We start from the raw sequence: 69,242 nt of genomic DNA, 5'->3' as shown, positions 1-69,242 counted from the left end.
GTGTCCTATGCGCTTTCCTGATTTTAGATATTACTTCATTGATTATGGCACAGCAAAGACCGTCTACATGGCTACGGTTGCATACAAATCTAACGGTACTTTATTTACCTGGAATATGTTGTTGCCTAGGAACTGGTCAATTATTTCTTGGTGTTAAGGGCTGGGAACCCCAAATAGCACAATTTCACTCAATCTACATAAGATAATATCTTTATATTTGGAGGGAATTAAGTTCCTCACAGAAAGCAAATTTTGCCCAGAGCTAAGATAAAGAAAAAATAACCTTTCAAAGTTATAAATTATATTTCCATCCCTCAATGGCATTTAAAAGGAGTGACATACCAAACTGACAAAGTTTTTTTTTTTTAAAGACTAACAAAAAACAGGCCTTGGTCTCTTTGGTGACCAGAAGTGATTTTTTTTATTTAATTCAAAAGAGTTATTAGAGTCTATTCTCGTAGGAAAAATCTGCAATATCTCCATGTTTTTTTCCATAGCAACTGCCCAGGGCTAACAAAATAGCTGCTCCAAGTCTGTTAAAAGAATGCATTTTCATTTATCACAAAATTGGCTCACATCAGCATTGAATTCGGTAAGGAAGTGATTATTTTGGGCTAGGGTTCCCAGCCTCCGGGGGGGGGGGGGCTGGATGTCTCCCAGAATTACAGCTGATCTCCAGATGACAGAGGTACATTCCCCTGGAGGAAATGGCTGCTTTGGAGGTTGGACTCTGTGGCATTATACCCCACTTAGGTCCCCCACCTCCCCAAACCCCACTGTCCTCAGGTTACACCCCCAAGATCTCTGGGAAGTTCCCAACATGAAGTTGGTAATGTTAGCTGATGTGTTTGTATTGCCTAAAAATACATTCAAGTGGGCCAGGATAAGGGACTTCTCTGAATATAGCCGAAAAGGAAAGGCAGCGCCTATCGGAGGGACAATATATAATATAATTTTTACAATTTTAATGTTATATAAAGTGCTCAGTAATGTAAACCATCACAATAATTCAATAAATACATTCAATACATATTACACACAATAAATATTTTCAGAAGAGGTCCAACAATATACACACCACTAGTAAAGGTCAAGTAAGGTAAGTTTGCAATCCTGGAACAGTTTTTAATCTTGTATTTTTTTTTATTTTTATTTTTGCAGATGTAGAAAAGTGCTTCTGTTGTTGAGTAGTTACAGGAAGGCCGGCAAGTGCACCTTCTGACCAAGATGCACAAAAAGTAAAATATGGCTGTATTTGAGATTTTCAAAAGGGATGGAGCTTGACGGGCGTGTGCCAGCATTATAGTCCCATTTCATGATAAACACTTTTTCAAAAGCTCATTTTGACCATGATAATCACTAAAAGAAATTACACGTATTAAGAACAACCATATAAAGAATCAAAGAATCAATGTACCATTAAAGAATCTTACCCCATGTCCTTACATCAATCACTATATCAAACGGTTTCCAGTTGGTGTAGTTCTCGAAGGACATTTGCTGTACCTAACATCTTACATCATCCACTTTTATACACAAGAATTCAATTTCATTAAGGGGACAGAACATACACATAAAGTATACCATACAGAATCACAGAAAACAGGAATAATCAATGCTGCTGTTCAAGCCATTTGGCATTAATGAATTCATTGTATAAATCCATTCCATTTCCCTCTGAAGCAATTTATGTTGGGGAGCCATACCTTCATTGAGTTTGATAACTGATAAAACTGAAAATTTAAAGGTACAATTTCCTAAATGATTTTCCACAAAGTGTGAGACCAGGGGAGCATCTAAGGTTTTATTCTTTATTCTAGATCTGTGCTCCTGTACACGGGTCTTCAGGGGTCTTGTTGTACTTCCAATATACAATTTTAAACATGGGCACTGTGTCACATAAAAGACAGAACTAGTTTAACACATGGAAAAAGGAGCATCTCGGAAAGGCATGTTAGTAAGTAGATTCAATATATTAGCAGCTTTAACAGCAAACCTGCACAGATTGCAATTGCCATAAGGGAAACGCCCTTTCTGATCTAAAGTTATTATATCTGTATCCTGATAACTGGAATGCACCAAAATATTTTTCAAATTTTGGATACGATGGTACCCAATGGATGGCATTATATCGCAGCCAGGTAGGTCGCTGATAATATGCCAATGTCTCTTAACAATTTTACTAATTTTAAAAGAAAGAAAGATGTAGTCAATAGCCCATTTAATATAATTATGATCCTCCTTATTTTTTGGTTGTAATAAGGTGCAACGGTCCGTTTGTATTGCTCTTTTGTTTGCATTTAACACAACCCGCCTTGGATAACCCCTATCCAGAAATGACTCCATGAGTTCCCTACTGTCCCTAAAAAAGTTCTTGTTATCAGTAGAATTTCTTTTTATCCTTAACAGTTGCCCCACCGGAATATTCCTTTTTAAAGGGCCCGGGTGAGAAGAAGAGAAATGCAGATATGACCTTCAATCCGTTGGTTTTTTATATAGATGTACCCCTAGTCTCCCTTCATCAATTTTATATACAGTAACATCCAGGAAATTGATATGGTTGAAACTACCATCCCAATAAAAACTGATATTATCATCTACATGATTTAACCACTCAACTATACTATGAACACAGTCTGCATTGTGCATGATCAAAAAGATGTCATCTATGTACCCTTTAAAGACAACTATATCCCCCCCAAAAGGGTTCTCCTTATCATTTAGTATAAATTTCTGCTCTAAGTGGGTCATGAAAAGATTAGCAATGCTAGGAGCCGCTGAGCACCCCATGACTACCCCTTTAATTTGAATGTAAAATTGGTTATTGAATTTAAGAAATTCTTTTCCATAATGATTTCTAACAGATCTAAAAGAAAAGGGGTAGATGGGTGCTGTGTCTCCCTATTAATACAGATCTAATCACCTCCCTAGCTCCTTCATGTGGGATAGAAGTATAGAGTGCATTGGCATCAAGAGACAAAAAGTACGCAGATTATATGCAAAGAATTAATACTAAGGACATGCCTAGAACAAGAGGCTGGAATTGATAGCCCAGCCACTTGAGATTTATCAGCATAGGAAAAAGAGACAAATGTCCAGCAAGGTCTTGAAATGCATTTATATTCTGCTTTACACATAATTCTTGAAGCAATCATGATAAAAAGCATAACAAAAACAAAAAATTAAAACAAATGCATGTACAATCAAGTCAACAGCAACAGCAGATGGTAAGGGAAAGAAATAATACCAATAATAATAATAAAAAAAACAGAATGCAGCAGCAACAGCAAAATCAATGAAAAAATTACCCATTTTTAAATAGTCTCTAAAAATGAATTTTAGTACAATGTCACTCGGTAGGGACTGTGGGGCTTTTGGAACTCATTGGGGAGAGAATTCCACAGTTTATTTGCAATATCTGAAAAAGCCCTCTCCCACATGCCCAGCAATCTCACATCTTGTCAGGTGGGCCCCACAGAGCAGGCTACCATCAGGGCTGCCAAGGTGGCAGGAGAACCAGGGGCCCAAAATTCCAGGGGACCTGATTGATCACCACGGGGTGTGTGTGTGTGTGTGGAGTTGATGGAGTTAATATAAATCATGTGATCTTTCATGTTGTTTGGGTTCGGTCTTGTGGTGCAAGGGGGGACCCAGACAATCTGACTGTGGTTTCCTAATGGTTCTTGGTAGCCCTGGCCATTGGCTGAAGACCTTAGATTCCCAGTTCAGGTTCTATGGTTGGAGGCAGTCCTTTAGATATCCTAGTTCTAAACCATTGAGAGCTATTAAAGGTCATCATCATCATCAGTCTTTTGCAGTGGTTTTGAAAACAAATTGGTAGTTTTCTGAAATTTGACTTTCACATTTCCCACCATCCATCAAATATTGGCATCAAAATGTTTATTGTAACATATTTAGTATTGCTGTGCTTAAGTGTGCTTGTCAGATTTCAACAGGAAAGAAGAGACTTTAAGAATGAATAGAGCATGGTTTCCAGTCCTGCAAAACACCAGGCTAACGAAATACTCTACATCCCGCAACAGCCCTGCAGAGAAGATTAGCATATCAAGCACCAATCCATATGCAAAAGAACCTCCTCAGGATACAGTGAAGCCTCCTGCCATTAGCATTCCACACCCTGGGAAACTCCTACAGGATGACTCAGCCCAAATCCACTTTCCTGAGTAGATATAAATTACCTACCAACATCTTCTCCACACTGTGACACTGAGAGATCTCTGTCTTTTGGTGCTACACCTCTGAAGATGCCAGCCACAGCTGCTGGCGAAATGTCAGGAACTACAATGCCAACACCACGGCTATACAGCCCGGAAAATCCACAACAGCCATTGTTCTCTGGCCATGAAAGCCTTCAACAATATTTGATTGACTTTAATTGCCAAATTCTGATTTCAGTGTTTGAATTTCAACATTTACATTTTAATGCTCAAATTTTAACTTTCATTGTCTGAAATCCATCTATTCCAGTTCTGCAGGATTCCGTACAGAGTATAGCTTTAGTTCTGGCATATATGTTAAAAGTTTTATTATATACAGTTATCAAAAATGTTTATAATAGGATGATCTAGAACACTCTTGATTAAATAATTCATCCTTTCTTCCTTCTCTTCACACCTCTCTTAAAATTTCTTTTCAAAAGTAGATATCACATCCACCTAAGTTCTATATATTAGGCCAGTATTCCAATAAATTGCCCTTGGCTGAAAGTTAGTTTAGAGTTAGAGTATTTTCTGCAAGGAAACGAGGTTTTTGTATCAGTCAGTTTGTAATGTCAATGTTTAAGCTACACTGGCCAGAATGCTCATTTGAATTACAAATGCCTTTCTTCCGCTGTCTATTCCGCATGATCAACAATCCAATGTTCATACAAATGAGCAAACTTCCAAAGGCGCAAAAGCAATTTAAATCTCTCAAATAAAAACACTCAGTCTTTAAGAAGGGTGCTATCCCCAGGTGATGACATTTCACGCCATCGCTCATGTAGACAGAGCAAGCAAGACGATGGCAGAAATGCTTAAAATATATAAGGGACAAAAAGAACAAAGAGCCAAGTGCTTACTAGATCATAGATCCTTATTTATTTATTTACTTAATTTATAATCTGCCTTTCTCATTGAGACTCAAGGCGGATTACACAGTGTGAGTCAGTAGAGTCAATTTCAAAGACATTTCAATAAATGATGTAATAGAGTATGTGCATGCAAATTTGCAAAGATATAAAACCAGCAAGAATCTTATATAGAGCTGAAGAAATGTTGAAATAGGGCATAAGCAATTCTAAGATGACATGTTGACAACATAGAAACTACCCAGTAGGTTCATACTTATAGCAATAGTAGTAAAGTCTATAATCCCTCCCTATCCTTTTACTGATGTGTCTCTTTAAGATCACTTCCTTACAGTACAGTACCTACAAAAGTCTGAAAGGAAAAACATGACAAGACCAATTCTGCAATGACCCAAGGCAGCTTTGTCAAATGAAGTAATAGTTGCATGCATTGTAAAGGAGTGTGTGTGTATTTTAAAAATTTAAATTTCATTCATGTATTTAATGCTTAAAGACTAGTCATAAGCATATAAAAACATTTAAATACAAAATATATAATTATAAGTACAATATTTACATTATAAAATAGCATAATTTAAATGCCATAGACAAAAATTTTAACATTGCAAGAACCACATGAAGGTCAAAGTCAGCTAACAATCTAGCTACAATCTCCAGCTCTGAAGCTGGGGTCCATTTTTGAATGTAGACCATAACCCAATAACATTTGCATGCATCGTGAAGGGTCAGAGGGGTGTATTTGTGCAATCGCATGTGCACGAGTGCATGCACACACACACACAACATGTCCTGTAGCATCTTAAAGACTAATAAATATACTGTAGCATAAACTTCTGCCCACTTCATCAAAACAAGAATAGGGTTGTTTCCACACAGGAACTACTCCCCAATTTGCTCTCGTTGCCATTGTGAATGCAAAGGCATTTGTAACAACAACGGAGCCTCAGCACATCCATTTTCTCTGTATTTTCCTGCTGCGCCTGCACTTTTAATGCCTTGTGACATTAAAAAAATCAGAAGTACATGTATTGCCAAGTGTTTTAAACAATCTTTTTAAACCAGCAAAAACTTGCTAGTGGGAGAGGGGCATGCATGTGGTGAAATGGGAAGAAAGTGACTCTCAGTGTGGGCAGGGAAGTGCAGAAACCTGCACCTTCCTGTCCACATGGACCTTAAACCCGCTTTGTGTAGTCTTCCCAAAAATTGTATCAAGGTAGCGTTTGTAAACTGCAGCAAATCAGGGCAAAACCTAGAAAGCTGGCAACTGCATGATGATGTTATATGGGAAGCCCAGAAAAGAAACTGCCACATAAGGGGCGGGGGGTGCACAGAGCAAGAGGTCTATGTGGAAGTAACCTAGGGCTGCAGTCCTATGCAAGTAGGTCCCTCCCTATACCCTCCCTATACCCAGGTCCCGATACCCTCCTAGTGGGAGGGGTGACCTGGCACTTATCTTGTGCTGGTTGCATGGTCTGTCATTGCACCAGCCACAGAAGCACTCCTGCACTCTGTGTGGGGCTGATTTGACTATTTGGGGCCAAAATCGGCCCCAATCGGCTGCTTTTTTTCAGCGGGATCTCCCAGGATCTGAGATCCAGCACCTCTGAAAAAATATCACTTGACTGATAGCCCCACCGCCCACCGCCCAGCTCCCCGGGTGGAGCTTCTCCCGGGCCACCTGCTTCCCTGGCCGCTTCCCTGGCTTTTTCCTCCCTCCCTTTCTCTTTCTTTCCTTCTTTCCTTGCTTCCTTCTTTCTTTCCCTCCCTCCCTTTCTCTTTCTGTGTCTTTTCTTCTTCCCTTTCTTTACCTTCCTTCCTGAGGCGCCGCCACCACCTGGCTGGCTGAGAGGCAGGCCAGGAAGGAGAAGAAAGGAAGAGAAAGCCACCCTCCTGTTGCTCTTCCCACTGCCACTGCGCCAAGCAAGCGGCGAGAGAAGGAAGGAGGCGTGCGGCTGGCTAGCTGGAGGCGGTGGCGAAGGAGCAGCTTGGTGGAGCAGCTCCCCCCTCAGCCACCCCACAGGTAAAGGGCCCCTATCCTGCCCACCAACTTCACGGTGGTGCTGGTGGAGGCGCCCGCCGAGGGGGAGAAGGAGGGGGGACAACCGCAAGGTCACTTCTGGAAGTGACGTCACTTCCCAGAAGTGATATCATCGTGTGTTTCTGGCAGTGCGCACACACTTTGCACGTGCACATGAGATAATAGAGAGATCCACCACCTCTTTTCCCAGAAAAAAAGCCCTGTCTGTCTCCTCTTGCATAAATAGCTGAAGTTCTGTTTCAATAAAGAGGCTTGAAAACAGCTTACATTTCATAACTCCATCTGAAAGGGTGGGAATAAAAATGCTTACAAGCAGCCTGCAAGAAAATAGCAGCTAGGCCTTGGTATTTCAGCTACACAATACTTTTTTATTGCTGGGGTAACCAGCAAAAATAAATAGAAGCATTACATTCTGGTCACAGCAGGGACATGCAGTTGAAAGCCACAATCAAGTGGGTGCCAGATAAGAGTATTTCCACTACGGGCCAAGCTACACATGACGAATGACACTTGAATGGCAAGTGGATTGAGTAGAGGGCAAGTGAACAGGGAGAAATACACTTGCCATTCAAGTGTCATTCGTCATGTGTAGCTTGGCCCTACATGTAAAATAATGAAACCTGTGATCAAAGTAATAATAATAATAATAATAATAACATTCGATTTATATACCGCCCTTCAGGACAACTTAATGCCCACTCAGAGCGGTTTACAAAGTGTTATTATTACCCCACAACAATCACCCTGTGAGGTGGGTGGGGCTAAGAGAGCTCAAGAGAACTGTGACTCGCCCAAGGTCACCCAGCTGGCTTTGTGGAGGAGTGGGGAATCAAACCCGGCTCTCCAGATTAGAGTCCCGTGCTCTTAACTACTACACCAAACTGGCTCTTAAGTAACAACATTTCCAGGAATTAGGCATTCTTTGGTACCATGGACAATGAATTCTTTGCTAACTAACTACTTGTCTTGTTCATGTCATACATGTTATAGAATCTTGGGAGACTGAGGGCCAAGCTACACATGACGAATGACACTTGAACAGCAAGTGTATTTCTCCTTGTTCACTTGCCCTCCACTCAGTCCACTTGCCGTTCAAGTGTCATTTGTCATGTGTAGCTTGGCCCTCAGTGGAGCAATACTAAACCCTCCCTTTTGAGCCCATCAACTTTATAAGGATGTTACTCTGCTTTGGATGGCATTGCTAGTAGCCTCTTCTTTTGTATATAATGCCAATTCCAAAATAATGTCACTCACCTAGTGCTGCCTATTACTAGTGCTACCTATTACTGTAAGAATCAGAGGTGACTCACCTACTGGATAATTTCTGGACTTTCAGGTGGCCTTCTTTTGCAGTTCTTCAAATGCCTCCTAACAGTCCTCTTCTTCAAGCCAGTTTATATCACCATTCCCTCATACAAAGAGGTTCTGTTTATAGCAGTCCATTTCAGGTGTATGTGTGTGTTTTAGCACCAAGGAATGGCCTACCAGTAGAAAGAACGCTCCTTTCTTGCTCTGACCGAGGAACGCCTGAAGGCTGATTTTATTCCATAGGGCTTTCTATTGATTTTTATATTTATTTATTTACTGATTCAGTGGACTGTGGATATGGCTTTAGGTTGGTATTTATTCTGGGAATTTATCATATGCATCTCTTGTAAAATGTGAGGCCACATTTGGGAGAAGTAGTTCATAAATATTTTACATCAATAAATAAAACAATCAGCCTCATTTTGCACTTGCTGAAGCTTCTCTGTTTTTAAAGGCAGCTCCACATAAAGCACATTGCAGTAGTTATGTACGGATGTGACTGATGTGTGGCTCAGCATGATGAGATCAGATCTTTTTAGGAGGTGCGCGAGCCTCTGGTCTAAGACACAGACAGGGAAATCTCTTTTGGCTACAGCAACAACCTACAGACCGGAACCTGAGATTCTATACCAGTGTGGACAAAAGCACCCCAACAATGTGTATCTTTAAAGTGGCCATATCATTCAAGGCAGCTGAGTTCTCTGTCAGTACAGCAAACCTGTCTGGATTCAGTTTCAGCCTGTTCACCCTCACTTGCTTAAACCAGGGACTGGCGAGAAGCCATGGTAAAGACTGGAGGTGGGAATTTTACTAAAGCAGTATAATCCTGGGAGTAATCAAGCTTTTCCAAACCTATTTTATTTTTATTATCATAGCATAAACCTACTCAAAGGGCTTATCTGTATGGGTACATAAATACACACAGTTATATAATCAATAGATTTTTATCAAGTCTAGCATGGAATTTGGCACAACTGTGCACAGCAGGACTATACAGAGTGTTAAAAAGAGCAGTGCAATGGGTACTTCTTATGTAGTTCACATTAACTGATCAGGACAAAAAGGTTCTAGCATATCAAGGAAGTTATCAGAAGAGAGTAGCAAATACAGCACCTTCCAAATACTGTGTCAAAACTTTAATTTTCAAGCTTGCATAGAATTTTACTTGAAAATATTCAGTGTGATAAATAATATACTTTGATCGTCACCATCTGTTAAGACCAGAGGTCACTTCCCCACTGGATATCCCATTTTCTTACTACTTCAGCAAGGGAATTTATGAATAAAACCCATTTCAGCAATCCCATGTTGTAATCTCCCCTTGAAGTTCCTCTGTTTGAAGACAGCCAATTTTAGGTCAGCAATGGAATGTCTTGCAAGATTAAAATGTTCTTTCACTGCCTTTTGAATGTTGTGATTTCTAGTGTCAGATTTATGTCCATTTATTCTTTTGTTGTTCTGGTGTTGTTAGGTCCAGTAATCATGCTGTCAGAGTAAATATGGGAACAGAGTTGGCATCTTTGTTTATTGCAGGCTCTGGTCTCAGAGTGTGGGTAAGGGTTAGGGGACTTAACTTCTCACTCATAATAATGTACTTCCCAACACTGGACCTAACAATACCAGTTATACCATCTCAGTATCACTCACTTGTTCATCTTCCAGTGTTATATATGCTATCAAGTGTCAGCAACGCCCTCTCACTCTTCATCTTGGATAAACAGGTCAGTCCCTGAACAAAAGAATAAAATGGATATAAATCTGACATTAGAAATCACAACATTCAAAAAACAGTGGAAGAACATTTTAATCTTCCAGGACATTCCACTGCTGATCAAAAAGTGGCTGTACTCAAACAGAGAAACTTCAAGGGAGATTATAACATGAGATTGCTGAAATGGAGTTTATTCACAAATGTGCCCCACCTCACCCCTGGGGCTGAACAGAAATTTAGGATTCTTATCGCACTATAGATGCTAATTTCTGCTCGAATCAGCTGCATTGTACCTTTACATCCTGATACCCTCCCTTGTAATACTCCACCCATCTTTAGCTAGGATATGAAGGCTCAGGGATCTCCATTCCTACATGTGCCTTAAGAACGGAGCTTTGCCTGTTGAAAGTTTACACTCTGAAAAACTTGTTGGTCTCTAAGGTGCCATTGGACAAAAATTCTACTATTCTACTGCAGACCAACATGGCTACCCACCTAACTATACTCTTCAATAGTTACTTCTACCTGCTTCAACCCAGGTTCCAGGTCTGTTTTCAGATACAGGAAATCCCTAGGTTGCTTAGCTACTACCTCTACACCCTTTCTACAGGACTAAGCCTTGAGGGAGCTAGACTATCAGTGTTCCAGGAGATGCCAAGTGCTGTATTCCTGGCCAGAAACACCACTTCAAATCCCAGGGAGGCTTTGGTCTCTCCAAACTACAGGAACCCCAGACTTTGTGGGTTTTATCCACTTCCTGCCTGAGCTAGTCAGCTGATTTCTCCGCTCACTGTCTCCTGCCTTTTATTCCTTTTCTCTGCATGGGGTGGGGGGTGGGGGCGGAATCTTACCTATGAGGCAGCCTGGGCAATTGCTCAGAGCCCTGAACTTGTGGATTGGGGTGGGGGGGGGTCTGACAGCCGATGGGGATCATAGAAAATGGAGGTGGAAAAAAGGCAAAATGAAACTCTGGTTCACTTTTGAAGGAGTGTGCATTGTGACAACTGGGTGTTTTATTCTTGTTCAGAGTGGGTTGGGTGGGAAGAGTCCAGACTCTCTAAGGCCATCCCTGCTTCTCCCAGCCATTCCCAATTCCTGCTCCCCTTAATTTACTCCTGAGAATGGCTTTTATCCCAAAGAGACTTCTACACCTGAGGAGTCCTGTACTCCACAGGCACCTATTGCTTGCTCTCGTTCCTTATCTGTTCCTTATATGGTTGCCAGCCTCCAGGTGGGGCCTGGATGTCTCCCAGAATTACAACTGATCTCTGGATAACAGAGATTAGTTCCTCTGGGGAACATGGCTGCTTTGGAGGTGGACTCTATGGCACTGCTCCCTCCCCTGGCTTCAACCCCCATATCTACAGGAATTTCCCAATCCAGACCTCTACAAACCCAGCATGCCCTTCCTCCCCCTCTGCGGCCATGGCTGTTGTCCCCATGTTCCCCAAGGGCTAGGGTGCCTGGGGGAGGTGACATCATCCCTGCTCAGCATCTTATCGGCTATATTGCCCCAAAGAGGGTCGAGTGCTTACATTTCTGGGAAACTGTACATGGCAAATGCACATCCTTGTCCCTCCCTGTTTTTCTTGTAAATATGTATTTATTTATTGTTTTTCTTCCTAGTGGGAACAAAAGCAGCTTACAACATCGGTCTCTCCTTTTCCATTTCTCCTCAGAACAACTCTGAGAGGTAAATTAGGCTGCAAGAGAGAGACTGGCCCAAGGTCTCCCAGCACACTTCTATTCTATGGCAGAGTAGTGATTTAAGCTAGGGTATCCCTGATGCTAGTTCGACCCTCTAACTGCTACAGCACGCTGATTCAGGAGGATAAGATCCTAATGGTTTCACAGTTGGTGAGAGTACGCTTCTTCTTACCCTGCTCCTTTATTCTGGCCACAGCTTTATTTTAAAAAAGCCTGAGGTCATTAGCATTTCTTGAGTGAACTCAAAACAGGTGCTGGGCACAGCATTCAGATGAGAGAGAACCAGGTACTAGTTAGTGACCTGAAGTCCAGTGAGCACTTGGCTGCATACCTCACAAACGATGCTCCTTCAATCATTTCTCCTAGGTTTTTTTGTTTTAGCCACTGATTCAGGTTCATATTTTGTGTAGGAGGCATTTTTCCAGGTCTTACCCATAGTAGACACTATCAGCTCCCATAACTCCCAGCGCAGACTGCAGTCAGTTACTCTCAAATAAGTTGTAATTGCTTGAAATTGCTCTCAGACCATTACTGGAGGTTAGCCAGAGACTATCAGCTTTGTCTCTTGTTAGAGTGGCCAAGGTGCCAAGTGTAACTAACATCTGACAAGCCTCAAGTTATCTCCCAGAGACATTTTGAGCAAATTCTATTTAAGAAATCGTGTACTGCTTGTTGCGACAGCTTCAGGAGCCATATCAGTTTTGCTCTCTGCGCAGTGTGCCTTCTGCTGTTGCAACAGTGGGACACCAAGGAACAAGTTACCAGCTGGGGCCAATTTAAGATATTTTCTCACCTAAAGTGAAAAGGCTTCTTCCCTGCATGTTTTTTAATGGCACACAGACACAGAGGATGAAGGCAGGAAATTGGCACTTAACCTGGATTCCACTGCCCAAAGCAACTATTTCATGTTGCTTTATGTTGATGTAAACTCCATGTACGTGCTTTTTACAGTCACGTTTAATTCATGTCTAGTAGACATATTCCAGAAGGACAGCCATGTCAGTATGTATACAGCAGTAACAAAAACAAGTCTTGTGGCATCTTAAAGATTAACAGACATTGCAGCCTTTTTTCTGACATGGGGCCTTTGATTTAAAAAAAAAAAACATTCATGGCCGGTAGAAGAGTGTTACCATCTCCAGCTTGGTTGCCATCTTTTCCATGGGCTAGTATAGCATCTGAAGACAGGAGCTCTCACTCACAGAAACTCTTTCTGGAATAAATGTTATTTAAGCTTTAAGGTGCCACTGGACTTCTGTTTTAGTTAACGCTGCTTTTGATAGCAATTTAATGTGCAAACATTAGCAGGATTCATGCTGTAACTAGCTTCATCCACTGATTCCTGCACATTAACTTCTGTTAACACCAGTGATTTTAGCTGTGCAGCAACCAGGGAATCTGACTTGGGCCCCATTTGGGGGGGGGGGTAGTCATCTTGCAACTGCTGCCATGCCCCTAGCAGAAAGCAAGGGGCAGAGGGAGAGGGGGCACATATAATGCCCACTGAACCAGCCAGCTGCTGCCAGGTAGCTGAGACAACGCATTTGGACTGGGACACAAGGAGATTGGGTTTTGTGCTATGGTGGTGTCTTCTGGGAGGAGCTGCATGGCTGGGGCTGATTGGCTGGAAGGTGAGTGAGAGGGCAGGCACCACACAGCACCCCATATCCCAATCCAGCTCCTGCTTCATTGCCAGCACAGAGGGCCCAGCACACCTGTACAGTCAGCTACCCTCTGCTGTCTGGCCAGCTGGCACGTCTGGCTGCAGCTGTGAATAGGTTTGTCAACCTCCAGGTGGGGTCTGGAGATCGCCTAGAATCACAATTGACCTCCAAAAGAAAGAACTCAGTTCTGGAGAAAATGGCTGCTTTGGAGGGTGAACTCCCATTACATCCCACTGAGGTCCCTCCCCAAACTATACCTACTACAGGCTCCTCCCCTAAATTTCCAGGATTTTCTCAACCCAGAGTTGGCACCCATAGCTGTGCAGGAAGACGGCAGCATGTCATGTGCTCTTTCTTCACACCCATTGCCCACACATGCTGCCACCACCATACCAAATGCAAACTTAACAACTCACAGGTAGCTTCTGCAATTGCTAATAGAGTTGAGTGGATACAGAAAGACTGGCAAGGGAAGATTGCATTATGCATGTACTATGTGAGATTGATATGCATAGTTTGTTTTTTCTTGCTTACGAATCTGGATTTTGTTCTCTGAAGTGTGCAACGTACAAGCTACCTACTGGGGGAAGCATGGCTCTCCTTGGGACTGAGCAATTTGGAGACTGTGCATAGGGACTCTAAGTAAGGAGACAGGTGGGAATATAGGGTGCTGGGGAGATCCTTGACTTTTCCCCAAGGCCTACAATGATGGGCCATCCCCAAGAGCACATTGGAGCTTTCCCAAGTTAATTTTAATGTTACTTAAAGCTTGACAACTGGACAGGAAAAAAGAGTGCTATTCCTTGAACAGAAGTTTGATGAGTGAAAATGATCAGTTCAACTTTTCATAGCATGAAGGGTGTCTCATAACCTCATCTGACAATCGCTCACACATCAATTTCATATTAAAGAGACCACTGCTAGAAGGGCCAGTTCAAAAGTTGGCACCCCGTTACTGTGAAAAGCTACCACTACATTTTTATCATCACACAGTTGTCAAATTCAACAGGAATTCAAAAATAATAGTTACTGCAATGATATACAGAACATCACCAAAACAAACTTCCAGCAGCTCAAAAAAGAAATCTCTAGTCTCCCCTTCTCTGGTTCCATTTTCACACTAAATTATGTCATTCCTACCCAGATTAAGGTCGCTGCATTGTGCCTCAGGTTAAAAACTGACTCTAAAGAACTTCAGCAGGTGGAATTTGAGTGGAAAAATCATTACCTGAGCAGCCTGGAGAATGAATGGATTCACAAAACATTCATGACTGTCTCTTGCACACGCGCGCGCGCACACACACACACACGCACAGATGAGAGGCTCATGAATATTTTGTGAATGTGCAATATTTTGGAATGTTGAGGACTGATACCACCCCAGTATCCATGTGTGTATATCAGTATGTTTAAGTGCTTCCTCTAATTTCATCCATTAGCTTTAAGCAGTAAATTTTAAGCACACTTATTTTGCAGTAAGGCCAATTAAAATCAATTGCACATATTTCTAAGCCACTGTATGTAATGTATCTTTGTTTATTTTGGTTGTTCTGAAGATCAGAGGACTTAGTGTTCTCACCATGCTATTTGTTGAGTATTTTTGGAGCATTCAATAAATAACAAAAAATTAAGAACTAAAAAGGCACATGGCTGCACATTTGATCAATCTAGTGAACCTACTGACATTCTGCAGCAACCTCTTGCCAAGAAATGAACTGAACTGCTGTTGTAGATACAATTACTGTAACTAAAATACTAGTGATGAGAAAAATGCCTTTGGGAAATGTGACTTGGGGCGCAGAGCAATGACAACATAATGCTTCAGCGCTGCCAGTGCACAGGCATATCTACTCACAATGCAGCAGTAGTGGGATGTATGACATATATTCTCTCTTTCTCGCCTTCTGTATCTGTATGTGTGTGTGTGTGAGGGGATACACATACATAGGTACACTATGAGGAGACAGTGTGGCTTTGACATTCACGGAAAATGAGACAGAAGCCAGAATTTAAGCAAACAGCATCTTGCATGCATTTTTTTAAAAAATAACATTTGTGAAATTTGGCAATGGAACCCAGTAGCGCAGATTTCAGCCTGTTGGGAGACAGAGACCTTTCCCACAAGGTTATATGCCCCAGGTTTGATGATTTGGAGAAGCATTTTTTTAAAGCCTGATTCCCTAGAGCATTCTGATGTATTTGTGCCATTCCTGGAGGTTTCCCTGCCCATGTCCCTGGGCCACCTCCCCTCACACAACTCTGAACTCACAGGTTTCATTTTTGAAAAAGATAAGCTCTAGCCCCTTTCCCCTTTATCTCTGCAATGAAAAGCGCTAGAGATTTAGTTTTAAAAACTGAAAGCCAGAAATTCTCCCCAAAGAGAAGTTGATCCTCCCCACTCACCCACCCCCCGGGGACAGGAACTCCCACTCCACAGTTAGAAGTCCTCACGTCCACAGAAATTCTCACTGGATCCAACCTATTAGGTGATAAGTTTAATTATTTTATAGTAGTTTGGATAAGGACCGGACATGCTGTAGAGATACTCAGTGAGATCTCCGGAGTAATGGAAAGTCTTCTGGACTTCACCAAACAGAGTTAAAGTTGGTAGCCTGTTGCAAGTGACATTGTACTTGAGGGGAAATCTTATCTGCAACAGAATACGTACATGCTAGTGCATCAGCTCCTACACCTTTCTACAAATTCTGGTTCTGTGTTTGTACCTTGGTCTCTTAGGACAGTTTCAGTACTGACACCATGGCCACAAAGAGAATCATATTGACCGGCTCATGCCTCATGTGCAGGTTCCATGGGTGCATTGTATGTTGTCAGCATGCTCACCTTCTGATTTTATCAGAACAATCACAGTACTTCATATTTCAGTCCCAAGTCCTGGGAGGTAACCTCTCCACTCTTTTGGGATCCAGGGAAGAAGAGAAACTTTTCTTCTATGCTTAATCTGACATTATTCTGAAATATTTAACAGCATAATAAGAAGGCACAGGAAAACCTTCCAAAATGAGAAGAAACATTGAAAGTTTCTTTCCATTTTCCTGTGAGCAAATTGAGAAGCTACAGGTGGTAACACTAATCTTGGATACCATATTGCAAGCCTGCTCCAAAGGCAGTCATTAGTACCTTTTCCCTGCCCACCCTGCTGACTGTAATTCCATTTCAGAAATAATCAAATTTCAGCAAATGTATGGGGTCAGCACATGTTGTATGCAACCGTGTTCTTTAGGGAACTTGGAGATTGGAAAAATGAAGTTACATTAGTTATGTTGGGTCCCGACCACAGCTATTTCTGGTTCCCAACATTAAAAAATGGCTGAGTTTGGAGCCTGCAGCTAGCTTGTAAGATCTGCAACTGGGCTGACTCTCAAAACAGCAGATTGGGCAACCACGTGGCCCTCCTCTATGAAACATCCGTGGCAGTATGGCAAATCAGAAGCGGGCATCAGCAAAGAAAACCAAATGAGAAAGATACACTTTTTGCTATTCAGTCCAGCATTAAATGATCCAGAGGAGTTAGCCACGTAAGTCTGTAGTTGCAAAATAGTAAAGAGTCCAGTAGCACCTTTAAGACTATTTATTTATTTATTTATTGCATTTCTAGACTGCCCTGCCCTTCAGACGGGCTCAGGGCAGTGTAACAGCATACAATTTGTAACATGCAGTTTAAAAACAATAAAAGTATTATAAATAAACATCAAAACACTATTCCATATACAATAAAATTTCTCAATTGGTGGAATAAATATTAAAATACAGCATTTTAGGCACAGGGCTTGGCTCTTACATCATGCCCTGCGCCACACTTATGAGCTCCTGCATGGGTGGTGGACGATCTTCAGTGGCATGGCCAGCAAGAGGACAGCCTAGCCCCCATCAAATGCCTGGCGGAACATCTCCATCTTGCAGGCCCGGTGGAAAGATAACAAATCCTGCCGGGCCCTAGTTTCCTCAGACAGAGAGTTCCACCAGGTCAGAGCCAGGACCGAAAAGACCCTGGCTCTGGTAGAGGCCAGACGGACCTCCCTGGGGCCAGGGACCATCAGCAATTGCTTATTAGCTAATCGAAGTTAAATAATTAACTTATTTGTAACATACGCTTTCAAGAACCACACAGCTCTCTTTGTCAGATGCGTACTGGATTGTTTACTATTTAGCATTAAATGAGGTGCTGTATAAAAGTAGTGTATAACTGGAAGATAGAGAGCTACTGGGGCTCCAGCAGGCCCGATGACTTAAAGTCCTTTCCCCTAAATTGAGTAAGGTAAGAGAGAGATGAAGAGATTCTTATGACAAGCAACTCAGAGTGTATAAAGAAAGGCAGCCCAAGCTAACAAGAAACATGGGATTCTAGTTCTAAAGTTAACCCTCTTTTCTGGGTTCAGCCTTGCCTGTCATTTCACATGCTAACAACATTCCTTTCCTGGCTGGGATATGGCTTCCATATTTCTGCCTGCTTGGGCAGTATTTTGTGTTTGAAACACATTTAGGGAAGGGGCTTATGGCACCGTCATATTTGCAAGCCTTCTTAATATTGTGAGGGCAAGTGTGACCACTAACAAGTGGGCTGGTGCAATTTTGGAGATCAGCTTGGCTTTCTTATATGCAAAGTTCCTGGTTTTGGGTTATAAACTCTCCAATGGTTGTTGTGGGTTTTCCGGGCTGTATTGCCGTGGTCTTGGCATTGTAGTTCCTGACGTTTTGCCAGCAGCTGTGGCTGGCATCTTCAGAGGTGTAGCACCAAAAGACAGAGATCTCTCCATGTCACAGTGTGGAAAAGATGTTGGCAGGTCATTTGTATCTACTCAGGAGGGGTGGGGTTGAGCTGAGTCATCCTGTAAGAGTTTCCCAGGGTGTGGAATGCTAATGGAGGGAGGCTTCACTGTATCCTGAGGAGGTTCTTTTGCATATGGATTGGTGCTTGATGTGCTAATCTTCTCTGCAGGGCTATTGTTGACTATAGAGTGTTTTGTTAGCCTGGTGTTTTTCAGAACTGGAAACCATGCTCTGTTCATTCTTAAGGTTATTTCTTTCCTGTTGAAGTTTTGCTTATGCTTGTGAATTTCCATGGCTTCCCTGTGCAGTCTGACAAAGTAGTTGGAAGTGTTGTCCAGTATTTTGGTGTCCTGGAATAAGATACTGTGCCCTGTTTGAGTTAGGCTATGTTCAGCCACTGCTGATTTTTCAGGTTGTCCAAGTCTGCAGTGTCTTTCATGTTCTTTTATTCTTGTCTGGATGCTACGCTTTGTGGTCCCGATGTAAACTTGTCCACAGCTGCAGGGTATACGGTATACTCCTGCAGAGGTGAGGGGGGTCTCTACTGTCTTTTGCTGATCGTAGCATCTGTTGTATTTTTCGGGTGGGTCTGAATACTGCTTGAAGGTTATGCTTTTTCATAAGCTTTCCCATCTGATCAGTAATTCCTTCGATATATGGCAAAAACACTTTTCCTGTAGGAGACTGTTTTTCCTTGGTTGTTTGATTCATCCTGGGTTTGATTGCTCTTCGGATTTCATTTCTGGAGTAGCCATTTGCCTGTAGTGCATGGTTTAGATGATTAATTTCCTCATTGAGAAAGTGCGGCTCACATATCCGTCTTGCGCAATCCACTAATGTTTTCATTATGCCTCTTTTCTGTCGGGGGTGGTGATTGGAGTTTTTGTGTAAGTACCGATCAGTGTGAGTTGGTTTCCTGTAGACCTTAGCATTCCACACCCTGGGAAACTCTTACAGGATGACTCAGCTCAACCCCACCCCTCCTGAGTAGATACAAATGACCTGCCAACATCTTTTCCACACTGTGACATGGAGAGATCTCTGTCTTTTGGTGCTACACCTCTGAAGATGCCAGCCACAGCTGCTGGCGAAACGTCAGGAACTACAATGCCAAGACCACGGCAATACAGCCCGGAAAACCCACAACAACCATCGTTCTCCGGCCGTGAAAGCCTTCGACAAAACTCTCCAATCTTTCAAGAGCCAAGAAAGAAGACAGCTTTTTAATGCTGATATTCCTCAAAAGGAGCATTCAGCCCAGGTACTTCATAAAAGGGTCAGCAACCTTGACAGCAAAAGATGTTGGTCTCTTGGCAAACAAAGGGGAGAGGTAGATGAGGGTTGGTTTATTCCAGACATACTGAGAGCAAGCCAATCCCGAGGCATTTACAGCACTTCAGTGGCTTTTCTCATATGCAGCTAGAACCAACAGAGGTCTGGAAAGTGATACCAGCACCTCAGGTGCTCGCCTGAGTCCATTGAGTGGAAAACTGGTCCTGCATGCTAAGTAAAATAATTTTACTTGTCACTGTTCGGCATACAAGCCAAAGATTGCCTCCTTGTGATCTAAACAGTATTGCATAACTTGTGGTCCATCAAACTGAATATCAGCCAGTATGATAGTGCCAAAAATCAGTGAGATGGCATGATGATTGGTAAAACTATGACAGAAACACTTATTAGGATTATTCTGTGTGGTGGGAAGATGAAATAATTGTTTTGGCTGGAGTATGGCCCTATCATGCACGTATCTGTTATGTCATTCTCTCTTCTTGCTGCATTTTCTGCCTTCTGTTGTCCAGACAAAACAGCCTATCCTGTTTATCTTTATTCAGAAAGAAGTTCACTGAGTCTTTCTCCCAAGTAAGTTGGGATTGAATTTCAACCTAACAACTCCTATGCTGTGCATATTTACTTTAAAATCTATCACAGAGTTCAATGTGAGGCAACCCTGAGTTCAGCACCAAGGGCTAAATTTCATCTAAGTTCCATGCACAGAAGTGCAACTTCCCTGCTTCCTCCCTCCTGTTGCAGTCTGAACCCCCCCCCCCTTCTGCTACTGGAAGACTGGAGACAGGAACAGCATGAAGGAACTGAAGGGTTGCTGCCACAACAGGAGAGGAAATCGCCTCCCTATTTGTGCATGTAGTTCTTTTGCACAGGATACAACCTCAACTAAGTACGCATACGATTTCTTCTTGATAATGCAAATTTTGTTTGCTGAGGCATTCTGAGCTGGCAGATCATTCTTACCAAGGAACATTGTACGTTTCATTATATCAGCGTGACAAAAATAGTTCTTAATTGTATTAATTGTATGGATTGAATCCCTTGTATGAGACACAAGCACTGGTCCTGGACTTAATCTGAAGTGACTGATTTAGCTTTAATGCTGCTCTGGCTTCCTGCATTGATCCATCAGTAGAATAAATGACATGGATAATTGCTTTTTTAGATCAGGCTTTCACGCTGCCCACGGCTGAGCCCACTGTTAAGCCTGTGCTTTTAAAGAAGGGCATTGTGGCTAATTCTTGGCTCTGTTTCAAAAAAAAAAATGAAAATGCCTTCAGCATGCTATTCTCCTGCCTTGTTTTATCCTGCAGGCATGCAAAGCAACTTTGCAAATCTCAGATAATAATATTGAGTCCATATAGAAGCCTAGATGAAGCAATGGGAAATTTTATATATGAATCAAAGGCAGAACAAGCTCAGATGTTTTATAGGGTCTGGAAATTTCTAGCCTTGACAGCCGTCATAAGCACTGAGGAAATTATTCACCACCAGTGAAATGAGTCTGTCCCAGCTGGAAACTCCCCCCCCCCATGCTTGCAGAAACTCCATTGGCTATATACACACCCCTCAGACGTAATACATGAGCTTAAGTGAGTTAAACCTAACAGTGGTGAAACTATAAAGATGCCTTTTGGACTATTTTTTTTTCATTTCATGGGCTAAATTCAGTTGGACTTTCCTGAACCATGAAATCGGTCCCAGATTAGTTTTACACCAGAGATCTTCTTGACTCACATTGATGTTCAAAGAGGATAGCAATGATTGGATGTGAGGTGGACAGCGAAGGACTGCTGCTTAGATATCAGATGTATGTAAGTTTCTGGCTGGAAAATGTCGTAAGACTCCTGCTGATAGCTAATGCAGAGTTCAGAGCAAGCGGAAACTAAGAACAAGACAGATCCTGTTTCAAATCTTGCCTTTGTCGTGAACTCACCCAACAGTCTTAGAAAATCTGCTCCCCCTTCCCTCGTCTCCCTATTTATCTAATAGTAAACTGGTGGGCTGTGAGGGTAACAAAAGCTATACAGCTAGGTAGTGATTTCCACACACTTGGGAGACTCCCCGGGGGTGCAGAAATATATTACTTTGTAAATTAACTGTGGGGGGGGGAAAGGGCCAATAAAGACAAAATATGCTTTAGAAAGCAGAGGGAAGAGGAGGAGCCAGCCTGTTCTAGACCCTAAGAGTTCTGGAAGGAGATTTGTAGTGGGTGGGTGAGATTTCAAACTGATTATAGCCACAAACATGGACACACCATGATTCCTGTGGGCCCACGCCCATCGCTATATCTTACAGTAAAATAACTGGCCTCCATTATGGTAACGAAAGTAACAAAATAGGGCCAGACAGACAAGAAGGGGCTCTCTGAATACTCAAGGGACTTTCCAGATATGTAGGAGGGAAATGGCTTTCTGAATCACCCAAGGGACAAACCCCCTTAAAAAATGGCCTGACCAGAATTAATTATGTTCCAGAAGTTTGAGCCGTCCAAGCTAAGTTAAAGGGAGAGAGTGCGCAGAAACCTGGATGGAGCAGAGGGATAGGATCTCCAGACTGCAAACTCCTCGTGCAATTCTTTACAGGACGCTGTAGGCAATACAGACACACTTATCAAGATTATTAAAAGGGAAAGTGGGGACCTATGAAGAACTTACAGGGGAGGGGAAGTCCTACTCACTCCCACCCAGATCCCCACTTCCTTTTCCTGCATCTTTCTGCCTTCCCCCATTCCTGCCTTTCTTCCTTTTTGCTACTATCACTCTCTTGCTTGTTCACCTGCTTTCCCCCATCACTGCTGCCACTGCTTCCCCTCCTCCTTTTCCTCCCCTTCCACTTCTGCTGCTGCCTTTCCCTCACTGAGTCTCTCACTTACTTGCTATCTGTTCCTCCCTCTTTGCTTGCTCAGTAGACTCCCACCTCCATCCTTTGCTGTTTCTTCCTCCCTCTTTCCCTCATTCACCTGCTCCTGCCCTCATACCATTGCCTTAATCCAATGTCTCCCAGAAGTGGCCGTTATGGCCGGGCCCTCTTCAGCACTGTTAATGGAGCTGCTAAACAGCCCTCAAAATGGTTACTGAGGTCTCATGATGCAGCATTACAAGATGTCAGGGTCCCCCCCCCCTTTAACCCAGAGTTTAGGATGCTGCAAAATTCACCCCCCCCCCTTTTTAGTTGCTGCATTTTTCTTCAAACCTGAGGGTTCTCTTTGGTACAATGACCTATTCTGTGGATCCTTTGATCCAAATTCTGGGACCATGTTCAGAAATGTTCAGAAATTCTGGGACCATGTTCAGATCTCTGTCTTTTGGTGCTACACCTCTGAAGATGCCAGCCACAGCTGCTGGCGAAATGTCAGGAACTACAATGCCAAGACCACGGCAATACAGCCCGGAAAACCCACAACAACCATCAATTGTATGCCACTTTTGTCCCCAAAGCAGCTTTAAGAAAAATACAAACCCATTGATTTAAACAAACCATACAATTAAATGAACAAAACAAACATATCCTGAGAAGACGCCGATTGATGCCTAATACAAGTCTACAGGCTGCAGGCCATGGGTTAAAAGCCAAAAGCCCTCTGGCACCCACCTAGGCTTTTCATACCTGCAAAGCGTGGAGAAGAACACTTACATCACATGTGATGCAGCTCCTACTAGTTTGTTACCAGCAATGTTTTTTTCACCCTCCCAACCAGATTAACAGTGAACAGATCAAACCAAAGTACCAGTATGGAACAGCTGAGAAACTTTGTTGGTGGGCTGTTGACAGGACCAAAGCAGAAAGGAATAATTCTGGGAGTTCCATAAATGAAGAACCAAGTGGATTTCTTTTCTTTAAATAGGGCCCCAGTTCAGATCAGGATGCAGCATGAGACAAAGCTGGTTTAAGTCCTCCTCCTGGGCCAATCTGCAATGGCCATCATGGCTGCTGTTGGTCCCATGCAGCAAACATACAAGTATATCTGTGATTCCCCAGATGAGCATCTCAACATAGGCAGGGGAGGCCTATACTCCCTTCCTTTGCACTACTCTCTTGATCAGGCTTGGGGCCTCACATGCTTGCTATATACAGGGCGGGGGGGGGGGGGAATGCTAGGAGTTTAATTCACAGAATTCCCAGCCTTATGTCTGGTTTGGGTCTCACACTAACAGTTGACTCTTCCATTAGGCAAAGACAAGAATCTTCATCCCCTTTTAAAAATGTAAGTTCATATAACATTGGTAACAGCTTTGCATCATCATCTTGCTGTTTGTTCCCTTCTTCTAGTGAAAGGATCCCAAGTATCTAACATGCTGCGCCAACCTGGGAGGTAGTTAAAGAACACATGCTCCAATGACAATCTCACATGTAAATCAAATTTGAACCATAAATTTACAGGAACACTGAACTGTTGGAGCTGTGAGGAGCAGCTGCCAACTACTACAATTCAACTGCTTCAGGCTTCCCAGATGTGACACACAGCTGTAAGCTAGACAGCCAATACAGCTGTTGGGCTGAATAGTTAAACTTCTGACTACAATGTTAAGATAATTTAATCTTCCGAATGCTTATTTGTAAAATTACTTGGACTTCATTTTCTCATAAACTACAGAAGTGTGTTCCCCCCCCCCTAAAATGCTGAAAATGAGGTAATTACAAATGGAAAATGCAGTTAGCAGAAGTGACATTGTCAGCTTGGAAATAAATCTCATTTGTTTCAAGATGTTCACTCATGTAATTGTGCAACACAGACCAAAGCATGTTCATTCAGATAGTAAATTCCACTGAGTTCAATGGAACCCGCTCCCCAGAAAAAAGTGCTTTGGGTTACAATTTTATGTTTACAGTCTATGAGAGCTTGGGAAGACAGAAAACTTGACAGGACCAATTCAAGGTTCCTTGCTTCAGTGCAAGAGCAGAACTTGTGCCAGGGCGGGGCCAGACCTCAACCCTTCTTTACAAAAAGCTATCAACTTGCCTCCTACCTTAGGTAGTGTGCCTGTCACATAAGATGGTTTGTGTGTCTCTCTAGGGGGCTACCCCTGGCAATGACTCTAGAGCATCTTAAGGGCCATTTCTACAGTTCACTAGCACCGTTTCACGTATAGGCTGTTACATCACTGTACTTGCTTAAAGCCCTGAAAGCAGGTTGTTTGGGGTGGGGGTGGGTGGGGGGAGGTTGCAGCTGTTCTCCAAAGTGATACATGATTATTCACTGGCTTTGTTGATTCCCCTCCCCCATATGCTCATATACAATCAGATGACTCTATGACACTGCTGACCTAAATAGTAGAGACAGGTCTCCTATCTTCAGTTTTTCTATGAATACCTCTCACCCAGCCTACCACTTTTTAAAGAAAGTCATGTTTCTCCAATCTACTGCAAATTGTTATAATTCTCTCAGAATCCTGTATACAATGCTGCATATAGCAGCTGATGGTAGCACAGCTAACAAGACATGTCCCAGAAGCAAGTCATCTCTCATCTTCAAGTTCTGTTATGGGAAAAGAGCTGAAGTAAATGATAACATGAATATACAGGTTTCTAGGGAAGTTGTATTTGCACAATCTTTATGAATGGGAAATTAGCAGCATCTGTTGCACTGTGCATACCAAAAGGCCACACCTCATTGCATCACTTCACCACATTACAGAACTGGAGCTGACGTATTTGGAAATGAGCGAATCATGGTAACATTTCAAGTTTTAATGGACAGGGTATACTGAACATGCAGGGTAGACCAGAATACACACAGATTATGGCTGTTTACCAGAAAATAATTTCCATCAAGTGATCATCTATGCAATACAACAGTTGGGGAAATTGTACTTGCACAGATAAACACATAAGAACATTATAGAGCTTAGCCAAGAACGATGGTCCAGTCACACCCTTTTGGTTTTGCCTTTGGGTGGTTGTTCCAGATGGAGAGAAAGCACAGAGACCACAAGAACAACTAGCATGTTTTCCCAGGTCCTGGTTAGATCATAAAGTCAGTGATAAACGATACATAAAAACAAGGTTCAGGAAAAGCCCATGGTATAGTCATTTGTCATGAAGGAAAACTAATAGGAAAAGTACCAAGTATTTGAAAACAGATATCTATAAGGAAATGGAAACAAACAAACAAAGTATCAATGATTTGTTGTTGGGGGTTTTCCGGGCTGTATTGCCGTGGTCTTGGCATTGTAGTTCCTGACGTTTCGCCAGCAGCTGTGGCTGGCATCTTCAGAGGTGTAGCACCAAAAGACAGAAGTCACTGAGAGACTTCTGTCTTTTGGTGCTACACCTCTGAAGATGCCAGCCACAGCTGCTGGCGAAACGTCAGGAACTACAATGCCAAGACCACGGCAATACAGCCCGGAAAACCCCCAACAACCATCGTTCTCCGGCCGTGAAAGCCTTCGACAATATATCAATGATTTATCAGGGTCTCTTCATGCTAAGCAGCACAGGTCTCCACTGCTACAGTAGAATCCACATCTCCAGTATGGAATGCGGAGAAGTCCAAATTGTCGCATTTGATTATGAAAGACAACCATCATCGTGTATATTTCAAATTATTTATGATGTACTTCACTTTGCACTTATCAACAATGGAATTCTGTGCGTGCCAGATTCTAAATTAATGATTAAAACTAAGGCTGCTTCATGCTAAAATGTCTGTTCGTGTGGGTTGTCCACACATTTTTGGATACCCCTTCACATGGCAAACATGAATAAACCAGGCCATCAGAACCATCTAACCTATAATTCCTATTATTTTGGTGGTGCCTTGTCTAGGTACCATAAAGTGTTGCCACAGTAACAGGAATTCCTGCAAACAGGATCTCTCAGAGTGCTCCATATGTTGCAGTTCATTGAGCTGATGTGGCTAAAAAGGTAGGTAAAGTCCATCTATATGCTTCAGATTTTTCCGCTCAAGTGTTGATCTCATTCATTGTATTAAATAATCTGTCATTTTGATAATGCACACTTTCATTTTAGGGAAGAGCAAGTTACCAGACCTCATGATTCTGGAGGAAGCTTGAGAATCTTTGGACAGTGAGTGGACAAGCTTTAGGCCCTAAATGAGAGCCAAAAAGTCAGCCAAAGGTCAAGCAGAGAGGGCCATTAGCACACTACACAATCATCATCCCCTTGCTATAGAAGTTACTTGAAGTAGACAGCAAATTCTAATCTCCCTGCCTTTCCATCCCATCAGTTCCCTCTTTCATTCTAGTTCTTATCTCAGCTTTTGAAATTGGGTGTCTGAGGCAGAGTAAGTTATGCTTAAGCAAATGGAGGCTGTTCTGTTCAATTTGCATAACTTACTCAAATTACAAAATTGGGATTTTCATAGTACAGAATACAGATGGCTCTACAAACTAAAATTGTAAAAAGGCACCAAAAAGAGCAACAAAAACCACCTGCTACAGAGATTGTTTTCCAAAATAAGCTTGGAAACAGTATATCAGGGGTGCATTTTTGTATACTCTATATGATTATAGGAAATTACTTGAAAACATGCCATAAGTATTTACTAAAGACTCAGAAGCCAGAAGGCAAAAATAAAGAATTTTGTGTTCATTTTTGATATAAAATGTCACTACTGTTGTGTCCACTTCCTTTTTTTCCAAGGCTGATGCATAATTTTGGACATTTGGGACTAGCAATACCAGGGCTTAGCTTTGGTTGGTGCAGCTGGTAGAAGACTTAGCAGCTGAGAAGAGTTTGGTCTTGTCCGCTACATACAGAATTCTTTCCTGACTATAACATCTCCCTGTGTGGCAGCATGTTTGCTTGGGGAAGAAGATTATCCTTAACAAGTGAGATCTCATTAACAAACATCCCATTAACAAACACCCCAGCAACTGCTTCTTCCAGAACACACTGCAGACTAGTTAATTGTGTTTCCCTGCTCTGCCCCAAGGTTTCAAGATAGATTACAGTATTAAGTATTTGAAGAGATATTTCTGATCCAAAGCCTTACAGTTTGATAGAGGAATACTAAACAGAGTTACACCTTTGTAAATTCATTAAAATCAAAGACTTAGATGGGTGTAATGCTGCTTAGGATGGCATTGTCAGTTATGATAATCTTCCTCCCTCCTGTGGAACAGTCATCTTAACATTTTAAAAAAATCATTCACCAGCTTACATTTAAAGTTGGCTTGCAGCACAATAGCCTTAAATGTCCAGAAAAGAATACAGGAATAAAGAGAGAAGCGTGCAGATAAGGGAATCTTTACATCAAAAGATTCCACATTCTTCATTACTAATCCTCTTTTTACTGTTAAAATTTCTCCACATTCAACAAAGATGTGTGGCAGCAGAGGTAGTCTAATACAACAATGGAGTTCATGAGTGAAAACAATGAGCAGGTTTGTGAAAGGAAGGTGGGAGGATTTAAATAGACAGCAAAAATCGTTGAATATTAATTCCAGGTGTAAAATCAGGGACATAACACATTTTGTAGACTAATCCACATTTTTATATGTTCAGTTTGTTAAAACTAAGGGGATGAAGTACATATAAAAGTGACTAGTCAAGCAACTGCTCAAGGGTTTGCTTTACTATGGGAGCAATCCTAAGCAGGACTACTCAGAAGTAAGCCCCATTTTATTCATTGAGGCTTACTCCCAGGCAAATGTCCTTATGATTGTTGCCAATAGCCCTTTGCATCACTGTAGAGACAGCAAAGGATATTTTAGTGTCTGAGGAAGAAAATCAAAATGGCACACCTTAGAGAAAAAACAGAGCTGAACATAACACTAAATAGCTGAAAATGTGCTACCTTGTAAAGGCATTCTAAAATCTGATGCAAGCTGCTTTATCATGCCTAATGTTTGTGATCAGGCCAGCAACAACAGCTTGGCCCAGTACTAAACAGTTGATATCAATGTCGCCTCAGCGTCAAGCCTTCTGCTCATTACTATCTTTCAGTTGATGAGAAGGGGTGGAAGAGAGAAGACCACAACTCTGCAGTTGTACACAGTTGTCTTATTGTAGGGACCTTTCTTCAGATACAGCTTTTAACTCTGTGCAAGTCTTATCTTTCAATGATTAATAACATTTGCATGCAAAAAAAATTCCCTTCACATTTAATTATTTTCATGGATCTAATCATGTAGACTCAGCCATGACACCATTTATGCACTACTGAAGCTAACTGAGCCATTTTCAGGATATATTTGACCTAAGCATCAAAGCAGAGGATTGTTTGTACCGTGGAAATGGTGTTTTTTAGGTTCATCATTAGCAAAAAACCTTCTGCATTTTTTAATGAACCTTCCAGCAGCAAAACACTAATTCTAACTCTCAACCAAGTTCCTAACAGCAGTCTAGGAAAAGCAGCAGGATGGAGTCAATGAAGCTGGAAACTCCCTGGTGTCAACATCAGGAAGTGGCATGCTCTGGGGTTTCCCTCATGAGTAAACAACTGATTCAGGCACTGATACATTAATGGCACCATGACACTGTCCTTACAGCTCTGGAATTCATTTGATTGTTGTACAAGGGCCCTGATTTACCGGTTAAGAAGCAAGAGACGTTTGTTTATTCTGAACACACTCCACCCCCTTCTGCAACCTTGCTAACACTTTTGTATATTACAATCTTTGACTTGGATGTCCTGACAAAATTACCAGTGATGCTGAGCATTCTGTATCTAGACATGCTTCCAAACATCATCATCTTTTTAAAGAACGGGTATACAAGGTTAATAGGGCAAATAAACAAGTTATTATCTTTTAGTGATTATTTTTTAAATTCATTATGCATTTATGCTGGAAATCAGAGCAACATTCTTTCACAAATGGGTTATGTTAGCAGGCCAAAAAAGATATGATGCTAGAATTTATACATCAATATTCAATAGTAGATTGAATTTTCTATCTTAGAGTGCCTTTAAAGATGCTTTTAAATCTGTGAAACAGTAGTTCTCCAGGGTAAAATAAGCTTTCTTAGGAAAACACCTGTAGAAACACAAACCCATCTTTGACTCTCCAGAGGCACAATCCCAAGAAATTCAGGCATTCAAACTAATGTGGTTTACGCACATAGGGCATACTCCAGCTAATTTAAGCACTTTGAAGTCCCACTGATTTCAATAGGAGAAATTTAACTGAAATCAATACAAGTTTAAAATGCTTGGCTGGAAAATTACACTTTGGCACATTCATGGCAAGGACTCATTTTAAATTCTGGAACAAACACAGAATGAAAGAATGTGTGTGAATTTACAGATGCTGAAGTAAAAACAGATCAGATTCGGACTGCATGGACTTAACAGGTCTTTAAAAAGCCAAATATCACATTGTTGACCTCCCTATAAAAATGTGCCAGTTCTCACGCAGCCTCAGATTAGAACATAGTAGCATGATCCCAATTTTAAAAAAGAAATCTAGGGAAGGGAGGAATAGGAAGTTATAGAGCAGTTGGATTTATGTTTGTTCTAGGTAAACTGGTGGAATGTGTTATTAAAAACAGGCATTACACCTATAGGAGAACCAGTCTGAAAGAGAAAGCAGTGACTTCGCTTCTGAAGAGGAAAGTCCTGCCTCACCAATCTTCTAAAGCTAAGAGGGCCAACAAACACATAAAGGTGATCCAGTAGACATTATATTCTTAGATTTACAAAAAGTTTCTGATAAAGTATCACACTAGCTTAATACACTTGAATAAACTTTGCAGACCTGAAATAAATGGATGGTCAATTTATGTATTGGTAATTGGTTAAAAAGCAGTAAACAGAAGGTGGAAATACATGGCCATAATACAGAGAGGTAAGCAGCAAGATTTCTCCAGGTATATGTATTGAAATCCATGCTATTGCTTTTGTTCATAAACAGCCTAGAGTCAGGGGTGAGTAATAAGATCAGACCAAAGGCCCATTTAGTCAAGCACTCTGATCATACAGTGGCCAACAGCTGCTACCCAAGCTCTCCAGCAACTGATATAAATAGTAGACATGGGCACGAACAGAAAAAAAAATGAACAAGTTGTTCGTTGTTCATTGCCATCCGTGAACAATGAACAGTAATGAACATGACCCTGTTTACAAACATGTTCGTTGTTTGTGGCCCTTTAAATATCCCTTTAAACTATCAGCTGTCAGGCGGCAGGGGGATTCCCCTCTGCCACCTGCCAGCTGATAATTTAAAGGGCCCTTTCCTGCCACATGCAAGGGGTAGGGCCCTTTAAACACCCCACATACTGACCTTCCCAATGTCCAATACCCACCAAATTTTCAAGGGACATAGTCCTCATTGTCCTCCAAAGACCCCCTAAGTTTCAGAGAGATTGCACCCCGGGAACGGCATGATGCATGGGTCCCCCCCTTTGCTGTCATTTTCTCTTCACAGTGGCAAAAATGGGACTGCCTGTTGGAAAGCAGCTACTTTGAGGGGTTACAAACTGACCTTCCCAATGTCCAATACACACTAAATGTGCAGGGGAAATAGTGCTCACTGTCCTCCGGAAAGCCCCCAAGTTTCAGAGAGATTGCACCCCGGGAAAGGCATGATGCATGGGTCCCCCCCTTTGCTGTCATTTTCTCTTCACAGTGGCAAAAACGGGACTGCTTGTTGGAAGGCAGCTACTTTGAGGGGTTACAAATGGACCTTTTCAATGTCCAATACCCACCAAATTTGCAGGGGACATAGCCCTCACTGTCGTCCGAAGACCCCTCAAGTTTCAGAGAGATTGCACCCTGGGAAAGGCATGATCCATGGGTCCCCCTTTTGTTGTGCTTTTCTCTTCACAGTGGCAAAAACGGGACTCTCTGCTGGAAGTACTTTGAAGGGTTAAAGCCAGAAGGAAAGCCAGAAGGAGTTCAGACAGAGTTCAGTCCCTGCTTCTGTTGCCAGGGGAAATTGATTGAAAGGTGCCAGACTGTCTGACTTGACTAATGGCTGACGAAGGCAATGAACGAGGCTTGCAACAACCACTTGTTCATTTAGAATGGGGCCTCATGAACGGCTTGTTCACGAACAGACGAACGGGCTGTTCGTGGGTTTTTTCCATTCGTGCCCATGTCTAATAAAGAGGCATACTGCCTATGGTACTGAAGGGAATAGATATCCATCATTACTAGTAGCCACTGATAGCCCCGTCCTCCATGAATGTGTCCACTCCCCTTTAAAAGCCTTCCAAGTTGGCGGCCATCACTACATCCTGTACCAATAACTTGCTTTTGGAAGTTAACTATGCACTTTGTGAAGAAGTACTTCCTTTAGTCTATCCTGAAACTCCCATCCATTAACTTTAGTGGATGACCCTGGGTTCTAGTATTATGAGGGAGAAAAGGTTCTCCTTATCCACCCTCTCCCCACCATGCATAATTTTATAGACCTCTAACATGTCTCTCCTTACTCCCCTTTTTTTCTAAGCTAAAGAGCTGTAAATGTTTTTGCTTTCGCCCAGATCATCCAAGTTGCTCTTTTGTGCACCTTTTTAAGCTTTCCAATGTCCTTTTTTCTGTGAGTAAGCAATGAAGTGCCCAGATTTACAGAGGATTCCAAATGCAGAATTAGCACTGGATAATTTTAAACAACACTATTTGATAGGGCCAAGGATCAGGTGACTAAGGGAATCAGAGTCTGTTAATCTTTACCATTACTACAATGTTTATATAACCATGGTTTCAAAACAATCTCAATACTTCTATTAAGTCAAAAGATCTCATTTTGTCTGAGAAAGGTTACAGTGAAATTAACTTGGCTATAAGAGACTTTGGTATTACAAGAGGAACCAAAACTGCAAAATACTTTGGCCTAGGCCTGAATGAGAAACATAATATGAAACACATATAGTGTTGTTATATGGAAAATTTACAAGAAATTATGGATTCTGAAAGCCCACTAAAAAAATAGAGCAGTTGCATTACCGAAAACAGACTGTGGAGAAATATTTTTATTTGTTGGTTTGGATTGCGTCACCCCCAGTGGCGCAGCCAGCTCAAGGTTGACTCAGCCTTCCATCCTTCCGAGGTCGGTAAAATGAGTATCCAGTATACCTGGGGGTATAGTGTAGATGATTTGGGAAGGCAATGGTAAACCACCCCATAAAAAGTCTGCCAAGAAAACGTTGGGATGCAACGTCCCTCCATGGGTCAGTAATGACTCGGTACTTGCACAGGGGACTACCTTTACCTACCTCCAGTTTAAAAAGTGTCTCTTAGCTGAGAACAGGTAGGAAGGGGAAGGGAAAACCAGGTATTTCCCAAGCTATACCCAGTCTTGGGCTTTAGTTATGCAGATGTGGCCGGGCTTTCTGCTAGAAACTTATCCTTCCAGGTGTGTATGGGGGGAGGGGTGAACAGAGACTTGGAGGACTAAAACGCCAGAAAGGTTTCTTCCTGGAACCTTCAGGAAGAGCCGCTCTGACTTCCATCTTTGACTGGCCGGGGATGGAGGTGGAGAATAAAACCTCTTGGTACAGAAAGGAGGGTCTAACTGGTTGACTTGAACTGGCAGCTGAGAGCTGGCTTCTTGCAAGTGGTAGCCATTGGTCATGTGGAGGCTGGAGAAGCCTGAACCATGAAAGATATGAGGACATCTCAATAAGCTAGAACTTTCTAAGACAGAGAACCTGCCTAAACAGAAGATCTACATTAGGCATGTACAGCAAGAGAGACAGAGGAATTGCATTTTTACCCATTTCTTTTTGAGCTTCCTTGTTTGCTCTGGTGCTGTGCTTAAAAGTTTTCTTTAATAAATGCTTTTTAATTCTTAAATATTGGTAGCGGTTCTCTGCACCACATATACTCCCACTGCTGAACCTTGCTACCTAAAACAGGTGCCACGGGAAGGGGGTGGTCTGTCAGCAACAGGCTGATCTACAGTGAGTGCAAGGGCACTAAACAGTCCCACTCTCCTGGCTTTCCTCAAACTATGCAAAACTGAATCATTCAGGAGGGCTTTCTACCAGATTATAGGGTCCGGGACTATAAACTATGCTATTGAATACAGTATGCTGATGCAAACATGTGCCACTAGGGAGTTTTCATATTGCTTAACATGCCACATAAATAAGTTTTAAGTTGTTTCAGAAATATTTAATCTCTTTACTTGACTTTATGCTTATTTTCAAAGTTTCTGCGTCTGTACCTTACTGTATCTGTTTCACTAAATATCCTAACTGTGTTAATTGTATTTGCTTGGTGAATGTCCTGCCTGTTGATTGTATTGTGTTTCACATTCACTGTGTAATCTGCCTTGAATCTCAGTGAGAAAAGCGGACAATAAACAAATAAACAAACAAACAAATAAATAAATAAATAAATAAATAAATAAATAAATAAATAAATAAATAAATAAATAAATAAATAAATAAATAAATAAATTCCCACAAAGGTGAAGTGGTGGCAGCAGGCGCAAGAGAGAAGGAGCAAAAACCACTCTGCAGGTTGAGGGGGATACCATGTGGGTGGCATGTGCCAGATGGAGAGTTGGACTGCCACTGGTGAACCCTAAATACCCCAGAGGGCAAGAAGGGGCAGTACTCTTGGGTCAGTGGGGCTGTTCCACCACATAGACCATAAGACACAAACCCTCAGATGAAGGTGGATTCAATCTTTATAGCAGTTTCAGTCAGCATCCATAAAAATTACTCAGCTGCAACGTGTTAGGTATTTTCTCAACAGATACTATTTCTTTGGGTATTACTCTATTGAATCTGGAAACCTGAGTTAATGAGTTTTCATCCACTGTCCAAGACTAAAACTATGCATTCAATTAAAGAGTTATTTCATTAGCAAAAAAAGTTAACCAGAACTTTCCTGACTCCAAACCTGAAGTGCCTAAAAGCCAAATTATTGTAACAAAGGAAATTTTATTTGAACTATGTAATTTTGGAAGACACATTATGGGGGTTTGGGAGGTCCTGCTCTGTCCTTTCTCTTTCCTTATAGGGTCTGTGGACTGAAGATTACTCTCAGAATATCAAACAGGAAGAGGAGGGGGTTTGGATTAACCAGGTTCTCCTCCTCTTTCTCCCCCTTTCTGGCTATCAGGAGCCTAGACTACTACCTCTGCCTCAGCTCCTCACAGGATCTTGTTAAGATCTTGACAACCTTCACTACCTCTGTCCATCACCCCCCAGCTCCATGAGGCTTAATGGTCCATCTCACACGGCCATGGCAACAAGACCAGCTTCATTCTCCATCTCCCGCTCCTCCCTGGAGTTCCTCCCCTCTTTTCGCTAGGCCCTTAGCTGTACTACGCATGAGGTCCCTTCCCCGCTTTCAGTCTCATGTGCCTCCCTCCCCCAAAATCTCCACCACTTAGAGTGTGTGGAGAAACACCATTCTGTTGGTGCTGCAGGAGGGAGGGGCCAGTTCTGGAGTGGAATTTCATTGGAGGGAGAGTGAGTCAGTTGGTGGAGGGGGGTTGGACGTGAACAGTTGGTGGATGAAGAAAGAGAGGGATGGCTCTGAGGGGAGTTGTAGGTTTGAGTAAAACCCCAGGTAACAAAGTATCGTGCCTGCCCTATACAACATCCAGCTAAGGCATGAGTATAGAGAAGGAGGGAGAGAGATTAGGGGTTTTATTTTTTTCCTTATGTTATGTATTGTCTTCCGTTCACTGCATACTTGTCTGGGTGGAGTTATAATCTTAAATAAATTTGGTTGATTAATGAAGGAATGAAGACCCTCTGTTCCACATAGATCCCCAACCGCTTGGGTCCGCTAGGGAGGTTAGGAGGCTGTACCGCCTAACAGGAACCCCATACATGGACAGTGGTGGCAGTAACAGAGACAGGCAAGTGAGACAGCCCCTTCAGGTGCCTGGCTAGGTGAAAAGGGAGGGGTAGGCAGAGCGGGGTCTACCAGTGCGAGGAAATGCCCCGATTTGCCACACAGTAGTATTGTGAGAGTCAGTGGTTGCAGCCTCAGAGTCAGCTGCAGTTTTCAGAACCAGCCCCAGACAGACATTTGGATTTGCATCCAGCCCTGCAACTCTCCTCAAAGAAATCTGAGGTTTTAAACTCTGTAAGATGATAAACACAGAGCAGTATCTAGATTAGTAGAAACAACTGGGAACACGCGGCAGCGGGGTGGGTGATCTCCCTTCCCTTTCCCACACTATTTCCTCTTTCCCTTCCCTGAAAGCCCCCAGTCTTTCCCCTTTTCCTGCCCCTTTCTCTCCCTCCCATCCGTCCACCAACCTACTTTTCTCCTCCCCGCCATCTTCACTTTTCCTTTTCTCTGCCCCTTGCACCCTCTACTCAGGAAAACTATGGCCCAATTGCACAGTACCTGTCACCAGGCTGGGCTGGGTCCAGTTGCACAGCGCAGAAACTGCACGGGGCAGCACTTCATTTCGCCCTGTATCACCTTCCTCACACTATTTCCTCTTAAACTCCCCCTGGCAATTCCCATAGCCTCTCCTTTCTGTTTCCTTTTCTCCTTTCCACCTCCTCACACATCACAAGCGTCAACCATGGTTAGTAATTGGATGGGAGACCTTCAAAGAACAGTGTCTCTATGCAGAGGCAGGCAATTGCAAACCACCTGTTAGTCTCTTGCATTGAAAACCCCAGCAGAGGTCACCGTAAGTCAACTACAACTTGACAGAACTTTCTATCATCATCCACCCACCTTTTATTTGACTCCCATCTGCAGCTTTATTTATTATTTATTTAATTCATTTATATGCTGCCCTTCTCCACAATGAGGACCCAAAGCAGCTTAATCCATCTCCTCTCCTCCATTTTATTCTCAGAACCCTGGGAGCAAGGATAAAATGGGAATGAAAAATCCTGGAATACAGCCCCTCCACCAGTACACCATGGCCTTAGGGAGAGGACAGCCTGCCCAGACCCTGTCCCACCCTCTCAAAGGCAGGGGGAGGGAGGAAAGAAGGAAGAGGCAGCCTGCCTAACCAATTGGGGTGTGGGCTAGCATGGCCACCCTCACCTCATGTGGGGTTCAGCCAGATTTTGCATCCCTCAACTCAGGCATTCCAGGCATTGCCTCCCTCACCTCATGAAGGGTTTGGGATACTGGGTACCTCCTCCCTTGTCTCATGCAGGGATCAGAAGTCCAGGTTCAACTTCCCTTGCCTCACATGAGGTTTGGGGAGTCCAGGTATCAATTCGCGTGGGGTTTGGGTGGGCTGGGCACTCTTACCTCTGTGGGATTTGAGTGGGCCGGGCACTAGCCTTTGCCTCACACGGGAATCAGGCAGGCTGGGTTGGGTGGCACTGCCTCCTTTTTCACCTTGCATCAGTTGGGGACCTCTGCAGCCTCCCCTCACCTCAGAACAAGCTGGGCAGCTTCCACAACCTTCTTCTCTTGGGATGTGCCAGATATCACTGGCACCACTTCCCACAGCCAGGCCAGGCTCCTCCCTTACCCTCATGTGGGGATTGGGCAGGCCAAACTGTTACTGGAAATGGTCTACTTGCATTAAATATGATTTATGGGGAAATTAGTTAGCAAGGAAGACAGCTATACGAGAGGCGGTAACTGGGATCTGTCACCTTTGTATACCAGGTCCCTTCCTACAATAGAACAAGTGAGTCTGGTGCTTAATATAAAACAGTAACTTGAACACAAGAACTTCATGCACATACACACTAATTACTGGGGGAGATAATTACACACACACACAGTCCTAGGAAATGTAGCCAGAAATTGGCAATAGCGAGAGGGAGTAAATATATCTACCTGTCCTGGAGAAGGGGGTCCAGTCTGCGGTGAGGGAGGGAGGGAGGGAGAGAGAGAGAGCTTCAAGCGTCCAGCATCCTCAGCAAGGCAAGAGACTTAGAGCAAACCTCAAGGGAACAGCACTTGTGGATCCGGAAACGTGTTCGAAGGAAGAGAGGCTTAGGGAAGAGACCCTAAGGGAGAAGCATCCTTGAAGCTTGCACGATTTGAATGCCAGGGCTCAACCTTTATAAGTAAAATGTGCCCCGAGCTGGAAGAGCCCACCTAGCCGTTAGAACAAAGGCTCCAACGGTTAGTTCCTGGGTTAGACAGAAGGCTTGAGTACTCTGATTGGCAGCTGCCAGGGTGTGTGAATACAAATATAAAACTAGTTCTAGTGCTGCACAAAAAGGAGTTTTCCTGATGAAGCACACCAGAGCTAGGTTAAGTGTTTTTAGGAAGGGGATACATTGTGCCAGGAACGACTGTCTGTACTTGTGAATGTCATTTGATTAGCTTCTCAGTCATGGACAGATCTCATCACGGAAGGAGGGAAAGGAATGTGCTAAGTGAGGGTGACTCTGCGAGTCCTTTGTTACTCTGGGCACCGGTGGGGCTGGAGATGACAGTAAATCTAATCAAGCCGCGGTCACTCTGCATTCCAGAGCAGCATTCCTTGCATGCCTGGTTCTCCCGGGCAGGACGTAGCAATGGCAGAGGCTCCCTAGTGGTCATACAGTAGCCATTTTAAACTCCAGAGGCTTGTTCACTTTTAATATCACACGCAGCTATATAAAAACTGCTGTACAACTGGCAGAGGACGGGCTGACTGCTTACAAAACCAGCCACTACTGTCTCTTTTGCCTTGTGCATGGTTTGAGTGGGCCAAGCCAGGTGCAACCCCCTCCCCTTGCCTTGTGTGGGCTGGGCGCCACCATCCCTGCCTTGCATGGGGCTCTGGAGGGCTGAGCTCTGCCCTTCTCTTCACAGGGGCAGGCCAACTGAGGTGTGAATGCAGACCATCATCCCACTGGGAAGAATCCTGGTGCTATCAATGGGATGTGCTCCTCTGCCTGTGAGGTAAGTTAGGCTGAGAATGTATGGCTGAAGGTCACATAGTGAGTTTTCAGGGCAGAATGGTGATTCAAGGTTCTAGTCTTGAACTCTAACTGCTACCGTGTGGTTTTCACTGGGTGGCTGCTGTTGAACATTAGCAAGCAGCCACGTCTGGGTGAGTCATGAAAGTTGGGTGTTAGCAAGCTGCCCAGTTGGGCCTTAATGAATCCTCAGCCCCTAAAAGAACCCTCCCTCATCCCTGCCTTTTACTGACAGCAACCAAGCCTGGAACCTTGACAATACTGCGTGCGGTCTGGCAAAAGCTACTAAATGGATCTGTTTCTTCAAGAAAGAGGTGCTCTCCCAATTTTTTTTTTTTTAAGATTTCTGATTTCCCTGTAAACCTGGGGTATTTTTCAGGCTCATGGAAAGATCCATCTTCTCTCTTCAAAACTCCATTCTCCACACTTAAGTATCCTCAGATTTGGCCAAGTTGAGAATTAATTATATTGACTACGCTATACTCCATGTTGTACAAATTTGTAACTATCCATTTTATAGGCTAAGAAAAATAAAGTGCTCTATGCAATCTATGTTTACCACGCAGTAATTTCTCCCTCCAAGATCCCACAAGAACAAGGTTATCTGTCTTAAGAATCTGAATTTTATCTTCACCATACATTCCTATTATCCTATCCCTCTACCATGTCTTATCTTCACTAATTCCAACATTGATACCATTGCTTCCCCTAGTCATGAGCTAAAACCCCTCCATTACAAGGCAGTGCATCCTTTTCAGCTCCCAAAGCCCTTTCACATGTCAAATCTGTTCCCTCTCCTGACCTAGCCAACCATCCTTATTCCTGAAATCTCTTCTACCTACAAGCTACCAGACAAGTGACAAATGCTACACTCTGACTCTGCCAGAGCCAATGTCCTCCACTGCACTCTTCTGTATTTTTCATACTGCAGATGCCTAAGCTGCTAATTTATAAGGAATGGAAAGAGGCCAATGCTGAGGTATATAGTAGTTATCATTGCCAAAATAGTTTCTATGCTTCAAATAAAAGCATTAGCTTCATAGCACTCAGGATGGTTTAGGAATTTGCGTAGATTTTTCAGCAGCAGTACAGGTCATACTGGTGGTCCCAAGCATCTGATAAGGCCCTTGGGGGGGGGGGGGTTACTCTGACAAGACGATGAAAGGTAAAGGAAGCTCCTAGAGTTAGTACTGCTGGTTAAGAGAGATTTTATAGTCAGTTCAAATCCTTTGACTTAACCATACCAGAAGTTTCTCAATGATATTTTATTAAGGCATTTTTACAAAGAGAGAGGTTTGTAATAAATCTTCATACACAACAAAATGTACCATTACCCCATTTATACAGACACAATTAACATTCACATTTTGTATAATGCAACATACGTATTATAAAAAAATATATTATGTACAAAATTTGATTAGCCTACAAAAAAGAATTACGTCAAGTAAGTTTAATAGGTTCCAACAACAGAGGTATCTGAAATTACAGTAGCATGCATATCTCTAGTCATATTTGATTTTTCTTTCAGCTTTGACTGAAGTAATGTGTGCTCCACTACGCCAATCCGTATGTCCATCTGAATGATTTCTTGTTTCAGTTTGGTTAAAGCTTGTTTAATTTTTACTAAAGGAGCTGTTAAAGAAAGAAAAAAGCAAAGCACTACATTTTTTCTGTCAGTCACACAAAGAAGCACTTTTCCCCGCCATAATTCACTCCCTCTGCTAATTGGGAAAGCTAAACGAACAAAGGGATGACAATACTCTGGAGACATAACTTAACGGAGTCATTTCACATGCAAGATATTTCAAAATTAGAAGATAATTCTACCACCTTCTTGACATTTGGAATCTGAAGACATGCATAAAAATGTACATATGCTCTCAGTACTTATAGTCAGAATATTACATTTTATATTGGCAGAAAAGTTATTGCAAAAAAATGATCCTCAACACATTTATTCTTTAATATATACTTGCAGAAGTTCCATTAATTTCTCCAAGTACCCAGAGTTATGGCAGCCACACAGATCTCACTGCATTACAGACAGAGCATCACTGCACATAGGAAAGCTCCCCCCCCCCTTTTTTCTTTTCTGAAAGAATGAGTCACAAGTCTAGGAAAGGATTAGGCTTAAGGGAATTTTAGAATGGAACGAACAACACTAGACATTGCCAAATGTTTATCTTTTCAACAGCCGTAGCCTAGTTCACAGTCTGCATTAGCTGTCACAAATGCTCAGGGAACCTTTGACCGTTTTACAAAGAGATGAGGCAAAGAGTTCCAAACAAGTTACAGAACCAATCACAGCTCATCTACTGCTTCTGACTTATTATGACTTTTCCCCTTAACCTACATATAAATGGTAAGGAAGTAACACAGAAGCTGAGTGCTTTCTCTGTGGAAAGAGCTGACCGACGACCTTACCTCCATCAGTCATGCTACTTCCCTTCTCTTCCATTTCCTGCTTTACTTTCTCCAGTTCTTCAGTAATCTAAGAAGAAATAAACTGAATTATTCTTTAAACCTAGAACACTTTAAACCATATCTTCTGAATTACTCTTACAAGTAATAAATAACCTGCACTGAAATAATCACACTAGTTAGAAAGGCCTTCAGTTGTGCAACTGCTGTTTCTTTAATTCACAAAACAGAAATCTTCCTGTCCAGATTTTACATCATAATATTCAAAAATAACTACAGCATAAGGCTCTTTTTCTTACCTTTCTAAGTTTTCAATGTGCATTATGGTGACCCATGTTTAAACAGGGAACCAGAATCTTATTTTGCACTAAGACAGCAACATGCAGCTTTTACAAGACATTCTTAAAAATTGGGGGGATTTGTCATCTGCCAGGACAGAATCAACCTCCAACAAGGGCTTAGTTTTTGACTTCTGCTCAGCTCTACTTGACATTTGCTCAGCTACCTTGTAGCTCCAGCTTACACAAGGAGTTACTATCTGGAAGAATCACTTTCAGATAGCCTAAAAGTCAACACTGGAGGACAGAGAGCAAGAGACTGTGCCTACCTGAACGGGCTGATGAATCTGGCACAGTCCTTCCTCTTAGGTGTCCAACAACCTGCAATATTCCCCACACTGGGCCTATAATGGCAGCCAGGAGAAAAGCTCTATAAGCATGTCCTATTTTTGTTTCTTACTTCACCATATTCAAGGCTGGTAAGACACCAGGGAGGGAACCTATCCACTCAAGATTCAACTCTCCCCACCTCCCAAATAGTGACTACTGATCTGCTAGCTACCACTTATTGATCAGGCTTGTCCAAGCTGTGTTTCTGACAGACACAACATGCAGCTGAGTTGCAAAACAAGGTGCACAAGGAAGTAGAAACAGAGCAGCAAGGACTCAAAGTTCTAATAAGTTCAAAAGGAAGTTCAAAAGGAGTCATTTTCCATCTTCATACGTATGGAAAAAAGCTTAAAGAGACAGTATCAAAATGTGCCACAACCAACCAGAATTTGAAATCTGCATGCTTTAATTACTAAAATATGCTCATTTCAACCCAATTTGGTCACTTTTTAGGTATCTGGATCATGTTTTTAAAAAGAATACGTTGTTGACAACAGCAACACACTGACTCAATAGCAGCTTGGCAGCATTTGTTTCACCTAACAGCCAAGTTCTTTCACCGCCCATTCCATGATGTACAAGTGTAAATGACTCATTAAGACAAGGCCAGACAAGAAAATATGAAAATCTGGAAAGTCACTGCAGAATCATCAGCACTTAAAGGCAACCAAAGTGCACTGCAGCCGATATCATCCATGGATGGAAAGTCCCAACAAGGATTAACAATGCATTGAAAGTCCATCCTTACAAAAGCCCTGGCTAAGATAAAAAGGGGTTATACATATCATTTCCTAAATCTGTCCTAATTACCATACAGCCAAACACAAATATGCACCCTTATTTACTTCTCAAGAATATGAATGGATTAAGAGAACATATTCCATTCACTATGGCTTGGTGCCAATGAGATACTCATCAGTGGTCCTTCTAGGCATGTGAAGTTATGCACTCTTGTCATTCAATATTAATCATCTCATAAAAATAAATAATCCAGTTTAATGCTTATAAAAAGTGCTGTGAATATTAAGGGCAGTAACTCATTCATCCTGAACGACTGAGGCATTAACACTAAGAAATTAAGTGAGTTGGCTCCAAAAAAAGGAAAAAGAAAATTGGCATAAGAATTACACTTTTTTCTCCTGAATCATGTCCAGGATTTCAAACATAAAACATTAAGAGAGTACTTCTAAGCAGGTCCACGCAGAGTCCTATTCAGGTCTATTCAGTGGGGATTACTTACAGGAAAGTGTTATTAGGATCACACTGTAAGATAGATAACTGCATTTCAAATACACCAACTTAGCAAGTGATATATAAATAAATTCAAAAAGCTGGAACTGACACCATACAGTTGAAAACATTAATAAAAAACACAAATGCAGACAAGCGGGGATTTGAAAACACCCCAAACACACACACAAAAAGAAAGACTCTACCTCTGAGAGATTTCTAGTCCTTTCTGTTACTCCTCCGCTTCCTTGTTGATATTTTTCTTTGGCCTATGAAGGAAAATATATTGTATAAGATAAAATGTATAGTTCCTGGAAAATCACCTTTTTATACAAGCAATCCTGAGTGTGAATGTACACATAAAAGACTTGTATGATTATGAACTATAACTGGCACCTTGAAAGCAAGTAATAACAGATACAGATTTCTTAAACAAAAGGAAGTGTTATATATTAAGATTATACAGTGGAAGTCTTCATTAAATTATGGAAGCACCTGTACAGTCTTAACAGAAATCCAATTCTGCACAGCTTCATTTTGAAGGTCAGTTTGTTACCTCACTTAGAAGGGCCTGGGCAGAACGATACTCTTGAACCAAATGTTCTAGCTGGTTGTTGATGTACTTTTCCCGGCTGCTGACTTTTTCCAGGGTTCTGCTGATTTCATTATGAAGTTTGTCATGGTAGCCCTATAATGGTTTAACATGTTAGATCCAAAGGATTGGTTTAGGTGTGCCCATGAGGCTGGGCATACCCAGTGGAATTTGTCTTTTACTCTTTTCCTTTGAAGATTTCCCTTTTCCATATCACCAAATGCTTTTGATAGTTTGAAAGTCTAAGATGTTTGAAGTCTGTTTCAAAGGAAACTTGCTACACAACAGGTATATATGTGCATGCGCCCGAGAACATTATTACTGTTCAAGAAGCACAAATTCAAACACACCTTGGGCATGTAGAACTAGTTGTGTGGATCTTTGGATCCTGGTCAATATATAATTGAAATAGCACAACTGAAACAAGCAAAATTATTTTGACTGTTTAGCCACAACTAGATCTAAGATTCTTAAATAACAGTATTCCAGCAATTTTAGCTTATACAAGTCACTGAGAAAGTAAGTCACAACATCAGGAGAAAGTACAAGCCATTTCATTCTTTAAAAACTGTCGCTAGTGATCCATGAACATACGCAATCACACACAAAGGAGGGAGAAGTTCTTGAATCAGAAATCCCTGAACTGCTAGCAAGCAAGCAAAAACCCACATTTGAATTATTTGGACATATCAGAAACCTACTTTGGTCTCACTTAAAGCAGATTCAATTCCATCTTTGTGCTGGTGCATTTGATCTAAATGGACTCTCCAATCCTACAATTGAAATAAAAAGATACAACATAATTTATTTCATGCCTGCCTAATCATATCTCCACAAAGTTGACTGCACAGCTGGAAAAGGTGGGATGTTTCAGCCCCACACCAGTCTTGTTGGAATGGGATCATCCGAGACATCTGTGTCCCAAACGGAAACTGCTAACGGATCTAACTACCTACTCCCTTATGAATCTACTCAACCACAACAGACATTTTCTGAGCCTCTGCTTTTGATGCCCCCTGCCTTCTGAGATTAGGCAAGTGGCAACCCAGAAGAGGGCCATCTTGGTCATGGCACCAAACTCTGGAACTTTCAGCCTAGAGAGACTCATCTGTCCCCTTCATCTGCCATCTTCCACCTGCAGGTGAATACTTTTTTGTTTCATTTGGACTTCCCTCAGTGATGCATCCTTCCTGCCTCATGTTGTTGTTTTTATGTTTTAGTATGTGAATTTTAGCTTGGTTTTAATTGTGGTTTTGTTTGGTTTTTAAGATTCGTCTTTATTATGCATGTTGCTTGATTCATTAGCTGCCTTGGTGGCCCTGATGAGGACAGAAAGGCAGGGTATAAATTTTGTAAATAAATAAACTAACAATGTTTGCAAGCAGTCTGTTACTTATGAATATTCTTCCTTCAAAAACCATTTTAAAAGAGTGCTCCAGGTCATACTATTGATTCCAACTTTCTAACTCCACTTGGTTCTTTTGGCAAACAACGGAAGGCTGATTTTGCAAGTAACGAATCTTTTGTACTCGTTACTAAATAATTCAATATATAGTACCAAAGTGACACAGGCACAAGTTTGGCTTAAACAGAATCCTAGTTAGTTTGTGAAACTAGGCCTTGCTCGCAGATTATTCAAGCCTGGTTTGTCTCAACAAATCATAGATTCAATGTCTTTGCCCCTTTCCCTGCCTCTACTGTACAGAACCAACTGATATCCCAGCCTGCACCTGACAAAGGGCAAAGCTCTGCTATGTCATCACGCTACTATTTATAAACATGCACTTCTGAGACCTTGGAACTGGCGGTAGTAAATTCTCATGTCCGGCATGAGAATTCACTGCCGCCAGTTCCAAGGTCTCAGAAGTGCATGTTTATAAATTGAAGAAGCAGCTTACTTATGTTGCAGAGAAATGTCTTGCACGCTAAAGAATAACGCCTTATATGCAAGAGATGTTTGGAATTGTTTGCACTAAATTTCAGAATTAACGTCATTCTTAAGAATCACGCCCCTGAGGAAGCAAGGGCACGAAATCTACGGTAATTAGCCGGCCCCGGATCGGGTGTGATCTATCTCTGCTGAACTATCGAAGAATTTACCTGTGGAACATCCACCTTGCATGTCCTCATTTCTGAGACATTCTGCACCCTTAAGAATCTTTTTGTGCATATCCATTTTCTGGACATTCAAAATACATAAGAAAACTACTTTGCTGTGTATATTATGTTTGCAGATAGGATCTGCCTGCTGTTACTGTGTTTTGTATGATCCATTGTAATCTATGTAAGTTTTGGAGCGTGTTGCCATTGTAAATATTTGTGATAATAGACTTTACTATAACAGTTATTATTTTTGTTCCTCCCGAGTATTGTTCTACTTGCTACTTATCATCCATTATGGGCAATCTTATGCCATCCAAAAAGACCTACCTTAAGTCTGCTCCTTGCTATGCTTACAGCAGATTTTGTAAACCTCCCATTCCTCCCCAACCCCCAAGAGTGTTCCTCATATTGCCTAAGATGGCACGTTCTCCCTGCAAACACCACTCATTGACCAAATTCTCCCACACGGAGTCCAAAATGGTCATTAACGCTTCAGAACATTTTTTACATCCTTCACATGTTTCCACTCACTCAATGGAAGTGAATTGCTTTCTATGGCCTTCATGATGCTGAACAAGCAACTTAATCAAGAACAGCCATGAATGCTGATTTTGATAGGTTGAATATAAAAAGGAAGGAAAATGCGGATGCAGCACCTGTGGCTTGCTGGGAAAGCGGAGATGTGGAGTCTTATGGAAGTTGTAGACTTTCAGGGGCTTCAGGAAGCACAACCATAATTATCCCAGACTGAGCCCAAAAAACAGGGAATATGAACATAAATGAAAAAATATTGTTAGGTTCTGGGAGTGTCAGGCCTAGTTCTCATACATCAGACGAGGTAGCAAACTTGCATCTCAACACCATGTCAAACTGAATGATCTTCCATACAAGAAAACTCCTACACCTATAAAATATTAGTGAGAATGATTCTAGTTTAGCCTTCCGTCGGGGTTTTAATATGTTGGATTTTTTTTTTTGCATGGAGAGATATTCCACCCACCTCACTGTCTAAAATAATATGCAGTCCAGATACATTTTTGTGGCACCTCTGGCTGAGCAGGGTCTTCTAGCCAGCCGGCCATCATCCTGACTTCCCTTGCCCAAAGATTCTCCCACAGGCTTCAGAACTGAGAGTGGGGAGGTTCAGTCATCTGGGGGGGGGGGTCATCTGTTCAGTCATCTACTCCCCAGGAGAGCTGCTCAGTGCTTCTCTCTGCTATGGCAGCCTCTCCAGCTTCTTCCTCTCTAGCCTGGTTCAGAACCCCCATTTACTTTCTAACTCAGCCCCAGCTCTACCTCCCAAGTCCCACCCCCAGGGTTTCAGCCAACCTTGAAGCCAAGGGCTACAACAGCTGCCCAGGTGCCCATCAATCAGGGCCTCGTGGGACACTGGATGCTGCCCTGCCCCATCAGAGCCACTCACCCATCACCATTGGAGTGGGGCCAGGAAGACTGCTAGTGCAGTGAGTGCCTGGGCACCTGCCTCCTTCACTGTGGTGTCTAGGGCTGGCTTGTCCCCCTTGGCTGCATGAAGGCCTTGTGCCATGGCCATGTGGAGGCCCCATGAGTGACCGGTGCATTTTGCTTCCCTTAGGGCTGCGCAAGCCATGAACCTGCTGCTCTGCAAGCCTGGGCGAGCTCCGCATCAGCAGCTGGGGGCAGTTCAAAGCTGCCCCAGACTCTGGTGGCACAGTGGTCAGATGAGCAGGGGCCAGTTCCCATGTCCTGGGGGTGGGTGTCCGACCCCTGGAAGCCACAGCAGCTGAGTCCAGGGTGATGGGAAACACCAGCACAAGACTTCATTTGCTATTGTTGAGAACTGAAGATGATGACCTAGAGAAGCTAGCACAGATTTTGGGATGAGGAGAGACTGTTACAGCAATAGAAGAAAACAGGATTTTAGCAGAAATGTTCTGAAATGACTGGACCTAAGAGAATGGAGAAGAGCACAATAAGCACAATATTGTTCAGCAAAAAAAAACACCCTACATTACTTGAGGGAGGGTGAAAGACTTCCATCAACAAAAGAAAACTTTTCTTCACCAGAGCAAGACTTTTGCCACTGGAGAGAGTAAAAGGAGTCATAGAATCAAACCCTGATTCAACAGCACTAGGCTATATTAAGCACACTCAAGTGTAGTCCCTTTGTCATAATCACACTTGTGATGGCTTAAATACTTGCTGACTTCATATCAGTCTAACAGCAAAGATGATGTAATTCTTAACTGCTGATGAGTAGATTATAACTTCACTACATGGTGGTGTCAGCACTAGCTAAAATTATGTATGCTTTGTCTATATATATCTCTTCTCTCTGATCAAACATATTCACATTAGTTTAGCTAACCAAGACAGTGGCAAAAAATTAGTGACACACTCCAAGAGGGAAGGTTGAATTTTGGAAAAAACTAAGGAGCAGCAGCAGTAGCAGGATTTGGCAATGAAGGGTACTGCCAAAGATACAGTCAACGTTTCAGTAGCTCACCAGCAGAAGAAATAATGTGGTTGCTGAGAGAAGGGGGGGGGGATTTACTTGAAAGAAAAAAGTTTCATCTTCACCATGTTCAACAGGAAACAGCTACAAGAGCTCCAATAGTAAATATCAGTAATACATTTAAAACATAAAACACTGGAAAGAAAAAATGTTAATGTCAGATGGATAGATTAGTATCAACGTACTGAACGTACTGAAAATGATGACTACACCCATGAATGTGCATGAGAGGCACCAACAGCAAGTCTGAAGGAACCCTAGCAGGAACAGAGAACCAAAACTGAACATTAGCAGAGCTCAGCAAAGGATCACAAAGCATAAATAGAAGCATATATAATAAAAAGAGGTGACAAATACAGTCTCTCTCCATATGCTTATGTTGCACAAAGTGCCTGTCAAAGATGGCAGAGTTCAGAAGTATAAACGCAGAAAAGATGCTCTTAGATTTGGCCATAATAAACAGAACAGGAATTTCTGATATGACCTACTTCAGCAGAAAGGCTGGAGGGGATCTAGACAAAGATAAAGTAGGGGGCAGCATATACCACAAACATGAGAGGAAGGTAGAGGCAGCAGCATCCTATAAGGAAAAGATGCAGAGGGCAAGAGCCACAGGGTGCAAAAGTGATTTAATGCCAAGTTGATACTTATTGTGGTTCCAAGATTTAGTTCTTCCTCAAGGGAAATTATTCAGCAGTTGAACTATTAGGAACGCCTTGTTTCCAAGATTTACTGCCGGTGAAGTAAAGCAGTCTCTAAGGTTAGACAAAGAAATGAATAAACTTTGGAAAGCCCAAGTCTTTCACTTCATATCCCTCAAAGATCTATTTGCTTATATATTTGTTCTGCAGCTCAAGAAGACCCTTACATTTGAAAACATGTTCATGCTGGAAAACAAGTACTTAATTTATAGATGCTAATCTATTTTTAAATGCTCTACCATCTATCAAGTTGCTTTAATCACACTTCACATTTAACAGAGATTTTTTTTTCTTTTTTGCAGGGGAAAGGCAACTGAGAAGGAATTCAAATTAAGCAGATTTGGAATTCTAACTCATTGTAAAGTACTATGTGCTGATTACAAACTGTGGACCCTTGAAGTATTTTTTAAAAAAGGCAGATTGCTTCAGGAAGTCGGGTGACTGAATTAGCAGAAAAAACACATGCCCAGAGATGTAGGTAAGAATTTACCTACCTTATTATCTGTTCTGATTGTTACTTTCAATTGAGGAAGGACCCGTTCCACCTCAAGGTTCCACTCAGCTGCATCTATTGTGGATTCTAAAATCTCTTCTTGTTTTGACTCATTCATGTCCTATCAAAACATAGTAAGTGATCAAACTACAATGCCCAGTAATACTGTGTAGGATAACATAATTCTTATTTATTTATTTCAAATTCCTATTCCGCTCTCCCCATGAGCAGGCTCAGGGTGGATAACAACATATTCAAGTACAAAATACAATAAAAACGTATTAAAATACAATAAAAATCCATACACATTTAACACAGGATGGTGGACAGCCTTCACAGGGAGGGTTAAGAATTTATACACCCTTTTTTTTTCAGGCCGGCGGAGGCCCAGCCTCAGCCATATGCATGGCGGAACAACTCTGTCTTGCAGGCCTGGCGGAAGGATAGTAGATCCTGCCGGGCCCTGGTTTCAGCAGACAGAGCGTTCCACCAGGTGGGAGCCAGGACTGAAAAGGCCCTGGCTCTGGTCGAGGCTAGGCGGGCCTCCTTGGGGCCAGGGACCACCAACAGCTGTTTGTCCCCTTACACAAAAGACCTGCTGCACCATAATTTGTGCTAAAAATGGCAGTTAAAACACTACAGTGTTACAAAAAAGAGCATGATAGCAACACTGCAGAGCAATATACCACTGTGTAGTCTAATAGCAATATTTAAAAAAATATTTAAAATATTTTAAAAATGAGTAGCTGGCTGATTGATGCCATTTTGCATTCTTGTTTTTAAATGGCCTCTTTAAAACAAATGTAATCAAATACTGTTCCTAATTCAATGAACCATAATTCTCCATAATTCTGAAGCTACACCTGAACTGAACTTCAGTTTGCATTTTTAGTATCATTAGGTTAAGTCACAATTACAGTTCAGTACAATTAGAGTACAATGCAGTTGTTTCGGAACGCTTTTTGTGTGTGGGTCTCAAGGCAAAAGTACCAGCCATACTTCATACTGCTAGCTGAAGAAAATGCTTACTGATTTGTATGTTTGCGCCTTTAAAACATTCAAATCAATGTAGTTATCTTCATTGTCTGTCTCTTCTTCCTTAAAAATATATAAAATATATTATATATAGTATATAAAGCAATGCAAAATTATAGTTTAAAACACTTCCTGAAATACATTATAAGTGTTTATCAGCAAATAACGTGTTAACACTACAAAATTCTGCTCTTTATGAATAGCACACTTTTAGCCATCACCAAGGTAATTGCTTTGCCCTTTCTAGCATTTAAATATCACTTATGGCTACTTCCCAGGATGTTTATTCCAGACCTAAGCCTGACCACTCCCTGGGAACATATTTGTGTGGACAAATGTTATAATATGAAATAACAATCCTAGATACAGCTGGCTGAAATTCCTGTGGATGTGACAGCTGGAGAATTGCTGCCAGAAGCATCTAAGATTGCCATTTCATGCAACTATGTGCTCAAGGCTGGTTGGGACAGCTGTCACATACTTCTTATGAAGTGGCTGTCACATACACCTTGCAAACATCTTTTCTTTGTCTAACATAACAGGTGTCTAACCAAGCGTCAGTTTGAAGTCAATGGGAGTTGACTGGCTGATCTCTGCCCTCTGAGAAAGGACACATGTAACAGGAGTGGGTCATAGAGTGGGCTGTGCATCTTCATGGAGTGATGGAGTAAGAAATTACATTTCTGAATGTTTCCTGCTTTTTTTTTTTAAAAACACTCTATACAAGAAAAACCTAGCACATGAACGAAAGATTCTAGTTCAGCTGGCTCTTTGATTTGCAGCTTTCTACATGTGTGTGTTGTGTTGTTAAGTTGCTTCTGATTTATAGTGATCCTATGAATTAATTACCTTTAAAACCTCTTATCATTGACAGCCTTACTCAGGTCTTGCAAACTGAAGGCTGTGGCTGTCTTTTGTTGCACTGTCCATTCGACTATAATTAGGATGTCAGCTATTCTGCTGCATGAATAGACCAAACCTAGGTTTCTTCCTGACAGCCCAACTGCCCAACCTTTTCACCAACAAGGGCATTTTTTTCAATTCCATACTCTGACACTCTCATTATCATTTTATGTGCAACTTACTTAAAAAGTGAACTCATGAAAGCTCTCGTACCGCTGACATAAGGTGTGTTTGGACCAGTGAACAAAGAAATTCCTTCATCTTGTTCCTTCTGCCCCATTTAATATGGATTTTTTAAAAAGTGTTTAACAATAACCTTAACACTAGAGGATTAGGCATACCTACCGCAATTTCTTCTTCCACTTTATTAAGGGTCAGTTCAGCATCATCTTCTGTTATTGCTTCTTCTTCTTCTAGTTCTTCTGTTGGATATATTGGCCTAAAACCAACACAAGGGTAACCAAAGAGGTTGGAACTACAAACATAATACAAATTAATAAAACACCAGTATACAATTTAATCAAACCAAAGATGGAGGGCTAAGTTCATTTCTGGTCATGTGACTCAGTACTCCATATTCGGTTTGAATGCTCCTGACCTAGTTAAAGGATATCCAGAGGAAAATGAAAAAATGTTCATCTTGACAAGTTGCTACACTGCACTTTTAAGTGTTTTTCATGGGAAGATCTGAATACTTTACTTCACAATTGTTTTATACATTATTGTGTCTAATCTGTGCAGGGTCAGGTACTTTGGATCAATTATACTGATGGAGTGCTTTGTACCAATATATACCACTGAGGAAGGTCCTTGGCTAAAACACCTCTGGCTCTGTTCTACACATGTGGAGATGAAATGTACGAATATATCTACATATTTGTAAGTTGTCTATGTGAATATACAAGAGAATGGTACTTATAAGTCGAACCACAATGTTGCTGTTTTAATCATATTTTTGCACTTCAGTCTGAGTAAATTATATACCAGTGTTTTATTACGTTTGAAGTTATATTTAATTTACTTTTTCTGTTCCAATCTCTCTGATTGTCCTTCTTTTGCAGGATTGTGCTTTGTTCTCCCTTTTTTTCTTATCCTGAAAAAAACCCAATCCTGAGATACGGTGGGGTTTTTTTTGAGGCACTGCTTTGTTTACCCACAGATCTTTTACAACATAATTTGATAATGACTTACAGTGAAATCCTAAACAGAGTTACTCCAGTCTGAGCTCATCGATTTCAACAGGTTTAGAGTAACTCTGCTTAGGATTTCACTGTAACGTTTGTGCTTCTGAAAAGAAAGAGAACAATGCAGGCTACAGTCAGGTATGGTACACAAAACTATTTCCTATGCAATACCTTCCTACAGGTCCCTTGCCTCACCTTACAAAAGTTTCCATTATTTTGAGAGTGAAGGAGTTACTTGTGTAATATACCATATACAGTAGTTGTAGAATTACTAGAACCTGACACCATTCAAGGACTTTCTTAGATTCATTTACACTTTAAGCCTTACCAAATTCAAGCACAAGCCACTCAAAACAGTATTTGGTTGCAAGCCATACATTAAGCAAAATTGTCAACCATCCTGAAATTTGTTAGTAAGCTCACTAATGAAAGAACTAAAACTTGTGCTTCCTGAAAGTACATATTTATAGCATTATTCATTAGGTTCTACTTCAAAATATATAACAAACATATGATGTCATCAGCTACAAAAGTAACTGAAATGTGTAGCAATATCAGCTTTCATTGTTTTAAAAAGCATGTAGCACTTATGATTGCCAAGAAAAGCTTTTTAAAAAGTTGTCTGTTATATATAGAACTTGTAGGATCCTTCCACTGTTTTATCGTTGTAGTTATGCTGTGAACTGAGTTATGGTTTTACTGTTGATTGTCTTAGATGGCTTTCTTTTTTTACTGTAAAAGCAAAAAGTTCGAAAAAAAACATGAATCAAGTGTTTGCCTTTCTTTAGGTTTAAAAATTCTGTGCTTATGTCTTGGCTCTACATGTTTCTGTAAATGTTTGGAATAAGACATATCTGGATTTCTTTTTACCTTTATGTGTATACCCCTTCCATGGTCTCTGTGAAAAGAAATGCAACAAGAATCCCTAGTATTTAAATCCAACAAACCTCTAAGGCAGCCGGTGTTATCATTCCTATATGAGGAAGTGTATGGGAGGGTGGGGGCGGGGGGGGGGAGATAATATCATACCAAAAGCCATTGTATATGTTCATGACTGAATTGAGAAGTAAAACAAATTAAAATTGGTTTTCTTAACCAATATGCTACACCAATGAATAATTCCAAGGCTCTACTGAACAGTGGAGGGATAAAGTATAGGGCTTGGGCATGGGAAACCAGGGTGCAAAACATTACTCAGAAATAAAAGTCACAGAGCAACTCTGGGCAAGTTGTTGTCTCTCAGCCTTACAGGATTTTGAAGACAAAGCACAATAACACTACAAGTATCATTCTCATCTCCTTGGACAATGCATGATATATAACTGTGATTGATAAATGGATCAAAAAAACACAACAGGCCTGCAATCTCTGCACAACATTCCATGGTGGTGGAGTGTCCTCAAGTCAGAGCTGACTTATGGTGACCTCTGGTGGGGTTTTCATGGTAAAAGACTAACAGAGGTGGTTTGCCATTGCCTGCCTCTGCAACCTGGTTTTTGTTGGAAGTCTCTTGTCCAATTACTAACCAAGGCTGACCCTGCTTAGCTTCTGAGATCTGATGAGATCAGGCTCATCTGGGCTATCCAGGTAAGGGCACAACATTCCATAGAATAGTAAAAACAGGAGGGGCTCTGGGGCAATGCTTTTCAGTTTCCTAGAGACAAACACTATGGTTCAAGTACTGTGAAAATGGGACATAAGCCACCGAGACTCTATACTGAAGAAGATACCTGGCTGTCACAGTAGGAGTATTTAGGAAATGACTATTGTGCCCAAATAAAAAAAACAAAACTAAAAGATAAATTGTGTAAAGACTTAGCCAAAAGTAATAGAAGGGAACCACTTCAACACGACCTCATATTTTTTCTCTCGTTTTGTACCATTAGCACCAGAATCATCTAAACAGGAGAGAGTCCTGATAAAGAACTGTACCTTTTCCAGTTATAGGACGTATGTTTCAAGGCTTCTTCAGCTAAACAATCAAGAACATAGCAAGCTTGCTCTCCACAACCTGATTTTAACTTTGAAGGAGGAAAATCCACAGATCTCCCCTGAAAGCAGAAGGACATACTATTAACAGCTATGTACTCACCAGGTCTTCTTCCTTCACCAAACATCACTTCCCACATTCATGTTCATCATTCAAGGACTACAGCATCAAGTGATTTGCTTGTAGTGAATGAGTGATCACAGATGAAATACTACGGGCAGGATTAATATATCAAGTCACATCACCTCAAAACAATGCAGTTCAACAAAGTCCATTCACATATCCTGCTGTTAGTTTTCAAGTAATAAGAAATCAAGTGAATCATGTCTGTGACATTCATGATCCACCCAAATAGAATCACCCTTTAATTTTCCATATGAAAGTGCTGTCCAAATGTACACCCAACAGTCAAGACACATTGTCATTTTAAAATAGTAAAGAGTCCAGTAGCACCTTTAAGACTAACATTATTGTAGCATAAGCTTTCAAGAACCACAGTTCTCTTCGTCAGATGCATGGAAGGTATGAAGAAACTAGCCAGATAAATATAGGTGGTGAGGGGAGGGGGGAGAGGGTTAAATGTAAATAAGTTGCAAAAGTCATGAAAGACTTTAGTAACCTGCCCTGGCAATAGTGCAGAGTGATAGGTTGCTGTTCTCTAAATATCCTTTTACTTTCTTGAATCAGAGAAAATGTCTTCACGAAAAACTTGGTGTGAAGTAGGAGCTGACAAATAATCATGTAGCATCAGCTACCAAGCCAGAAATGCATGGTCTGCAGTGAATCTGTAGACCATAGTTTGTACAAACTGTGATTTGGCACAATGTCTGAATAGACAAATCATGGCCTATAGGATTCTCGTTCACAGAAATGAACTTAGCAAACTGAGTGATGAGTTCACAGAAAGCAAATGGCACCAAACCAACTTAAACCATGATTTTTCCTGTTAATGAATCTCAGAAATACAGTCTGATATTTATACTATGGGCTAGCACAAACCATCATTTGGCATTATGTCTGAATTCAGCCATAGTCACTTAGGCGTTTACTGCGTGTAATAAGTTTTATTCCTAACAACGTATGAATTGTTGTGCTAAACCAATGGCCCATTTACCTCAACAATCTCCCCTACTACAGCAGACAGTGTTACAGATTCCCTGTGATTTAATCCTGCTACTCAGTTGAATAGTGTCCCTGTAACTGAGAAGCTAGCAGATCTAATCTTTTCAGAATGAACTAATAACTATCACAATATTTTAACGGCCACAAGTCCACACTTAAGTAGACATCTTTGGAAGACCTTCCTTAAACCCCACTGTTTTAGTGTTCCCTACTCACTCTTTGCATTACTCGTAATCTTGACACGCTCAAACATTTCTGCCTAAATGCAACAATGTATCGTCGAAGGCTTCCACGGCCGGAGAACGATGGTTGTTGTGGGTTTTCCGGGCTGTATTGCCGTGGTCTTGGCATTGTAGTTCCTGAGGTTTCGCCAGCAGCTGTGGCTGGCATCTTCAGAGGTGTACAGGGTGGATAAAAATCAATGATTTTTTTAAAAAAAATCAAAAAAATCAGATTTTTTTTATTTAAATCGGATTTTTTAAATTTAAATTGGATTTTTTTAAATAAAATGCTTTTTGAGGAAAATATATTACCATCCAAAGGTTATTCCATCACGAAATAAAGATTAGTTTTTAATTATGTAGAATAAGGCTGTATATGTTTAATTTTTTTGGTAAATAAATTCCATTAATCCATTCACAATGTCAGGCTCTTCCAGAGGTTTTTGTAAGATTATTGGGCAGTTTCTCTGCCTACAAGATATTATCACAGATGCTTGGTTTTGCAGTTCTCAAAACTGAATTTGTGTCAGCTCAGCAGAGATCACATGCCTCTTCTTCACAGCAAAAATGTTATAACATGAACAGAGTTGAGAAAAAGACCTCAATCCTATTGTTCTACAAACCTATGAAGACAGAATCAACCCCTTCAGTGCTAAGTTTCAAGAAGTTCAGTGAATAGAAACAATCTTTTTCTGATTGTTTGGAGTGGAATAGATCTGCACAAGAAGAAACTAAGTGTGAGGAGGGAGGGGCAAGCAGTACAAAATGAAAGTGAAACTTTTTGAGCACGATACTGCACAAGTCTTTGGATCTTTTGTGTGTATGACCTGAGGTTTATCACATTCTTTCCTTGGAGGAAAAAACCTATAATGGCAGCAGGCCGTAAAAGAGACCCAGTTTGGGAATACTTTAATGAAGTTCCTTTACCTATCGGTAAGGCAGGCATCTACTTGCATATTAAAGTCATACCAGCAAGAATTAGTCTTTATGTAGAAAACTATAATTTAAATCAAGCCTTAATGACTAGTGATTTAAATCGTGATTTAAATCAGTTTGATTTAAATCAAATCCACCCTGGAGGTGTAGCACCAAAAGACAGAGATCTCTCCGTGTCACAGTGTGGAAAAGATGATGGCAGGTCATTTATATCTACTCAGGAAGGTGGGGTTGGGCTGAGTCATCCTATAAGAGTTTCCCAGGGTGTGGAATGCTAATGGAGGGAGGCTTCACTGTATCCTGAGGAGGTTCTTTTGCATATGGATTGGTGCTTGATGTGCTAATCTTCTCTGCAGGGCTATTGTCAGGTATAGAGTGTTTTGTTAGCCTGGTGTTTTTCAGAACTGGAAACCATGCTCTGTTCATTCTTAAGGTTTCTTCTTTCCTGTTGAAGTTTTGCTTATGCTTGTGAATTTCAATGGCTTCCCTGTGCAGTCTGACAAAGTAGTTGGAAGTGTTGTCCAGTATTTTGGTGTCCTGGAATAAGATACTGTGCCCTGTTTGAGTTAGGCTATGTTCAGCCACTGCTGATTTTTCAGGTTGTCCAAGTCTGCAGTGTCTTTCATGTTCTTTTATTCTTGTCTGGATGCTACGCTTTGTGGTCCCGATGTAAACTTGTCCACAGCTGCAGGGTATACTGTATACTCCTGCAGAGGTGAGGGGGTCTCTACTGTCTTTTGCTGATCGTAGCATCTGTTGTATTTTTCGGGTGGGTCTGAATACTGCTTGAAGGTTATGCTTTTTCATAAGCTTTCCCATCTGATCAGTAATTCCTCTGATATATGGCAAAAACACTTTTCCTGTAGGAGACTGTTTTTCCTTGGTTGTTTGATTCATCCTGGGTTTGATCGTTCTTCGGATTTCATTTCTGGAGTAGCCATTTGCCTGAAGTGCATGGTTTAGATGATTAATTTCCTCATTGAGAAAGTGTGGCTCACATATCCGTCTTGCACGATCCACTAATGTGGATTGTGCAAGATGGTGAAAAGATCGTGCACTGCTGAAAAATCAGCAGTTGGAAAAAAGAAGGGAAAATTCCCTGCAGGAAGCAACAACACTCAATGTACAAAATCTCTTGCGTCAAGAGAGCGCAGGTCTAGCCATTGTCCAGGACGGGAGAGATATGAAGTGGTGATGGTTCCTCGGAGGGGGAGTGTGACATGCTCCTGAAGAAGGTGGCATGAAATCTGTGTTCGTAGCCGGCCCCAGATTGAGCGTGGCGGTCCTTCTTTCCCCTTTACATTGAGAACGGTATCACCTACCTGGAAGAACCTGGGATTGAAATAACAGCATGAGAAGAATGAACAAACTAACTAAAGGAAGTATTTGAAGGACTAGAGCTGGACTGAGTTTCTACCAAACCTAAGTCCATTTGTATACTGCGCCGTCTTTGCATTATTGTATGTTTAGGAATTGTAGTTATGAATGGATTTGTAACACTGTTTGAAGAAGCAAGAGGCACGTGCACTTTGTAAATCAAATATTTATTATTATAAGAGAGATTTTGCACATTGAGTGTTGTTGCTTCCTGCAGGGAATTTTACCTTCTTTTTTCCAACCGGTATTGTTGCAGGAACAGCCATTTTTGGGTTGAAAAATCAGCAGTGGCTGAACATAGCCTAACTCAAACAGGGCACAGTATCTTATTCCACAACAACCATAAATGCAACAACTTGCTATTTATCAAGCTTCCTCCAGAGTGTGGGGCTTTTTACAGAATAGATGCAACCATTACGCATTATAAGCCTTGAGTACACAAAAGCACTGATAATGTTATGAGAGTCGAAACATTAATTCAGAACCATCGTTTTATCTTAAAAGTAGCAGCTTACAAAGGACCGTAGCTCTGAGAGTATACCGGATATGGTTGCATTTGGATCATCATATTCTTGTGGTTGTTCAAAGGGATGTCCTGCTTTATTAATCAGCCAAGCAGCCAGAGTGCAGAACATGTAGAATTGTTCACCTGGGTTAGTGGGCAATGCAAAGTAGTGCCTGTTTTAAAATAAAAAGTAGCAAGGATTAGTCTGTCTAGACTGGAAATAAAATTCTTATTTTTCTAGCTAACACACAGTGCTTCTGTATGCCTATTTGCCCTCCCCCCAAATTGCTTTCTCCAAGGATGACATGATTGGGTGACATTTCACTGACAGATGTGCTCATTTCTTTGCAGTTTTGAGGATCATATGTCACCATTGGTTATGCCTTCTTCTGCGTATGTAAACCCTATTGAAAATGAGTGCCAGTCAAAGGCTAAAAAACGCATTTCCCAAAAATCTCCCAGCCAAATGATAGATAAACGAGATCCTGTTACTGGGTAGTTTATAAATCTCTTTAGTGTCTGACCTTCTGTGGAAGCATACTGTACAGATTCACTCACTTTTATATTTTTAAAAAAGACTTTGCACAACTGATAGAAAAAATAGTACAACATAGAATGACATCTCTTTAACTATTTCCCCCTCCTTGCCACCCAGTCTTTAAGAGTCAGAAAACAAAATATATATTTGACCAAAAGTACTCTCTATGAAATATTTTAGACTTGTTTTGTTTGAAATGATTTCTGGGAATCAAGTTTTTTTCTGATAGATAATTGGTACCTTTAGGTAGTTCACTGTTTGAGAATAGGTGGGTTAGGCATCAGCATTGACTATTAGCTACCCATAGTCCCTTGAGAAGAAGTTTTTCCATGGATGGTATTTCTGTTTTGATTATTTAAAATGTATCCTTTGTATAATTAAGGTTACATAGGAAATTATGTCAGGCTTCTTAAAAACAGGTTCTTGACCTTAAAATTGCAATTCTGACACAGCAGTTGAGCCAGAAAACATGCATAATGATGTTATTAACCCAACAGCACATTATTCTATATTAAATATACTCTCTCTATATATATATATAAGAATATGCAACCCTTCAATTACACTGTATCTTCTGGGAAGTCTGAAATTTTCTGTCATCCTTGATAACAAGACATAAATTCACAGTGAGATTTTTTTTTCAACGAACCGCATTACCTTTTGCTTCCCTGGGCCATGGGAAAGTCCAAAATCAATTTATGTTTTAAGTGCTAGACCTACCACCGGCTTTTAAAAGAAATTTGCCTTTCATAAATAGCCTTTCAAAATTTTCACAAGACTGCTAGACAATGAAAGAGTAACACTGTGCTACCTTGGGGCTATTAACTAGTGAATTGAGTTGCTTTGTAGCTCTAATAGGAACATTTTGGAACACATTTGAGTCAGATTAAATTATTCCCCATGGCCAACTACTTCCAAAACACCCCAGTCATAAGAGCAGTTTGACTTGCATGAGCAGCATAACATCACAGCTCAGAACAGGTCACTGCATCATGAACCAGAAAATTGCAAGTTACAAAGATAAGGGGTGATTTTTATGAATCAGTCTAATGTTACAGAATCCACATAAGGAGACCAGACCTAAGAGAAGTTTTTTTCAACAAGCTGGCAATTGTATATTATCAAAACCAACTCTAAGCTGGATACCTTAAAATACACAGGTGCCAGAATGTCCTATTTGGCATTCTCTTTAATGACTCATAAAGAAGCTGGCATACAAAATTTTGGAACTCATACTGCGCACAGGAACATTTGCACAAGGCCTTTAAGTTCTGTATCAGTGTATATAAATCAGATAAACACAAGGAGGAATCTGCAAGGACTTGCAGTGGAGGGGCACCTTACTTGCTCCTCTATACACATTCCCATACTATTTCCTTTTCCCCTCCTCCTAGCAACTCCCATATCCCCATCTTTTCTTGTTTCCTTTCCACCCACTCTCCTACCTTTTATCTGCCCCTCATCTTCAACTCTATTTGTTTCACGTATACCCCACTTTTTTCCACAATGCGGGTGTAAAGCAGCTTACATCATTCATTTTATCTTCACACAATCCTGTAAGGTAGGTTAGGCTGAGAGTTTGTGACTGGCCCAAGGTCACTCACTGAGTATCGTGGCAGAACTGGGAATTGAACCTGAGTCTCCCAGATCCTAATCTGAACCTCCAACTGCTGCACCACACTGGCTTTACCACAGTAACTGCTCTTGAACAGAAGTGAGCAGCCAGGGCTGGGTGAGTCTTGGAAGTCATGGTACAAGTTGTCCATGACTGTTGATGGGCCTGGCCCTATGAATCTCCCACAAAGCTCAAAACAGCCCTGGAAAGGGCCCTCCCCTTGCCTTTTACTAATCAAGCCTTTAACTGGCAATACTACTGCAGTTACCTAACAAGTGCTACTGAAGTAATTTGTTCCTTAAAGCTTTTTTTCCCCTCCAAACCTGGGGTTTCAAATTTTGCCATGTTAAGAATCATATATGATGATGATACCACTTACTTTAACTATATTTGGGCATTCACTCAACTTGAAATGTTGGCATGGATGACACTGGCAAACGAGATCAGAAGGATTATAAGACACATATATCAAGGAGTGATTGATGTAAGGTAGTGTTATGAAAAGCTGTTCAGTGGTTCACCCTCTTGTTCTGAAGTTTCCCACATACCTTTTTATTTTCAGAAACCAGTATATACAATCTCCCCAAGTATGATGTCTAGAAACTAAAAAAAAGTGGAAGCTCAAATTGTTGGCAATCCACACTCCATGCTGTGCAAATCATGAATAATGCACACTGTTCCTTGAATATCACTTCCATTTGAACCACAGGAGGACTGATGTTTAAGAGTCATGTTGGCAGAAAGCCTGACTGGCCATACTTACATTATTTCATATTTACTGCCACACTGGCAGAGTTGCAAGCAGAACTATATGATCACAGTAGGTTAATTAATTTAATGAATATTATTTTACTTTTGTATCTCCAGATGAAAGAGTGCTAGTGACAAGGGAAAATAAAAGTTTTAGAACTTCTAGTACTTCAAAGACCTAAATGTAATGGATTGTAGTCAGAGCTTCAAGAAGAAAATTTTAAATTACCTACAGCTTCCACTTCCAGCTTTCACAGTGCAAACATCCTTGAGACATTTGCCCTCCTGGCACATGCACCTATCAAAAGTTAGCAAGAAAACAGTCCTTGGCAGATCTTTCTTTGGTAACCTGAACTGATAGCTTCTCTCACTGATCATATGGAGCTCCACTAAAACCTATGGTGTATTATATAGTGAAACCAGGAACAGGTCCAATATTACATTTTTTTTCCTTTCACAAACCAATCCTGAAGTCTGCAGAGTGTCATAGCGCCACCCCAAGCAATGCCATACCCTTCAAAGTCCACTGAAGTCAGTGGCCTTAGAAGGGTGTAACTCTGCTTAGGAGGTCACTCAGCCATTCAAAAGTACAATTATTCCGTCATAAAAATCATATATCATCAGATGTTCAAACTTTTAGGTTACAAGCACTACTAGAGAAATGGGACAATATTTAGAATACTTCCTAGATTTTTCTTTAATCCTCAAAGAACTGACATTATTATTTTCCATGAGAGGTTGGTGACACGTCCCCTAGTGAATGCACTGGTCAAACTACATGATTTCTATCCTGATACTTACAAAGGAAGTCAAAGTTTATCACTCTACACACTGGACCACAGTCATCTTCTTATGCCAAAACAACATGCTACTTACTGCATGCAATTTCCCCAATGAAGAGCATTTTTTGCCACCAGCAATGTCAGAGGTCTTACATTTCAAAAAGGGCACTCCAAAACTCATAATTTCAACCTATTCAAGTTACTAACTCTTACTGCACAATCTTACTAACTCTTATAGCATGTCTTAGAAAGCCAGCTGACTTAACATAACTTACTTTCATATACAGGTGCGCTGCCCTGTAGCTCTATCCTAACTCATGCAAGTCTTCCTTATGCATAAAGAACGAAAGAATACAGAAGCTGAAAAAAGCATTAAATAAATATGCAATGCAATTTCTATTCATATTTCAGGCTGCAACCCTTAACGCTCTTTACTAAAGAAATGTCCCAAAGAACTAAACTGGACTTGCTTCTGAGGAAATATACTTAGTATGGTACTATACGTGACAACGAAACAGTGCGGTGCATCGGCAAGAACATGGAGCTAGGATTGAGTATACCTAAATTTAAATCGGTGCTCAGTCACGATGTTTACAAATAACCTTGAGCCAGCGGAGCTCTCTCAGCCTAACCACTCAGTATTGGGGGGAGGGGAGAAGAGAACCACACCGAAAAAACCCAAAAGACATCAGAGGAGGGCATGCACCTGTAAATGAACCATCACAGAACTTTCCCATCACCTGAGACGAGGTTCTTGAAGTGTCAGCGGTCACGTTCACTTCTCTGGCCCTCAAAATTACACGAATTGCAAAACAAGCATGTGATCTACTCGATACACACTATTTAAACGCCGCGCCCAAGGCGGCCTTCCTTGCCTACCCGCTTCGGGAAGGGGCTGGCTACAGAGCCAGGCCTGTTCGCATGCCTCACCTGGAAGGCGGCCTCATGTTGTGGCTCCGCAGCGCCGACTCCTCCTCGTAATTCAGCAACTTCAACTTCTCCAGGAAATCCTCCATCATGACGAACATGTGATAAACCGCGCCGGGACCTCGCTCGACCGCCGCGTCCCCCTCCTCGGCGGCCGCCATGACCATCCCGCCAGCCCCGGGCCCAGCCCGCCTCCTCCGCGACTTCCACGTTGCCACCACAACGCACAAGCCGCAACGTCACCGGCAGTGTAGCCGGGAAACAAACCCCGCCCATTGGAATAGGCGCTCACCAATCGCGTCCTTCAGCAACTCCTCCCTCAGGCCTAGGCCGAGAAGAGTTTGCTTGGAGCGCAGAGAGTTGGGCTCTTCCCGTGCTTTGCGGTCTGTTCTCTTCGGCTCAGGCTGAAGCAGCTTTGGAAGCCAAGCGGCTTCTCAGTTCCAAAGAAAAGGAAAGTCAGAGGCACGGGGAAAACAAACAAACAAACAAAAACAACAACACCATAAAAAGGAAAAAGCGGGATAGCTCTCAGCTGAGAGAACTGCTCAAGAGAACTGCAACAGAGTGTTTGGCTCGTTAAAAATGACACCACCACCCCCTCCGAAAACAACGGCAATGTATGAAGAATGATTAGTTTTTGACCCATAACATTTACTTTATAGTCTTTTGGGTTTTTGTTTTTTTTACAAAATACCTGTGTGGTCACTGCAAACATGGGTAAAAGTTATTGTAAACGGATCTTCATGAGTTTATATGGTTTTACCATTGAAACAAAAACATCGTCATATTGTAGATCAAGTTTCAAAATTTAGGCAGCATAATCAGATCTATTGCTCTGTGGTACCACCATGGCACAAAAGCATGGATCCAAAACAGATTTTTGTGGGTCCATAGGGTTTTTATGTGTGATAATCTAAAAGTCCCAATCAAATCACATCTTTTTCACGTCTAGGAGGGGGCAGAATTCATCATTGTATCAACACATCTGTAGCCACAGATTACACCACAAAAATAACTCACCATTTTGTGGCACTACCAGTGTGCAAGAACATGAAACCAAGGCACAGGTCCTAATGGATCTTCAGGATTTTTAAATGGAGTCCCCCAAAACTCATGAAATCACATACCATGTCCATAGCCACAAACTGAACCACAACAATAATCCACCAGTTTGTGCTACCACCCTGGTGCAAAAATATGGATCCAAGGTGCAGATTCTTATGGATCATCAGAATTTTTAAAAGGAGTCCCAGGAAACTTCATCAAATTATATATCATGTCCACGGCCACAGATTACACTCACAAATGACACAGATCCACTGCTTTGTGGCACCCCCTTGCTGCAAAAACATGGATCCAAGCCAGGCACAGATCCTCATGGATCTTCATGACTGTTAAATGGACTCTACCAAAATGCATAAGATCACACATCTCATCAATGTCCATGGAGTCACCCATAGAGTGATCTAGCATTTTATGGTTCCACAATAGTGTGAAAATTCCATTTAAATTAATAGGTCCTCATGCTTTGACTTCTCATGATTGCCTCTCATCAAAATTCCCTCTGAAATCACACACTACATTAATGTGCATGAAAGGGCCTAGAAGAAAAAAAAGATCTGGTTCTTCATGAAATTGCCATTGCACAAAAACTGCATTTGAAAACTTGTGTTCTCATTTATTCTTATGATCTTTTGCACTGTACAAAAATTGACTAAATTCACACATGTCAATGTCTGTGGGCTGCATCATGAAATACATGGATTCATTGTTTTGTTCATTGTTTTGTGGCATTGCAAAATCATGGATCAAAGGTGCAGATCCTCTTGGACTTCCACGGTTTCTTCATGGAACATTCTAATATAGTGTGAGGATGCCAGGCAACTCTCAAAAGACTTCACTTCAGGAGTTAAAGTTCTTTATTGGTATTGCCAGTTTCATGCTTTCACACCATCCTTGCTAGGACTGATGGCTACAGACAAGCCTAAAGCAGATAAAGGTTCCCTGCCGTTACTCCCCCACCCCTTTCTACTAGTCTTCAGACTCTACAAGCAGGAAAACAGGCTGGGTGATTCATAGACATCTCAAGGCCAGGTTCCCAGGCTAGGGAGAGATTACAGCAGGAATCAACAACCACTTCCCGTTCTCAGTCCCCCCCCCCAACAGCATCAGTTTTAGCTGCAGAAGTATGACAGGTGATCCTGAGCACCTGACATATAGACCATAAAATCACAGATGACATTAATGGAGAGGAGGAGTAGGAGAAGTGTGCCAGCCCATGGTGGAAAAGCATTGGATGACTTCCAATTTTATTTATTTTATTTATATCATATTTGTATTCCACCCTCCCCGCGAGCAGGCTCAGGGCGGATAACAACATTTAAAACATTCCATATTAAAACAAAACATTCAAAAATATCATACAAAAATAGCAGCACTCTTTTTCCTGATGGCGGCAAAACAATAACAAATAATCCAACAGTACAGCTGACTATAGCAGCAGCTTAAAAACAGTGGCGGGCAGCTTTCACAGGGAGGGGGGTAGATGTTGTATCCTCCAGCCAGCGGAGGCCCAGCCTCAGCCATAAGCCTGACGGAAAGATAGTAGATCCTGCCGGCCCCTGGTCTCGGTAGACAGAGCGTCCCACCAGGCAGGAGCCAGGACTGAGAAAGCTCTGGCTCTAGTCAAGGCCAGGCAGTCCTCCCTGGAGCCAGGGAATGATAACAATTGCTTTCCTCCCAATCGGAGGGTCCTCTGGGGAATATACAGGGAGAGACGGTCCCTCAGGTATGCTGGCCCCAGTCTGCACAGGGCCTTATAGGTCCATACCAAGACCTTGAACCTGATCCGATACTCCACTGGCAACCAATGCAGCTCGCGCAATATTGGTGTAATATGCGCCCTATTTGGTGCTTTCATAATGATGCCGCTGCATTCTGCACCAGCTGTAATCTTCGGGTCAGGCTCAAGGGTAGGCCCACGTACAGCGAGTTACAGTAATCTAGCCTAGAGATTAACGTTGCCTGGATCACTGTAGTTAAGTCACAGGTAGACAGATAAGGGAAAAGTTGCCTAGTCTGCCGCAGGTGAAAAAAAGAAGACCTGACAACCACTGTGACCTATGCCTCCATTTTCAGGGAGGCATCTAGGATCACCCCCAGGCTCTTAACCCTCGGAACTGGCACAAGCTGTGCCCCATTGAGGGCCGGGAGCCGGAGTCCCAAATCCAGTCCCCCGTGGCTCAAGTACAGGACCTCCGTCTTTGTTGGGTTCAGTTTCAGTCGACTCTGTTTCAACCAATCAGTCATGGCTGCAAACGCATGTTCCAGGACATCTGGGGCTGAGCCGGGCTGGCCATCCATCATCAGATACAGCTGGGTGTCATCTGCATATTGATGACACCCAAGCCCGAAACTTTGCACCAACTGGGCAAGGGGGCGCATATAGATGTTAAACAGTAAAGGGGAGAGTATTGCCCCCTGCGGGACCCCGCACATCAATATATTACATATTTTTCCTGAAAATTCAAATCAGAAATCAAAATGGCCAGAGGCAAAGGGTTGAGTGTTACCTACTCATTGCTTCTCTGCCCAGAATTACAACTGGCCATAGTTTTCCAGGCATTGTTTATCTAGTAGGCTCATTTGCCCATAAGCCTGGAAGATAGGGTGGACAGCTTACTCTGTGAAGGGTGGATTGCAAATTATACATAACTACTTGGCTTTTTTAATGAAAAGAAGCCTTAGGAAGTTGTAATTCTGAGAAGAAAAGCAATAAGTAGGTAACACTTGTTACACAAATGGTGCCCTTTTACCCTTACCCAGATTCTTCAGAGCAAAAGGAGGAGACAGGCAAGTGCTTCTTTCAATGATTGTATTGAATATTGCAATATGGGTACCCAGCTTTCAAAGGAGCCATGAGTACCAAAGAACAAAGTTTACAAGCAGTTTTTAAAGATATTTTTCTAGTACAAAAGGAACTACCTGCTGAACAATTTGTAATTGGTCCTTTACATACATTTGATATCTATAGTTATTTTGATTGGCTGCTACTCAGTTCTTTCAGCTAATCTCGCGATTTTGCATCTATCAGTGTAACTTTCTATTTCCCTTATTTGGTCACTATCCTTTGCTGACTTTGAATTTCTTACTTGTGCTGACTTCCAAACCTTAGAATCAAAGTTATGGATACAGTAAATGTACTTTTCTTGTTGTATCTATTTCTCCCTTCTCATGAGACAGTAGCTCAAAGAATGTGACCTTATCTTAAGCCTCCTAAGCAACCGAGAAAAGAGAAACATTTTCAGCCTTGGTTTTGCTGAAAACAGCTTTCAGCAAAAATTGAACAATGAGTAAAAAAAGCGAAGGGGGGGGGGGGTTGCAAAAAGACACTTTGCACTATTAATTCATTCTAAGAATATTTGTGTATAAAATATGAAATTCTATGAAACCCTTATAAGAAAAAGAATATTAAAAATCTTAACTCTGCACACTTAACCCCCCTCTGGTCATTTTTTTCTTCTTGGTGTGTCCCATCAAGCCTCACTTTATATATATGCAATGAAGCAACATAGTGGTCCTCAATTCATAGAATCATAGGGTTGGAAGGGACCCCCAGGGACATTTAGTCCAACCTCCTGCACAATGCAGGAAATTTACAACTCCCTCCCTCCCCCAACACCCCCCAGTGACCATGCCCAGAAGGTGGCAAGATACCGTCAGGATTCTTAGCTAAACTGGCCTGGGAAAATTGCTTCCTGACCCCAACATGGCAATTGGCTTGTAAGAAGGAGCCATGAGAACTAATCACTGATGCAACCTATTCTGCCCTCCCTCTCATAATCTGCCCAGGTTCACAGAATCAGCGTTGCTGTCAGATGGCCATCTAGCCTCTGCTTAAAAACCTCCAAAGAAAGAGAGCCCACCACCTCCCAAGGAATCCTGTTCCACTGAGGGTCCGTTCTAACAGTCATGAAGGTCTTTCTGATGTTTAGCCAGAAACTCTTTTGGTTCTGGTCCAACCTTCTGGGGCAACAGAAAACAACTCTGCAGTATCCTTTATATGATAGGCCTTCAAGTACTTGGTTATCATATCACTGTTGGAATAGGCGACTCAGCATGCCTTAGACATTGTCTCTCTGAACATATATGTAACTCTAGCAATCTGCCACTCTTTTGTCTAAGGTGGGAATGCCTCCTGACTCCTCCTTCTTGTCTCTAAGCCTCTTGGGAGATTTCTCTCTCTTGCCTCGTGGTCTTTCAAGGAAAAGGATGTAAGCCTCCATGCTCTGTCATGAAGGCCCCTTCCCCACAGATAGGGTTGCCAGGCCCCCTCCATCTCCCAGCAGGAGATTGGGGCCTGGCTCTTACCTGGGGGGGGGGCCGCACGCACAGAGCGCGTGCGCACGCGCTCCTGCAAGCATGATGACATCACTGACGTCACCACACAGCCTGTTTGGGCACGAATCGGGCCCGTTGTGGGCCCCTGTGGAGCACAGGAGCATTCCTGCGCTCCGCAGGGGCCCACAACGGGCCCGATCCTTGCCCATTTTGGCATGGATTGGGTCCGTTTCGGCATGGATCGGGCCCGTTTTAGGCCCCTGTGGAGCGCGGGAGCGTTCCTGTGCTCCGTAGGGGCCCACAACAGGCCCAATCCGCGCCAAAACAGGCCCAATCCGCGCCAAAATGGATCTCCCATTAAAAGGATCAGGTAGCAGGTGGTCTGAAAGACCTCTGAGACCTTGACAGCAGCAGAAAACCAGACCTACATACAGTATGCAAGATCCTAACTGACAAACTGTGGAAAAGGAATTACAGGAGATGGTTTGGGCTGGCAATATGTAATTTATGCCCCCTTTTTTTCCTCTATGAGGATGCAAAGCAGCTTGCAACATTGTTCTCTCCTTCTTCATGAGCAATTTGGCATAGTAGAGAAGACGCAGCATTGAAGTGAGACTGAACATCACAGATTTCTCTCTGGCATGTTTCTTCAGATGTAGTTCTCTTATTGTGAAACAGTTTGCAATTTTTCCTTTTCTCTTCCTGGCTGGACAGTACTGTTAGCTGATACAGTCAAATACTACCTGTTCTATGAGCTCAAGGATGTCCTTTGTACTCTAACATCATATCATTGGCAAAGGTTGGAGTGTGGGGATTCTTGAACATGGGCTGTGCCTGTGTCGGATCCATACATGCAAGTTTCAAGAACAGGCATCCCTTGGTCTTTCTGCAGTACTTTCCACCCATGCCTTTCCCTCCGTTTAAGACATCTGGGGCTTAATGCTGAGGGAGAGCCAAAGAAGCAGCCTAGATTAGATTTTCCTAAATTTACACCTGTATAACA

General features: G+C 41.9%; 1 protein-coding gene across 2 annotated transcripts; it reads right to left on the bottom strand.

The window, feature by feature from the left end:
- Positions 1–39,570: 39,570 nt before the first annotated feature.
- On the bottom strand, positions 39,571–63,103 carry IFT57 (intraflagellar transport 57). 2 transcript variants are annotated; one of them, XR_008596690.1, is made up of 12 exons: positions 62,903–63,103; positions 58,298–58,460; positions 54,069–54,187; positions 51,298–51,391; positions 50,044–50,112; positions 49,016–49,135; positions 43,925–43,996; positions 43,188–43,319; positions 42,838–42,900; positions 41,341–41,415; positions 40,737–40,803; positions 39,927–39,944 (listed from the first exon to the last, which is right to left on the bottom strand). XR_008596690.1 is itself a non-coding variant. In XM_054974271.1 (11 exons), exons 1-11 carry the CDS (start codon positions 63,064–63,066, stop codon positions 39,763–39,765), a joined length of 1,245 nt encoding a protein of 414 aa, XP_054830246.1. In that variant the 5' UTR covers positions 63,067–63,103; the 3' UTR covers positions 39,571–39,762. The 2 variants fall into 2 exon arrangements, 1 of the variants encoding a protein (XP_054830246.1); XM_054974271.1 differs by lacking the exon at positions 41,341–41,415 and having other exon boundaries at positions 39,571–39,944.
- Between the last annotated feature and the right edge of the window lie 6,139 nt (positions 63,104–69,242).

This window comes from Eublepharis macularius, chromosome 3 (assembly GCF_028583425.1).
Source record: "Eublepharis macularius isolate TG4126 chromosome 3, MPM_Emac_v1.0, whole genome shotgun sequence".
In the NCBI taxonomy this organism is placed as follows: Eukaryota; Metazoa; Chordata; class Lepidosauria; order Squamata; family Eublepharidae; genus Eublepharis; species Eublepharis macularius.
The sequence above is the reverse complement of the archived record's forward strand: the minus strand, read 5'-3'. Positions and strand labels throughout refer to the sequence as shown.

Bases quoted from the DNA above. Each gene is read 5' to 3' on its own strand.
- IFT57 (XM_054974271.1), bottom strand. From the start codon at position 63,066: ATGGTCATGGCGGCCGCCGAGGAGGGGGACGCGGCGGTCGAGCGAGGT. The intron at 58,461-62,902 runs GTGAGGCATGCG...ATTTTAAAACAG, and splicing joins AACATGAGGCCGCCTTCCAG to GCACTACTTTGCATTGCCCA. The intron at 42,901-43,187 runs GTAACAAACTGA...TTTCCTTCATAG, and splicing joins CCCAGGCCCTTCTAAGTGAG to GCCAAAGAAAAATATCAACA.